Source organism: Dryas octopetala, chromosome 1, assembly GCF_963921425.1.
Source record: "Dryas octopetala chromosome 1, drDryOcto1.1, whole genome shotgun sequence".
Taxonomy (NCBI): domain Eukaryota; kingdom Viridiplantae; phylum Streptophyta; class Magnoliopsida; order Rosales; family Rosaceae; genus Dryas; species Dryas octopetala.
Window position 1 is genome coordinate 30,878,741 of NC_141366.1, and position 72,089 is coordinate 30,950,829.

Sequence of the window (72,089 nt, forward strand, 5' to 3'; positions counted from 1 at the left end):
AGCAGGTAGGCGAATCAGGCATTAGAGAGATGAAATATTTAAACTTAGTTATCAAAGAGACATTGAGGTTACACCCTGCTGCTCCCCTGTTACTTCCGAGAGAATGCGGAGAGAGGTGTAAGATTGCTGGAAATGAAATACCTGTAAAAACAAAGGTAATTGTCAACGCATGGGCAATTGCTAGAGACCCCAATTTCTGGACTGAGCCTGAGAGTTTTAATCCAGAGAGATTCCTTGATAGCTCCATTAACTACAAAGGAACAAACTTTGAGTATATCCCATTTGGTGCTGGAAGAAGAATATGCCCGGGCATGTCATTTGGATTGGCCAATGTGGAGCTCACCCTTGCATTGTTGTTATACCATTTTGATTGGAATCTCCCCAGTGGAATGCAGCATGAGGACCTGGACATGGCTGAGGCATTTGGTATTACAGTCCGAAGAAAAGAAGACCTGCACTTGATTCCCATTCCATATCATCCTCTGCCTACTGAAAAATTCCAAATCTGAAAGTGATCACTGTAATGTGTATGTTATGTGGCTTGTTATCAGGTGAAAATGCTTTGTCATATTGTAATAAATATTCTTTTGGAATGACATCATCCTCATGCTTAATGGTTACCTTATTTTATTCTATAGTAAATTAGGAAAACCCCCTTCAAACTCATATTTCTTCAATTAAAATTAAGGCAAATTTTGTTTTTTTTTTTTTTTTTTTCAAGTGATAACCCCTTTGATTGGATGCCAATTAGTTAATTCACTAGTAATAGTGCCCGCGGGATGCTGCGGGTCTTAAAAGCTTATATAACGTGCATAAGGCTAATAAAATTTTTACATATGTACATCAATGTCAAGCTTAAGTTTCAAAATGCGGATTCATGATATGTTTCATATGCTAGTTGTTATGTTAAAATATTGATGATATCTTAATAAACTAAGATATTGATGATATTTTAATAAACCAAACAACATTCAAAAAAAATATTACAATACTTGGTTAGACAATTGTATGTCATAGTAAACAAAAGATGGGCAGTATTCAAATGGTCATTGTTCAAAAGTTCTTGGATGGGTGTTCCCAGGTGACTTAATAGGTTTTGGGGGATTCATCTTCAGTGTTCTTGGGCTGCTTATCTCCTTCATTGCCTTGTGCAGGGGGTTTCTCGTTTTCTTTGCTTGAAATTTTGAAAATGTGATTTGTTAGTGTGTATAATGGTAAAATTTGAGTCTATGTAATTTAAAAGTGCAGACAAATTCTTTAAAGTGTAATAAAAACACATATGAATGTAAAAACTTTATTTGAATGAGATTGATAAGATGCAAGATCCGAAGAGGCTGGTAAAAATAATTCTTGCAATTTAAGCCATTGAATTAGAAGGAACACCTCTAACCAATTGAAAGTAGTTTTACATAACAGTAGAAGTTAATTCATGCATAAAAATGAAGTTACAACTAAAAATCTCACAATAATGCAGGGTAAGGAAGGCCTTAGGAAAATAAAAAAAGGAGAACTTTTAACTAAGGCATAAAAATCTGGAGAGAGAGAGAGAGAGAGAGAGAGAGAGAGAGAGAGAGAGAGAGAGAGAGAAGTTAACCAATGAAAAGCAGCTTTGCACAACAGGAGAAATTAAGCTATTGTTAAAAATGACATTAATGTAAAATCTCACAATAAATGAAGGACGGTACGCTGGAGATAGAGGATGAAAAGTACAAATAGAGGAAGTTGGAAATTAGTTTTCATAGTTTGGTTCATAATTTTTAGAGTCATATATGCAATTTTTTAAGAAGTAGAAAGCATGTCTTTGAGGTGTTGCAATTTATTGTGCCTGTGTGTTGTTGCAGGTGAGAAAAGTGAAAAGATAATTGTGATTTGAGTATATAAAACTGGTGACATATATATATATATAGATGAAAATATAGTTTATTATATTATGTTGTGAAATTTAAGATAATAAAGATTGTAAATAATGATCAAATTGTGTATATGATTTTGTGATGGAAAAATAACTCAAATTATTTCAGATCAAGACGTAAGCAAAATAAGCATCGCATACTCAGCCACAATAAAAGTAGTTTAAGAAAAATTCTAAACACATAGTAGGCTAGAATATTTTCTTCCTTATCAATCTATACTTAGTAAATGTGCCCGTGCGGTGCCACGGGTGTGGAATTCTTCCTCCTATCCTTCTCTAATGAAACTGAAGTTTAGTTTTCTCGATCACCCCTTAATGCTATAAAGTCCCAAGAATACATGGGATCAAATAGTCAATTGGAATTTAAATGGCTTGGCTTATGTTTGGCGGCCAATAAAAGGCCAAGTAAAAGAGAGAAAGAAATAAAAAAAACATAAATTGACAGCTCACAATTTTCTGTTAGATTGTTAAATCCAAATCTTTATCAAATAGGAGAAGATTTAGTCACCCTAATTGATCAAAACAGCTTCCTAAAATGGTTTTAAAAGAGCAAGAGAAATTAGGAACAGAGACTATACCAACTAATCTATACAAATTGTAGAGAGATCAGAGGAGAGAAAAAAGTGGAGACTTTACCTTGAGCCTGAGGCTTACAGATAGTGCTTGTGGGCAACACCAATATGAAAATCTAAATATGTATGTAAACATTGACATCAATAGCAAATGAAATTTAGATCTTAAACATCAAGAAAATCAAAAGCTCACAAAATGAACACCCAGTTAAAATAAAATGCTGCAATCAAATAGTCAATTGGAATTTAATTGGCTTGGCCTCTGTTTGGCTGCCAAGAAAAGGTCAAGTAAAAGAGGGAAAGAAACTAAAAACAGAAATTGACAACTCACCGTTTCTGTCCGGTTCTGTCCCTGTAGCTTAAGAAACAGTGAGCCTTTGACACATAATATGAAAACTATTTTGGCAACTCAAGCCAACTCATCAACAATCAAAATCATCACAGCCATCACAAAACACCAACAGCATGACCATTAACATTTCTTAATTATCCAATTATTCAATTAATATCTATCATATCATGGCAAGCTAAGATGCAGTGATTTCATATTGGATGGTTCGAATCAATTAATGATATTTAGAGGCTGCTATACATAAAAAATCGAAAAAAATGGGCCAGCCCAAGAAAAAGATAGATGAATACATATATACAGAGAACAACTGTTTAAATGTAGAGTACATCATAAATGTAAATTTTGTACAAACATTTTTTAATTGAAGCTGTTACATACATTTTTTAAGATGTCTTTTTATATATTATTTAAATTTTATAAATGAAGCTGTTACATAAATTTTTTTTAATTTATAGTTCACTTGTAAAAAGAATTATTTTGGAAATAACGAAGACAATTTAACAATCAACTTGTCATTTTCTCTTTGTTATCTTCTAAATCTTCCCCACTTTCCTCTCTACGTTCACTCATTCTTTTCCTAAAAGTCTAAAGAGTCCCATGTTCCTCTCTTTATCTGCTTAAGCTTCATCTGGGCAATAACGGCCAGATGAAACTTACTCTTCTCCCTCCAGTTCCCCAATCCATTTATATAAATTACTACACTGTTAAGAAAAAATGATAAGAAATTTACCTGGACAATGCGGCTCCTAGAGAGTGAGTGGAGGAACTACTAAACAGACAATTATAGAAATAGTGTCAAATTTTCCAGCAACAAAACAATATATCACACAAAAGTAAATTATATATTAATACTGTAACGACCCGACCCAAATTTCCACTAGAAATTTAAATTTTTATTTAACTATGTTTTTAAGAGATTTTTTTTAGATGTGAAATTGTATTTTAAAGATTTTTTTGAGATTTATTTGGAAAAATAAAAAGGATTTTGATTTAAATATTTATTTTTGTTTTAATTTGAGATTGACCCAAAGTTGACTTTTAAAATAAATGGGCTTTCGATTTTGACTTTGGGTCCGTTGGAAAGGTTTCGAGTCCACGAGTTCGTAGACATGTAGCACGCGTCGTTTCGAGTTACGGTTTGAAAGATACGGACATGTGAAGTGAGGGGCAATTTTGTAAATTTATAAAAGTGCGTTTTAAATACCCAAAATCAGAAGAAAAATTTCTGATTTTTTTCTCTCTCTAGAATTTTCTAGTGATTTCTCTCTCTCCCTTTTATTTCTCTCATCCCCGCACTCTCTCCCTATTTTCCTCTCCCCCGCACCCTCTCCTCTGCGCCATAACCCCAGCCACCCCCACTCACCATCGGCGGCCACCCTGTCGGCCTTGACCTCCGGCGAGCACACCCCTTAGGCGCCAACCACCCCCGAGCCTACTCTCTCTCTCTCTCTCCTTGTTCTCACTCTCCCCGTGTTCTCTCTCTGCTCTCTCCCTCTGTGCGCAGCACTGGCCATCAACGCCGACCTCCCCTCGCAGTCGCCACTCTCCGGTGACCTTCCCTCAGGCCGGCGACCTCCCCCAGCGCTCCTCCAGCCAGCCCAGCCACCTCTGCGCGTGAATCCAGCTCGGAAAAGACAGTTTTGACCACCGGCTTCTCTTCCCTTCTCCGACCAGTTTTCGGCCCCAATCACCTCCATCCTAGGTGGGTATCGTTCCTCTTTCATTGGGCTTTCATTCTCTTAAGCTTAGGTTGATTAATTTTGAGTAATTGAGAATTTGAAATTTTGGGAATTATAGCCATTTCGGGATTATCTTGGGTTTTCAGATTTGGGGGCTATTGTGTTGTTGTCTAGGACAAATTCCTTCCCTAGGAAACTCAATAGTTGTTTAGGACTGAGAAAATTAATGGGTTTGGTTGAAATTAAATAAAATTGGCTGAATTTGGAGTTGGGGCAGCCACTTTGGACGGCTCCTGCAGTGAGTCCGAACCCCCGCTACCATTCGTGAATAAAGGATTAATTTTGGACAATTGTGGAGTGAGTTATTGATCTTGGTTAGGACGTTTTTGGTTAGGCCGAGCCAGGGAGCTTCCGGAGTGTTTATGAAGGGGTTTGGAGTCTACGAGTGGAGGTTGGGAATCGTCGAGCTAGAATGGGAGTCGGGTGTGATGTTAAGTTAAGCACACATTTACGTTTAAGTGCCTTGAGTCGGAACTAATTATATTTCGTTGATTGTTTATTTTATAGGCGAGACGACCGTGGCTCGTGACGATCCGACGGAGGATCGAAGCTAGGGCTATCACTGTGAGTGGACTTGGTTTCTTGAACGTTTTATAAATTCATGGATTTGTTTGTTTATGTTTAATATCTTGAGTAATTGATTTCTGAGTAGTGTTGGATTTTGTTTTCTTTAAAATGATTTTCATGAACTTCGAGATTTAAATCATGATTCTTATAATGATTTTATCCAAATATGATAACTTGTGAATTTGACCTTGATTTTAATTGAATTATGGGTTTTAAATGGTTATTTGCCTATTTAATCATTTGAAAACCACATATGAGATTTTACCTAGCTTTGAAAATTTGTAAATGAGATTTCCAGGTTGAGTATTGCCTTAGTTAATTTGGGAATTTTCGTTGTGGAGGATAACTTATTTTGAATTTGGAATTTATGCAATAAGTTTATGGATTTAAAGTTTCTTGGGAAAGTACAATAATCTATTCTTGATGGAAAAAGATTTATTTGGGTTATGGAAAAATTGGTTTTCGAACCGCCCTTGCAGTACCCTCCAGGTTATTAGATTGGATAGGTCTTTGGGACCCATCACGGCACACATATAGGCTTTGGGCCGTGTGTCGGGATGCTTCGCCCTTTGGGGGCTGCTCTGCGTGCACGTATGACCAGGATTGCCTGCACGTGCTGATTTTATTCACACGTGTACGGCCAGGATATTGCCTGCACGTGTTAGATTTTACTCCATGCGTGTGTATAGCCAGGATATTGCCTGCCTGTGCGATGCAGGAATTCCGCACAGGTGTATGGCCAGGTTATTCAAGGTATATAGCATGGTGGAAAATGAAATTAGTTATTTTCAGAAATTATTAAATATGATTTTAAGTGAGGGATTCTTTTGAATTCTATCAAGGTTGCTGTTACGATGTTTTATGGTTCTTTTGTTTTAGGAAATTGTTATCTTGAGAAAATATATATTGTTTTATTGGATTTCTTAAGTTTAAATAAACTTTATGGTTTTAAACTGGGGGATTTCAACAGAGTGACATGAGGTTTTAGAGCTAAACGTGGTTTTTGGAGGATTTTCTGAAACAGAAATTTTACTTTTGTTTTCTTTTTTATTAAACTGTCCACTCACTGAGCCTATCTCACCGTTTTTCTTGTTTTGTCTTAAATTGTCCCCCTAGGTAGTAGCTTTGGTGGAGGTCGAGCCAAACACGTCCAGACAGTTACATCCATCTCCCTAGTCGGACACTGTAGGCGCCATTTAATTTTTTTTGTAGAAATTCCTTGTAATAGAATAGAGGCTCTGATAACCACCTTAAATATTAAATTGGTTTCTCTATGAAATTGTTGGGTCTGAGACCCTTTTTGGTTGTGGTAGAGGTGGTTGCGGTTTAGAAGTGCTTTTTAACAGGTTTGAAATTTCTGGGTTAGTCCATTTTTAGGGGAGGTTCTGCCAAATTTTCGGTAGGATTTTCCTTGAATTTGGATTCCCGCAGGACCTCTCCGGGCTTTAGGGTGGAATCCGGGGTCGGTCCTGTCAAATATATTACTACACTGTCATGCAATATATAACATATAATTATTTAGCTTAGCTGAGGTAATTGATCTAGTAAATTATATATATATAATTTTTTATAACTAAATGACGATCGAAGAAGGGTGCATTCTGCATTTCATTTTCAAACGGTTAATTTGTCATCGAAATACTTTCCTAACTAAATGACCAAAAAGGAAGGTTGCAATGAAGTAGGGTCAGCCCAAGTAAACACGAAAAGCTGCATTAATTGCAACAATAGAAGAAATAGTGATTGAAGTTTACATTGACCTCTGCATCCAGCTTGATGAATTTGGCATGAAGATACCTTGAAGCAAGGGACTTCAAATGCTTATCCATTATCCTACAAAGAATCATTTCACATGAGAATATAAATTTTGCATGCAGATGTAGCGGCTCAAAGTCTACAATCAGCTACCATTAGCAGTCCATAATAATCCGATTATTCAATTAATAACAGAACATCATCAAATAATTCTTAAATCAAGAATGATCCAGTCATTTCATTAACAGGAAAAACATCTTAATTCAATCATGTAATGACCAATTAGATCAGTGTACCAACCTAAACTAAATTCACTTTAACCATGTTCATTCACCTAGGAAATTAACATATCTCAATGCAATCCAGCTCAACCAAGTCAGCGGCTACAAACAAAATCAGAGTTCTCAAGCTATCAACCAATTTCAATCCATCACAAACACTCAAAATAGCGGTCACCGGAGCCATACACAGCGGAGGTCACGGTGGCAGAGGGTTCTAGTTTAGGTTTTTGGATTTTAACAGAAATCCAAGTTACCAATCCATACAAACAATAACATATATTATCCTTTCACTTTTGTTGATATTTTCTGAGAGATCTCAATGCAACAATAAAATTAAAATTAATTAAGCACTTCAAAACCAGCTGTCAAATAAACGAAAATAAAACTATATATACCACTAATTTCAACCAATCTAATTACAATTCCTAACTTATATCTAACCAAACCAAACTGCCTATTTTAAAAGACTGAAAAACCATTTGTACTAAAAACAAAAACAATTCGAATAATAATGTCTGAAATTGCTTACCAAATGAGTCTTCTTCAGAATAGAACGAAGCCTGGTGAAGCAAATCTCCATTAGTGCAATATATCTGCAGTGAAAAAGGGAATAAGCAAAACTCAGTCATTATAGTACCCCAAAATTTTGTGAATTTGATGATACTCACTAAGGCATGATTCAAATGTTTTTTTATAGAAATCAACCAAAACCTTGAGAGTTAAAAGTTGAACAGAAACATACCAAAGCTAAAACCAGCGAAAAAAACCATACCTTACCCCAAAAAAGAAACCAATCTTCAAATCCAAGAAAGTATGGGAACATGAAATTAAAACACAGAAATCAAGTCGCCGGCGCCGGCGGGAATCGTGGTGGCAGTGGGTACAAAACCTAGAAGTACAGATTTCACAACCAATTGAACAATTCGATCCAACAATCAGACAGAGTAGACAAAGAGGAGTAAAACTCACACAAAACCTGAGGCGTAAAATCACTGGAGCCGTCGCAGGTGACGGTGGCAGCGGCGGAGCTAGGGTTTGAGCTTTCATTTCGGGACCCAATTGACTTAGATCAAGCACACCAATAGAAAGGCCTGGAAGAGAGGAGCAAAACCCGACCAAATCATCACCATCCGTCGCCGGAATCGCCAACATCGGCGGCGGAAGGCTGCCAGACTTCTCCGCCTCGAAACTCCATGCAAGGCGGTCGGTTGAGCAATTTGAAGACCCCTTCATCCTCAGAACGATGGGAGGAACAAAACCCACCCGGTCCGACATCCTAACTCAGCCGGAATTGACGGATCACCGCCTGAGGACTCGATCGGGTTTGGGTGTCTTTTCGAGTTTGGCATAATTTCTGGGTTAATCAAATATCATAGAAATGAAGAGGAAGAGAAGAGGAAGCAATTGGGACACATATCGTCGGCATACGTCGCTGGACGGTAGAGATACGGCCGGATAAAGGGGGCGGAAAGAGAGAGAACGAAGGAGAACAGAGAGAGAGAGGCGCGTGAGATGAGAGTGTTCCAGTATTTTTTGCTTTCTAACAATAATCAGGGTGAATGACAAAAAAGGGCAGACCCAACCCTGGTATTCACAGAATGGCACGTAGATAAATAAAAAAAAGACTGAGAGGGAAAAGAAGAAAAGGAAAGCAATGGCACGGGGGCGTAAAAAAACATAAAAAGGAGGGGAAGAAGATAAAAAGATGCAAAATGACCAAAACAGGCCCAAATAACCCACTAATTACAATGGCAAGCAACTAAAAAAAAAGGGGGGCAAAAAAGGAAACACACTATGCCTAAGCTACAATACAATTTCCGAGATACCCAAAATGCCCTTAAGCGTGCATAACTAACATTAAACACATGTTGACTTTTTGTATTTGGAGAAAACATTTATTCTCCATATATCTTGGTTATTGACAAGAAATTAAATTTTGAGGTAATTTCGACAAAAAATAGACAGAAACGACGAAAATTACTATTAAAATACGGAAATTTTGAATAAAACTTTAACATATGTTTATTTAACATATTATCTACTACATTGATAAAAAATATTGAAAAAACCAAATTATGTAGTAGTATATATGTGATATAAGATGAATATAATGCGTGCTGGAGGCAAATACTGTTATAATTTGTAAATTGTATAATTTGTATTACATAATTTACATTAATATTAAGAGGGCATAATTTGCATAATTTGTATAATTTGTCCATATTCTATAATTTGCATAATTTGCAAAGACATATTGTCACATACATAATTAATAACAAATAATGTTTAATTGTTCATAGTGGCATACTAAATTTCCTTTAATTTGTATAATTTGTCTTTAACAAGAATTTCAAATTCATTCATAAATAACTCCATACTCTATGTATAATTTGTCTATAACAAGATATAAGTTGATTTATATATTAATCTCATGTTTCCTGAAACATCATATAACTTCATAGTTCATACTCTATGATTTATCCATATTCCATAAATTAATTCCATTATTTCATTACAAGAATTTCAAATTCACAAATTTCAATTTCAATTTCAAACCCTAAAATTTCAATTTCACAAATTCTCCAAGTTGGAAAACCGGCATTTTCGGATTCGGAATAAAAATGGAAATTTTCGGATAGGAATCGGTCGGATTCGGATTTTCCAATCCAAATCACACCCCTAGTTGGTATATATAGGCAAAGGAGATTTGAGATGAGTAAGATACCTGCATATGATTGGCTGGTTGAGAAAGATCCACGTGTTCGGTCGTGAACAGTCGCATGCACAGCTACCCATCTCCTTTGCATTCAATATTGCATTGAATGCAAGTATGGAAGATTCAGGTGAACTGCCTCAGTAGTCAAGAATGTGGGCTGGGAAGTCTCTTTTGTCAGAAGACCTTTGTCAGGTGCATTTAAGTGTGGCGGTTCATCCCAACGTGATCTTCCTTGGAATGGTGACGTGGAGCCGAGCCGACCCGAACGCATGTTTTTATGTGTATACATGAAGCCCATGTGTGATCGGATCGGACATGGAATTCCTAACCGAACCGATCCAGTTGATTGGGGTCCTTCCGAGTCACAATTGGTTGGCGCTAGAACTCGAAACGAGGTTTCCTCCACGCCGAGCCGAGCCGAACCGGGATGACCGTGGAAAGATGAACACTCAATCCTTTGGATGGTCATCGGTTCGGGTCGGACCGGGCAAGAAAGACTCAGCGTGGCGACCCGATCTGAGCTGACAGAGGGAGTGCCGAGCTGTGATGATGTGGAGGTCAAAGTTTGACCACTGGGAAGTCAAACACCGAAGTTGGGTCTGATCGACCACGTGTCCAGTCATAGTTGGCTGTTGGATCGGTGTGGGTTTATCCACAAACACCATGCTTTTGGGACCACCACATAACTAATCTCATAATTCGAACGTTAATTATTTAGGCCATACTTCAAAAATCATCATTGCAAAAAATCAACTAAATCGGAAATCATTTAGTCATCTAATTGAGATCAAATAAATAGATGATCAGTGTTTCTGATAAAAGCATATAAATAATTGTTGTTATAATCAAATGACTAAATGACTAAATGACTAAAAAGATTTTTTATAGGGATGATCTTTGAAGTAGTGCCTAAAAAATAGACGGTTCAGATTTTGAGATTACATTGTGCGGTGAGCCCAACATGGTGATTAGCTTTGTATTAACTTACTAATCAGTTAGTTTTAGAGCATTCTTGAGATATATAAATATATATATCACACTATAAAAGGTGCCTTAAATTAAGTGTTTTAATGAATTTAATTAAGGAGTTTTTTCTAATTGGAGAATTCACGGCAATTAAAGAGTGACACAATTTGAAAATAAATATTAATTACATAATGACACAATTTGTAAATAGTAGAAATCTAATAGAATATTGTTATCCTACGTGGAGCAGGATTTTGAATGTAGATTTTAACTATTAAAAGAAAAGTAATAGGTTTTAACTTATTTACTTTCCTAATCAATTTGTTAGGGTTTTGTTAGTATTTAAATACTTCCCCGCGTTGAATTCGGGGTTAGATATTGATTAATAAAAATTGAGACTTTTCTCATAATTCTTTCTAACAACTTGGCATCCTGTGGGATCAACAAGGCATAGTCTTTTTTTTTTTTTTTTTTTTTTTTTCTTGGCTATTCTCGTTCTTGAGAATCAACAAGGATTAAGGTTGGTTTAGTTCGTGTCCTTTGCCCTTATTTCCTATCACGCATTGCATCAGACAGTGATATCAATTAGCTCTTTGGGGCAGCTCTGCGTGCACATATGATAGTCATTTGCCAATTGCCTGGTACAATGCAGTATTCCGTACATGTGTATGACCAGTTTTTCCCCCAAGTACTAGTATGGTGTGAGTTTTCCAGTATTAGTGACTATTCAGTTGGAGATGACAGTTTTATAGCTTATGATTTTTATATACTGTTTGATAGTATCAATTTCAGTTTGAGAATATGATTAAGAAATTTGACTATCAGCTCGTGTTTTAAGTTTGAGCATATCATCTTCAAAGTTTTATTTCCAATTAATTGTTTTACTAACTCGATGCATTTGATGAGTTACTCCTATTATTGCATAGCATGTATTTCACACATATCATGTTAATGAGTTTCTTATGCATCATGATTCTCCAATCTCTACAAACTTGAGATGATTTTGAAAATTAAGTTGTGAAATGAGTTTTAAAACTGGGGGAAAATGAGCTCAAAGAAAATCAACAGTTTTAAAAATTTTTTTAAAAGGAAAGGTTTTAAAGTTTATTTTTGTCCACTCACTGAGAATTTTCTTATGTTTTGTTTATAACGTTTTCCCAAGGTATGAGATAGCTGAGGTTGGACTGTGTCACGTCGAGGAATTCTAGTTTATATATCTCCACCTTATTGGTATTTGTGCAATCAAAGTGCTCCTTGTATTCATAAAAATAACTAGTGATTATAAATCATTATTAGTTATGCTTTGAATATTTGGTGAGGGTTTGAGACCCTGTTGGATTACGATTGGGGTTGGTTGTTGGTATAGAAGCGTGAATTTCAATTATTTTACAGGTGAGATTGTTCAATTTATAGGGGAGATGTTGATGAATTTTTAGTAGAATTTCTCACGTAGATTGGATTCCTTATAATAATCGATCATGCGATTACAAAAAAATTAAAATAAGTGTACCCGACACACTATCGGTGTTGGTCCCTACAAAATCACTCTGGGTTCCAGGGTGGAATCTGGGGTCGGTCCTGTCATCGTTATTTCCTAGCCAAATATTAAATGATATAATGAAATGGGTTGGGCCAATTGACCATTATGGTATAAAAACATAAAAGTGGGTGATCAATATATATATATGGGAAACAAAAACCTTATTGATTATTATGCAATTTCAAAACTTTTTATTGATTTATTTTTAATTTTCAATATAATTTATTGATTTGTTTTTATATTAATAGGTGAGCTCTGCCAACGCAGGATACCAAGAAACGAGCAAGTTCAGATGTTCTTTTGCTTATCACCATTGTTGGTACAAGATGCGACACCATGTGAAGTGGCAATATTCAGTGCCAAACAATGCAACCAACACCCCTACAAAGGCTGACGACACACCAAACGAGGCCGATGACACATGTTGAACCAATTCGACTAAGAGCATATGAGGATTATCTGGCATTTCATCCACTTTTCGGTAGTCGTCCGAGGCCACCAAGAAGAAACAACTCAAAGAAGGCCAAGGTGGATAATTCCCCCGGCCAAATGGCTCAAATTGCTGAGAGTATCAATAACTTGTACCATGAGTCCAAGATGTTCCCAGCTCAACGCCTACAGTTGGCCAAGGAGAACAAAGAAAGGCAACAAAGGCACGAAGACATGGAGGTCATGAGAATGGACATTTCTACTATGTTCAGACAACAACGAGAGTTTTGGGAGGCATGTCAAAATGAAGTTATTGCAAGATGGAATGCAAGTACTGTTCACAAGGGAAATTAGGGCACGTCAAGCTCGGGAGGGTACTATCTCAACTCCGACTTTTCATCACATGAGTAATGCTTCATTATATTTTCAATGTTTGTTGTCTACTTTATGTTATGCCATGCATTTAAACCTAGATGAGAGTTTGTCATGTAGTATTATTAAGTGAGATAAAATATCCTTTATTGTAACTTTATTATAAAATGTCACATTTTCACAAAATTCAGATTTCTTTAAATTTCCATAATGATAAGATTCTGATTTGTTTAGGTTTCCAAAATGATAAGCTTTTGATTCATTTGGGTTATCAAGATGATAAGCTTCTGATTCATTTAGATTTCTCTTTACATGACAACAAATCTAGTCTGTTGGATCGCTATCTTTAATTCACATGCATCTCTATAAATATTATGACTAAACCTAGGCTTCAATCACATTTTGTTTCAGGATGCCTTTCATAAACTCATGGGTCGAGGAGGAGGAGCAGTTTGCTTTGGAACAAGAAATGTTGGATCAAGAAATAACAAATCTCACAGCGTATTCGATCCATGGGTGCTGCAGCCGTTTATGCAATACTCAATCAACCCTTTGTGACTTGGAGGATTTAAGCTCACCTAGGCTTAAGAGGAAAATGGGTTCTTGAGAGGAAATGGGTTTGGAGAGAAGGAGAGTTTGAGAAAGTGTGAGAGAATATGTGAATCATAATAAAATCACATAAAAAAACAAGAAGACTTAGTCTCCTAGTGTTGTTGCACATGTGGCATCACTCTTCTCCATTCTCCTCCCCATGTATCGATCCAGATCATGGCCTTTGATTTTACATCCATCCATCAATCTTGTTCCTCCAATATAATTCTCAAAGATTCCTTTCCATTATTTAATGTTATCCAATTTTCACTTCCGTTCATTTTTCATGTAAGATTTGAAGATCTTCTTTCATGACTTTCACCATTTTTACCTTGATCTCATCTCTTTGATCTAGTCAAATATCTTCCAAACAATGTGTCAAGTGGATTTAATTAGTCTATTATTAAATCTCACTTAAAATAGTTCAGTGATTAATTAATCGCCCTAATTAACTTGATCTGAAGTTACTAGTTCTTCAATAATTAGTCAAGTAAGTGGTAACTCCTTATCAAGAGTATGGTTAGTTACCAGAAACTTGATAAGGAGTTACATTGTTCTTGAGCAACCTGTCAAGAAATAGTAAGTTAGAGTCAAGTTTGTAGTAACTTTATGGAAAAAAGGCTTTTGTCTTATAGAGTTACTACAAACTTAACAAAGAGCTACCATTTTTTGAAGAGAGACTAAAGTTGGTGGTGACTCTGGATCAAGAAAGTGGTAAGTGACAAAAAACTTGATGGAGACTTACTACTTCAACAACACATCAAGCTAGAAATGATAAGTTTTGAAATAGGTCTATTACGAAGAGTTATCGCAAACTTGATCCGAAGTTACTAGTTCTTCAATAATCGGTCAAGTAAGTGGCAACTCCCGATCAAGAATATAGTTAGTTACCAGAAACTTGACATGAAGTTACCTTGTTCTTGAGTGACCTGTCATGTTTGTTATAACTGTATGAAAAAGGCAAGTTACTTCCGAGTTACAACAAACTTGACAGAGAGTAATTGGTAACTCTCAATCAAGTATCTATTAAGTTACCACTATCTTGATCGTCGGCTACCACTTACATGAGCGTTTATTCAAGAACTCATAATTTTGGATAAAGTTTGTGGTAACTTTTTGTTGACGACATACAATGACTGCAGTCATTGTAGAAGCTCTCTATTTCAAGATGTTTTTAAAATGCTAAAATTGGAAGTGAGACTTCATTGATTGCTATTGAACAGGCAATGTCAGATAATGTTGGAGATGTTGTACAGTAAAGTCAAAAGACGGATATATCATAATGATGGACAAGCTACAAGCAGAGGATAGTTAAGTATTTGGAAGAAAAGCGAATGTTAACGAAACAAGATTTCATGAATTACAAGCAGAGGAAAGGCAAGTAATCGGAAGAAAAGAAAATGTTGACAAAAAAAGCTTTTATGATTTACATAACACAAGAAGAATATATGAAGAAATGACAAAATTTGAAGAGGACAATGTAAGAGGAAACGGAAAGCTCCCGAGAGGAAAAGGTTACTAGCATTCCTCTTTACACATCATACATGTTATGCCTGTTTTACTCGATAAAAAATGATAGTTTGAAGCTAAATTCATCCAAATCATAAAGAAAAAGAGTCCAAAAACAGAAAGAGAGACGCTGAAAATATTTTCCTTTTTGAAAAAAGAAAAATCCTTCAATACTTAATAACGTGCAAAAGAGTACTGAACCACCTATAGACGGAACGACATTAATTAAGATAATGTAAGAAAACAATATTGATTGTTTTCCCTTCAAACTTCAACCACTTCATATATTTCTCTACTCACCAAAACAGTATAAAGGTTGATCTCCATAGTGGCTGATAACTGGTACAGAACAGTTCTTTGTAGCTTTGGTACTTACAATTCATTGAAAATGATGAGTTCTTCAATTGCTTCCTTTACAGCTTTCATCATCCCATCCCCAACGTATCCATCATCCTTCGCATAAAACAGGTGCATCACTTTGTTCAAGTTCCAAAAGAGATCCTTGCAAGCTCTTGGAACTATGCTACCCTTCTCCAGCAAAACTAACCTTAGCAGTTCTCTCGTCTTACTCTTTATAACGCTCTTTGTCTCATTGATGGCGTCTTCCTCAGTAACAATTCCACTGCCATGAATAATGGCCAACGATACAGCATTTAGCTTCCCTTGCTCTAATTCCCTCTGAAAAATACCGCGAGTTGTCAATTAGTCCAAAACCAACAATAATAAATGGGATGTTTGTTTTTTTTTTTTTTTTAATTCTGTTTGAAGAGAAAGGGGGAGGATTTCTACCTTGAAGCTTTGGATATCATTGAGAAGACGCCCACATGTGCTCATAAGCGTAAAGAGATAATGGAGTTCAGAATTTCCTACAACCTCCTCTGAAATCTTAGGCCCAACAAAATAGAGAGTAGGGAAGACCGTTGGTCCCAGGGCAAGTGATACATATGCATTTGTCATATATTCATCTATTGTGGGCACCGACTTGTTTCTCGACCACTCGGCTTCCTTCAACATAGACTTGAGGCAATCCAACCACTGAAAATCAAACATAGCTCCATTTTTTAAGGAATGAATAGAAAAGCAATTAATGGTCATCATCCACCAGACAGTCACAATGTCAAAATCAGTTTTAAGAGAGTGTGAGTTGTTCTAAGACAATAATTTCATGAAAGTGAAGTACTCATTGAAACTTTTTCTAATGCTAACTGGTGCTATAAAAAAACATATTATTATTACTCAGTCGATAAAACAATGATAACATAGACAAAGTAAAATATTTCATCTTACAATCTGAATTACGTGATTTGTCACACTACGTCCTTGCCATGCAAATGCTTTGACTCCAATCTCACTAATTGTGTTCCTAAGTGCAGAAAATATAATTTCAACATGCTCGGAACAACAATCAACGCTTGTATTCACATCCCACCTGACGTTCAAATACAAGGAACATTAAGACGACAGATCCAACGGGAAATAGAAAAGGAATGGGAAAAAGGGAACACACTTCTCGACCAATTGTATGAGGTTTAACAGTTCCTCTTCAGAACCTCCAACGTCAAAGAAATCATCAACCACACTTGCGAGCAATGCACTTTTGGCCAATGTTATGCGGGCATCTGATAGTTCGGGAGGAAAAAGTGATGTAGCAGCAGAGAAGTAACAGTATGCCAGCTTTTGCCTAGCAAACTTTAGCTTGTCTAATCTGTACTCCACAACCCACCTGCTAACATGGGGGGAATATCACACTTAAGCAAAAAGAAAAATAAAAAATAATGATAGTTTGCATTTCCTTGAACAATAAAACCAAGAAGTCCACCTCAACAACCTGTACTCTCCTTGATTTATATGATATCAAGGGGATCGATCAGGTGGCAACTCTAGTAACAAGAAGCCTAGCTTGAGAGAGAGAGAGAGAGAGAGAGAGAGAGAGGGGGGGGGGGGGGGGGGGGGAGGATGGGGAAAATGCACCTTGCAAGATGGTTGAGTTCTTCATGATGTATAGATTGGCAAATATTGTAGTCTTCCACTGCCAGTTTTAGGAAATCTTCATTGCCAATATTCAAAGAACTATGATAAGAAGAGTACAAGGATAAATAGGTAACAGATCATATATATATAATAATTCAGCAGAAATCAATTTTTTCTTAAAAGAGAGGTTTACCTATAAGAAGATTTTAGAATCCTTGTACTATCTATGTTGTAATATTTTATAGCTCTCCTGCTTGACAACCGACCCAAATTTGCATGGTAAGGAGACTTAAGAGCATCATCCACCTGAAAAAATCAACAGTTTCATTTATAGGGAGCTTAGCTACATCACCAAATCTAAGAGCCTTATCATAGGCAGCTACCTCTAGGCCAATATGCTTATTGAGTCTATGCGCCTGCATTAAATTCTTGGATAATTCCTGTTTCAGAAAATGTTTCGTCCAGTAATTTTGTTTCTCCAGAATCAATTCATCTGGATGTATGATAATTTCTGAAGCCCTAAACAATTCCAAGGCAGCACCAACATCGTTCATATATCCCCCAAAGGAATTGAAGAAACACTCTTCCGAAAATTGAGTTAAGGGATCTACAAGACAGCATAAATCAGTTTAACTTCCAAAACAGAGCCATAAAGACCAAGCTGGCACCTAAACTGAAAAATACCTGCAGAAACATCATATCCATTAACACGTAAGAGTCGAAATGCCATTGCACTGGTGGCTGCATCTGAAAATATATCTTCATCCCCCTGCAGCCAGAATCTGTTTGTTGGCTAATGTCACACTTCCCCATGTATGATAACTAATACGTACAATCTCTAAACTTAATGTTTCACTTAAGAATATTTGAAATAATCATGATGAGTAGTCCATTCTTCTTCAAAGTTACACCCAAACACCCCATTAGTGGTACGTGTATGTATACATATATATAAATATAATACAGTGGGGAACATTAATTACCTTTATGTATCATCCAGTACACTTCTAATTTCCTCCATGAAATGTCGATCTATACCCAAACTTTGAAGATTGGCAACCATAGAAAGACGAGCATAGTTATCTAGAGGATAAACCGTTGGAACTGAAAAAGACAAATAATTGAGAATAATCAATTCAACTGTATCCTAATGTGGTACATACACCTAGCAAATTAACGGCAAGTATGGAGGGAGGAACCTGCATTCCCAAAGTTATCTATGAGTGTGCGAAGGTACTTGAGACAACCATCATTCTTAAGGTGAGTAAAAGCAGCAGCTGTGGTTGATGGTGAATTAAACAAGGATCCATTCTTCCTTTGATACTTCATAACCATCTCCCAATCCTGCAACTTTCCACTTCCTTCTGAGATATATGCTAAGAAAGCTTTCCATCCCTCTGATGAGTTGGTTCCATGCCCTCTATAATAACATGTTTTCGCTTAGGATAGTTTATAAACTTAACTAGGAGATAGGACCAAACATAAACCAAGAATAAAAAACAAAATATACCTTTTAAGCTCAAAGTCTCTCCTCTGCAATATAGCGTCTAGTGTTGATGCTCCCAGGGGAAGTTTCATATCCAAATTCATTGCGGTTTCAATCATACCAGGAAATATGATATCAAATCCAATAGGACTTTGTTGCTCTTCATCAGTGGCTGAAGCTAAATTTGACTCAATAAAATGTAGCCCTATAGAAAATCAAGAGAGAAGGTATTCATTTATAGAACATTAAAGGAGGAAACTAATTGTAAATTACATATTAGCAAGCTATAGAAACAGATATAGACATACCCTTGTTAATTTGTTGCTCGCCAACACTCCATCCCTTTAGTGCAAGGATGCATGCTAAGGTAGATAAGAGAGCATCTTTTTTTAACAAAGGATGGAAATTAGGAGGACCCCATGAGCCATCATGGAGTTGATTACCCAATAACCAATTTAAGCATTCAGGGAAAAAAGGGTCCTTGAGGGAATTTGGAGAAGGGACCATTGCCACCCAAGCAGTATCATATGAGGAAACGGAGAGATCAACCTTATTGAACATCTTCTTTATTCTTTGTTTAGTCCCCTCAAAGTTCTGACAATAAAATTAACAAACAATTTTGATATTGTTAACAATATAAAACAGTATAAAGGAACTAATAGAACTAGTGCAAAATTATCTTACCAAAACAGCAGCATTGCCCTCTGTTGCGCCATTTAATCTCAGGACTGTTGAAGCTTCTTCCGGCAAGAAATCTTTTTGTACATTTTACCAAAAAAATTAAATCAAAAAGCAGAAAGCCAATCCAGGTTACCCAAAAAACAGTGGTTCTACATTTAAAAATTTTTTTTTTTTTTTTTTTTTTCATTTATCACTGAAAACATAACTTTATCGATCTTCTACTTGTTAATTAGCTTGATATAAACTGTTAGCACATTTCTTAACATATTATAGTTGTCTAACATAGTGTCAGAGCATTGATTGTAGGCTGTCCTGGTTTCGAATCCACACCTATATGTTTCTCTCTGTCAGCATTTTTATGCCTCTCTGTTCCGTTCTCTAAAAGCTCAAGTTCTCAGGGTCTACTGGATGTCTAATGCCACTTAGAGGTCTCATAATCCAATCTTGGTTATAGATATATTTTTTTTCGTCGCTATAGTTTCTAAAAGGTCAACATATTGTTTGTCACCATCTCATACAACCTCCTTCAATTCCTGGTCTTATCCTCATAGCTTCTTTCACTCATCGAATCTTTTTTTATGTTTCATTCTCATACAAAACCATCTCACAAACCTTTTTCTACTGCCCTCAACTAATGCTAACTCTATCATATAATTTTTATGCCTTAAATCATATAACCTGACAATCCTCTACTAATAGTCTAAGCTGCTCGAAAATAAGCTGCTTATTTTCAAAACTGTGGTGTGGGAAAGCAGTTTTTGGGGATTGAAAAAAAGCAGGTACATGTGCTTACTCTTTTTTCTATGCTTTGAAGCTACTTAATTTAATCATTCATATGTGTCAGGCCAACTAGATATATTTATATATTTTCTTTCAAGAAGAATGGAAGTTGAAGAGACTACAGTCAACAAATTCAATGAGACTTGACATCCAAAATATAGAAAATATCCTACTGTTTTTATGATCAAGTACTCAAAATCCTTTGATCCTTCTCATTAATTTTGGCAATAAATTCGTAGTTTGTAATTGTGGCAAGAAGAGTACTTATGTTAATTTCTTGTGTGATTCTTTCATGTTTCAATCAACACATTAATCATAATATCAACTTAAATATTATCTAGACATAAATTCATGCAGAGAAATTGACATATTATTTACTTGCTTATTCAATCCTAAATTTAACACTCCCCATAAAACGACCTGAGACACAAATAACTCATAATGTAAATTTAGAAGTTACTCACAGAAAGATTTTAAAATTGGGACATCAATATCATCAATGACAGAAACTTATCAAGATTACTAGGATTCAATATTGATTCAACTTAAAAGAAAACAAAGGAAATATGGCCAGAGAGGGAGAGAAAAAACCTGATGAGGAAAAAGTGGAACACCTAAGATTGTTGAGGTGGGAGAAGGACATGGTTGTATCAGAATAGACAAAGAGCTTGTGACAGTTTCCACTCCAGAAAGGCAACTAGGCAAGCGACAATGTTTTGAATAAGTGAAAGAGAGAGAGAGAGAGAGGAGATAGTTTGAAAATGGCCGAGTAGTGCTATATGTAAAGAGTAGAGACTCTAGCTTAATACCATTTTCTCCCCTCAACTATGATCCAGGTGAATTACTCCTTCAATAAAAGTTTAGCCAATTTATTCATTCATTTATAAAATAGGCCAACGTGACCCAATTTCCAAGAATTGCATCCAAATTTCCATCCAAAATGTCACATGCCCTTCAAGTGAGAGCAAAATGGAAAATTCACTCCCAAAGCATTACTTATAACTTTTGGATCTGTCCCAATTCGACCAAATGTTGTTCATTTTCGTGTCCTAAATTTTGAGAAAGGTGACAAGTCTTGTAATTTCAAACCACATCTAACCCATGCCAGACTCTGGAAGTGAATTCTCCATTTTTCCCTCACGCGATATTTTGGACGGAAACTTGGATGATATCCTAGAAAGTTTAATGGGTAAAAGTTGGCTAAATTTTTTATTAGTGAGGCAATTGGACACATGATCTGTCATAGTTGAGGGGAGCAAAATAGCTATTAAATGTCCACTGTTATAAAAGAAAGCGTTCTCTTTATTATCAAGGGCTTCACCAAGTAATGTATTGTAACGATTTTATTAAACGAGATTAATTAAATAACAATTATATTATTAAGGGGAAAATTGTAAAATAAAAAAAGAGTGAGAAAATGCAGTTATACAACCCCACTCCCTACTTTGCACTTATCTTGCAATTACCATGTTTACAATGTAATAAAAAAAAAGACTTGGTAAAATATAAAAAATAATATAGGCAATTTCTTTTTTGAACTTAATTTATAATTTTTTTTTAATATATAATAGAAAACCAATTGACACGTGCAGAAACATATGTCAAGAGGCTAACAAAAAAAAAAAGACACACCAAGTGCTCGGCGGGAGTGTTGATCTATTGTCGCACTTGGTAGTCTAGAAACACGCCTCACAGTTATAACGCGGGTTTATTTATTTATTTTTCAAACTAAAAAGTAGACATTTTTATCATTGCAACCTTTAAGATGATTGATTTATCATTAAAAGTTGTAAAGTGAACTTTAAAATCATGTACTTTTTTTTTTTGTCAAAAAACAATAGCCCATGATAGGACGACCCACCTGCAAAAACGCAGTGATTTGCCAGTCCACTTTAATGAGTTGAGCACTCGGGTGTCTTGGAAAATAGCCACTGTTCGATAGTAACTTTCATTGCCACTATGGAACTGTGACTATCTTTTTCTTACATAAACTTGTCAAAAACTAATATAACCAAAATAAAACACAAAATTCAAGCTTATGGAATCACATCCAACTGCGCTATAACAGTAACAATGGCTACTAGCTACTAATTGCCACTGTCGCACAGTAACAATGATAGTCACTATTCAACAGTGGCAATCTGCCGAATACACAAAAAAAAGTAAACGACATGCCGAGAGTTCGACAGCTGGTGTCAAGCTAGTGCTTAATTAGCACTATAAAAACACGCCTCTCAGTTATAACGCGGGTTTATTTATCATTTTTTAACTAAAAACTGAACATTTTTATCATTTTAATGTTTAGGTGGTTCTATAAGGTGGACTTTAAAATCATTTACTTTAAAATATATATACTAAATGAGCGTTGCTAGGGATCCTTGTATCCCAAATTTAGATCTCAAATATATGTGGTAGTGTGTCAAAAATCCATATCAGGGCTCACTCTAGACTCAGTTACTTTATAACAAGTAAAACACTGACATATGCATTGTCACATCATTTGGTATCCAAATTTGAGATATAAATTTGGATCCATAGCATTATATATACTAAATTATTCGATAGCTAGGCAAAAGAATGCAATTTTGGCTCTTTTCAAATTTCAGAGCTCTTAGTGGTTGAGCCATTTTAGCACATAACTGAATCTCCAAGAGCCCATTTGGTTCAAGTTTTGAAAGCCTGGGAATGAGAAATCAATTTCATTCCCACATTTGGTAAGTACAGGAAGGGAAATCAACTCCTGACCCAAGGGAATTTGATGCCCTTATTGGGAGGAAAATGAAACCCTTGCTCCAACTTGGGTTTTGTTTTTCCCCCTCTTTGGAAAATATTTACTGCTTCTTTTTGGACAAAATTAACCCTGTTATTATTTCAAAATAAATAATAGATGAAGGTATAATTAGAAAACTAACACTTTTCATTTCCAATTCCTAGTTTACTTTCCCAGGCTTACCAAACACAGGAAATGGAATTTCACATTTCCTTCCCTGTGGAAAATGCAAAGGAATTAATTTTTCAAAAAATCAATTCGTGAATCAAATGGACCCCAAGAGTTTAGCTAAATTTTAATTCTTAGCAATTTTTGTGAGATTACTTAGAAAAACTCACTCTAACAACTTCTCTATCAAGCTATATATATTAGCTTTTATGTTTTGGTTACTCAAATTTAGTTCAATGGAGAGAGAATATAACTAGCTATTAGCTAAACCTCCATTTTACATTAAAAATTAAATGGCATAACTTTGCCCTTTTGTTGCCATTGCCAGCCTTTTTTAGATATTTAATAAAATAATAAATTAAGATTAACTAATTAATATAGAAAATATTGTTGGAGTGAAATTTTAAAACTAACTAGCTAAAATAACATTTCAACTATTTTAGAATAAAAAGTAGCTAAAATTTGGCTTTATCTTTGTACGTTAGAGTTGCTATAAAATAGCTTAGTGGCCGGATTGCTATAATACTAAAAAGACCTCAAATATTATCGAAACTGATGTCATATTTTACTCAGCAAACCCTATTTATTGACAAGCATAGCCTTCTTGTGAGCTGTTGACAACTGTTTTAATGCATATTATTTGAACATTGGCAATTTGGCATTGCCGTTTTGTTTCTTTCCTATTTTGAATTCATATTGGTCTGTAGATATTTTACTTCAATAGTTCCAAATATAATTAAAGACAGCTGTCCCATAAAATATACGTTAGATTCGCCGGTGGCTGAATTCTATATTCTTACAACGCAGTATCTGTTAAGAAAGTAATAAGACAATGAAAAAGATAAAATTGAAGCACTAGTATTATTGCTTACACCTAAAATATTATTAGAAAAAATGCTTAGGTATGCAAAAGAAGACAAGATACCAACCTTAAGCAGCTCTTAAATATTGATTACAGGAAATAAATAACAACCAAGTTGTGGGAATCTTTGGAGCATGAGAAAGACATTGCTAGCAAAGCTAATTAAATACTGTTTTACATATAAATAGTGACAAAATGCATGCAATTTCCACCGATAAGCTAGCCGACCACTATCCTGGTCAAAACAAAAGCTAGCCACTATAATCCAAACTCACTTTCATTTTCCTCATGGAGCTCCAATGCCAACGTACAACAGGAAATTAAATAGGTTTTTTCCGGTAAAAGGAATCTGTGGGCTAAAGTTCGTATTTAAAGCACGACCATGGTATCAAATGACACAGTTTCGGGTGTCTCACCGCTTCATCGATCTTCAACAAAGTTAGATCCAACTGATGAAGGTTGAGGAAATAATCAACTAGAGGTATCCGTAAATTTCATCTACAAATAGGTAAATGTAAATTTTCTAACTTGTAGTTGAGGAGGTAAGTGCACACTAGGAAGGATTCTCTAAATTTAAATATACATATAACAATTTGACCAAAAAAAAATATACATATAACAAATTGTAAACTCCAACTTCACAGAATGCAGTAGTTTATCACACTACAAGAAAAAGTAGTTTAGGCGATGAAATTTTGGGAGACAAACCTAAATTCGCCGCCTAAACACATAAAGATTTGAGCGACGAAATATTTTGTCGCCTAAAGTCACTTTAGGCAACGAAAATGGGGTTCATTGCCTAAAGGGACTTTGGGCGACGAACTATTATCTTCGACTAAGGTTACGAGCCAAAAATGGTCTTCCGCCATACTTTGGGAGACAGATTTGTCGCCCAAAGTGTGAGACCCCGTATTTTTCAAGGATTTATTCTAAATATTTTGAGAATTTATTTTGAATACTTTGGGAATTTATTTGGAAAAAAAAAAAGGTTTTGGATTTTATTTTTAATTTAAGTTTTAAATTTGGATTGGACTAAAATGTTGACTTTTTATTTAACAGGCTTTTGACTTCGAGTTTGAGCTTCTTGGAAAGGTCTTGAGTCCATGAGTTTGTAAACACGAAGCACACATCAATCCGAGTTACAGTTTGAGAGATACGGGCATTTGAAAGGAGAGGCAATTTTGTAATTTTGCATCAAAGGGTTTTAAAAACCCAAAAAATCAGTTCTCTCTCTCTCTCTCTCTCTCTCTCCCTCACTCTCATCGCCCCTGCCATCGGTGCGTGAGGGCACGTCCTACGGCGGCTAGGGTTGGGCTTTGGCTCCCCGCCATCGAGCCTCGTCATCGATCTATCTTTTTCGGCGAGATTTGGGTGGCCAGACCCACTAGGACTTATTCCTCTCATCACGGCGAGTTCAGCCTTGGTGTCCTCCTACTCCGATGATGCTCCACGACGGAGCAATAAGCTTGGGAAGTCCAACTCAGCCGCCAGCTTCCACAGCTGATTTCGCCCATTTCCGGCGAGATTTGGCCGTCGATCCAGTTACGAGAAATGATCCTTTAGGTTACCCACGGCCTCCGTCGCCGTTGCCACTATCGGAACCGCCACTTTTGGTGGTGGGTTAGTGGTTCTTTGACCCAATTTTGCCCAATTGTACACTACTACAAATTCACTTATTCCTGGCGGAACTAAATCGCCAGGAATAAGAATTTGCTGGCGGACATATAGCTAAATCCGCCAGAATTATACATCAGTGGCGGATAGGGTCTCCGCCAGGATTGAAACCGCAGGCAAAACACTTTTCCTGGCGGACAAGTGTCCAAATCCGCCAGGAATACCATTTCACGCTGACAAGGCATTCAGTTCTTCCTGGCGGATATATCCGCCGGCATTGAGTAATTCGTGGCGGATATATCCGCCGGCATTAATTAATTCGTGGCGGATATATCCGCCGGCATTAATTAACTGGTGGCGGATATATCCGCCGGCATTAATTAATTCGTGGCGGATATATCCGCCGGCATTAAAAATATATCCGCCGGCATTGATAATATATCCGCCGGCATTGATAATAAAATAAATTAGAAAAATTCTTTCCTGGCGGATACAACCGCCAGGAATATTGAATATAAATAAAATAAATAAATAAAATTATATTTGAAATAATTAATATAAAATTAATTAATTAATATAAAACATTTCAAATAATAATTATATACTAATAAAGATAAAATCCTTCAACTAACAATACATGTCAAATAATATTGTTTCATCAATAAAGATAAGATAAAGTACGCAAACAAAAGTAATCTACTCAAGTCCAGCAGCAGAACCCGAACCAGAAGCTGAATGTGACCCTGATCCTCCCTGCGGACCAAACTGTCTCATAAATTCATCATCGCCTAAATTGCCGGAAAGCAATCCGGAAAATCCAACACCCGTAGAATGATGTGACCCACCAGGAGATGGCTGAGAAGGTACCTCTGGCCGATACATAGGCATCTGCAAAGGTGACTGCGGCATAAACGGCATCTGGTACATAGGATGCATCGGGAACATTCCATAGGGAGAATGTGGAGGCTGACTCTGGCTAGAAGGCTGTTGTTGATGCGAGCTCTGCGGGTGTGTCTGAGGCATAAACGGCATCACTGGCTGTTGTTGCTGCAAAATCATCATCATCTGTTGTTGCTGCTGCTGTAGCTGAGTCTTTAACAGCTCAATTGCCTCATCTTGGGCATTTTGCTTAGCCTGCACAGCCTCATGCTTCTTCTGCCATTCAAGGCACTGTGCCTCCAAAAGAGCTTCTCTCGTCTTCGATGATCTCCGAGAAGAAGTACTAGCTTGAGCCCTAGCATAAGGCACCATTTCAGGTGTCACCCCATGTCCATAGAGCCGAACTCTATTTTTCCTCTCAGGACCCATCTCCTCAACATACACTTCGGTACGAAGTTCAGAAGTGTCATCCGCTCCAGACTCAACTCGTGAGTCAACGGAACTCTCCATGGACATCTAATAAACAAATATTTAGATAAATTTGTAAGTAAAATGTAAGAACATAAAATACACATTATGGAAAAAAAATATATATATAAATATTTACCCCTCTCTGCTCCGATGGCACATCAATCCAACTATTGTCTTTGCGTGTGTGGGTGACACGAAAGAAAGTAACAGGATCGGGTTCAACTCCATGCTTCTTCTTCTAAAAATTTAAATCATAAAAAAAAATAATTTAGAACATATTTATGTGCTCTAATTAAATAAAATTGTATCTCAATATGATGAAAAAAATTAACTATACTCACATAATCTTCACGAAGACGTTCAAATGTGCACGATCCTGATGTATGGCTCATCGTTTGTTGAGAACGATTAGCTTTATTTTTCATAGCTATCTCCTAAAAAGTCAAACATAATATAAATTAATCATAATTGCACATACTAGTATTATTAAATATTTGATTAAAGAGTGTCACCTGAGTTCTCGGGTTATCCCAATGTTCCACCATCTTCGCCCACTGCACAGGATCTACATTATTGGGACATCTCAACCGCCGCAGATCTGTCCTGCCAGTGTAGTACTTCCCTTTCAAATATGCTCTATATTCTTTATAAGCATGTTCAGCAATTGCCAAGGTCATGGTCTTAATCACGGGCATTTTTTCCAAATCCTCATCACGAAAAGTGATAGTGCCCTACATCCATAAAAAAAAAAAAAAAAATTATAAGTAAATATTTGCAAGTATTTTACTTTTAAGATTATTTCAAAAAAATAAATTGATACCCGTATTCTGTCCCACAAAGTGTTCTTTGTCTCTTCGTCAACCAATCTCCAATCATGCACTAGAGGAACATTATTGGGATCTTTTACTTCAGAAGATATAAACTTCGAAAACTCTATACTGTTCTGGGAAATACACTTCCCGCTCGGACTGAATTCACAATACTCTTTCCCCCTATGATCTTTACCAGCCCACTTAATCTTTCCAGGACCACGTCTTCTCCTTTGAGGCATTTCTACATATTAATCCAAATTAATATACATAAATGACAAAAATATTGTAAATAATAGAATAAATAAAAACTTTATATAAACAAACTATAGCTTACCATTTGAACTAGCCTCAACCTGCTCATCGTGGTGCTCGTCCATATGTTCTTCATTATTACTCATCTAAATAAATTATATATATATATACATATATATACACCATCATAAACATACTACATAAATATTAATTAATTAAATAAAACTAAATTGCAATGAAACCAATATATAAACACACAAATATATTTTAACGTGGAAAACCCTCGAAAGGTAAAAACCACGGGACCTAGTCCAGCACAAAAAAAATTCACTAATAAAAAAGTATTACATAAGAGTTCTTAATTACAAAACAACACAAAAAAAAAATTAAAAAATTAATTTAAACATCCATATCATCATCAAGCTCATCGTCAGCAATTGAATTAACCAGCTCAGTAGGCAAAGGTAATGCTTCATCAAAAGGTGTCTCTTCCACGCCAACCCTTGTTTGCATATCTTCATTGTCAAGTACCCGATCATCTAGATTTGGTATGGCATAATCATCAATTGTATCTTTATCTTCTAATACATCAAAAAAATCCCTCGGATGCGTTCGGACCACTACATGCCAATCTTTTTCAATCGAATCTGCAACATAAAATACTTGCATTGCTTGTGAAGCTAGTATGAAAGGGTCATCCCTAAATCCCAATCGATTGAAGTTCACCAAGGTAAAACCATATTGATCTGTCTTCATACCCCTAGGACTTCCACTATCAACCCAATCACACTTAAACAACATCACACAACGACCCATATCTTCTGCCTCGGTGGGACCACAATATCTAACCAAAAACATATCTGTGACAACACCATAGCAATTAACTTGTCCAACACCACCCGGAATATTTGCAGGTACAAATACACCACAATTTTGATTCTTGTGCTTATCATCCACTGATTTTATTCGAAATCTAAAACCATTAATAGCGTGGCTTTTATATTTCGTCACAAGTGTGCGAGGAGGATTAGCAAGCCAATGCAAGTCATCGGATATCAACGGATCATTAGCATAAAACCTTGCATTAATCTGGGAAAAAGATGATGTAGAAACATTAGGTAAAAATTAATATTACAAACATGATGTAGAAACTTAGTAATTGAATTCTTACATGTTTCTTGAACCATTCAGGAAATTCCTTCTTGCTTATCTCCATGATTTGTCTCCTAGTGAACCTTTCCCTTCGATGTTTATCTCTCAAAAAGTCCTCATGTTGCCTTCTAAAAGGAATTACTTCATCACAATTATCAAGAATGTATCTGTGGCATCGATTCCTATCATTTAGATCAAGCTCCACATTTTCACCTGAACCTAAATATTGACCTGTGGAGTCAAAAATTGATAACCCACCATCTATTCCACGTCCAATACCATCTGCATTTCGACCCTTACGATTACGACGAGTATCAACATCTCTAAGGTACATGGAACAGAAAGACAAACCCTCATCAACCAAATACCCTTCAGCAATAGAACCTTCAGGACGACTCTTATTTCGCACATACCGCTTCAGCGTTTGCAAATACCTTCAATATTTAACATGACAAAAAAAAAAAATTAGAGAATCAAAACTAAAATGAATGCAAATTAAGCATAAGGAAAGACCATTACCGTTCAATGGGATACATCCATCTATATTGAACTGGTCCTGCAATGGCAGCTTCATTTGCCAAGTGAATTGGGAGATGCACCATGATATCAAAAAATGAAGGAGGGAAAATCTTCTCCATCTGACATAAGGTTAATGCAATTCTAGAGTTCAGTTGATTGAATGCTTCCTCAGTCTCCTTCTTGCTACACAACTGTCTAAAGATTGCACTCAACTCTAGTAAAACCATAGTGACAGATTTGGGTAACACACCACGTATCGCAAGCGGAAGTAATTGTTGCATTAAAACATGGCAATCGTGACTTTTCAACCCATTTATTTTTCTCTCATTCACATTCACACATCGAGACAAATTTGCTGAATATCCATCAGGAACTCGAATAGTAGACAACACTTTGCAAAATGAGGTTTTTTCTTGTTTGCTCAATGTGAATATTGCCGGAGGCAAAAATGTTTTATCTCCTTCTCTGCGAGGGTGTTGACTAGGTCTTATATTCAAGACTTCAAGATCTGCACGTGCAGCCAATCCATCCTTTGTCCTCTTTGCAATATCCAACAATGTTCCAACCACACTATCACATACATTCTTCTCAATATGCATGACATCGAGATTGTGTCTGATCAAAAGATGCCTCCAATAGGGAAGTTCAAAAAATATGCTTTTCTTTCTCCACTGACCGTAATTACTTCTAGAAATTGAAGGCCTTCGTCTTCTTTGTCCAACAGGAGCATTTTGGTCATACTTTCCAAAAGTGAACCTCAAACTAGATAATTGTTCAAGACATTGTAACCCATTCAACTGTCTTGGTGCATGACGATCTTCTCGATGACCATTAAATGCTGCTTGTTCCCTTCGAAACCTATGCCCAATTGGTAAAAATCTTCGATGCCCTAAATAACAAATCTTACGACTCACAGGCAAATGTTCTGATACAGTATCATCCATGCAATGCGGACATGCTTTATATCCCTTAGTACTCCATCCAGACAACATTCCATAAGCCGGAAAATCACTTATAGTCCATAACACAGCAGCCTTCATCGTAAAAGTTTGGTTTGAAAACACATCATACGTGGCAGTGCCAACCTCCCACAACTCATTCAACTCATCAATTAATGGTCGTAAATACACGTCAATGTCATTTCCAGGACTTCTCGGTCCTGGAATCAACAAGGACAATAATAAATTTGGTTGCTTCATACACATCCATGGGGGCAAATTGTAAACAGAAAGCACCACAGGCCATGTGCTATGGGCATTGCTCATATGACCAAAAGGATTAAATCCATCACTTGCCAGCCCTAAACGCACATTTCGAATTTCTGACGCAAACTCAGGGTACAGAGTATCTAAATGCTTCCATGCCGGAGAATCTGATGGATGCCTCATAAACCCATCCTTGGGACATTCAGTTGCATGCCACCTCATATGTTCAGCAATATGCTTCGACATATAAAACCTCTTCAATCTCGACTTTAGAGGGAAGTACCACATAACCTTAGCTGAGACTTTATTTCTAGAAGTATCATCTTCCTTGTTATCTTTATATCTTGATTTGCCACACACCGAACATGCAATCAATTTTGAGGTTTCTTTCCAATATATCATGCAATCATTAGGACATGCATCAATTTTCTCATACGTGAGACCCAACCCATTTATAAGTTTTTTTGCCTTATAACAAGATTCAGGCAAACAATCTCCATCAGGCAACATTCTTTTTACCAATTCTAGTAACGTAGTGAATAAACTATCCGGCAAACTCCCTAAACACTTAATCTGGTACAATCTTACAACGGCCTCCAATTTCTTAAACTCTTTACAACCAGGATACAACTCTTGATCTGCCTCTTCAAGCAACTTGAAAAAACTTTCAGCCTCTGCTGGACGCCCATCCACAATAGGGGGTTGTGTCGACGACCCGACCTCTTCTTCCGTTACTGGTTGAACAAATATGTCATTAAGAAAATCGTGCATACCATCCATCTCTCCTCTTACATCATCTTCTATCATCCTTAAATTTGGTTCTCCAATGTTAGGCTCCCCATGATGACGCCACCAAGCTTTTTTATAATCTTTATCCATATCATGCCAAACAAGATGATCCACAATAGTTTGTCTTCCAAAGGTATATCGATTGCAACATTTTTTACAAGGACATTTGAACTTATCTGGCCCAACACCATTCGCAACCGCTTGATCCAAAAAAAAATTGATTCCATTTACGTATGCCTCTAACTGTCGGGGTATCGTCAACCAACTCCTATCCATGCTTTACCTCCTAATAATCACAAGATATTACCCGACTCTTGGATGAAAACTCTAGACTCTAACGCCTACAATCTTTCAATCCCTATCATGTAGGTGTACCTATCCATACCTATTAGATTAAATTCAAAAAACATTCAATAAATTAGGAGGAACACATTAATAAATTAGGAAGAACAAATTAATAAATTAATTCACCAATTAGGAGGAACAAATTAATAAATTAATTTCTCTTATAATTTTTATTTTTAAGGTTGATACATGAATTTTTAAAGTTAAATAGTATGTTAGCTAAATAATTAATATTTTTCATACTATCCTAATAATATATTAACACTAACATGCAATATATGACAAAATAAACACAAATCTAACACATACATATATATCAATTAAACTAAGCATAAATAATTTTTAACATATTTCTAGCTCTAACAAATTTTTAACTACAACACATCAACATTAACCACAAAAAACAAATATCCAAGACATAGAAAAACCTTGTTGCCAAATCAAAATCTACGCCCAAACCTTGCTGCACCAAAGGGTTGGCCTGTAAAATAAAACACAAAAAATCATAGTTTAGATCCAAATCAAACACAAAAAATCAGACCCAAATCAAAGGCAAAACTGAAAAATCAACCTAAAAATCAAAGGAGGCACAAAATGAAACACCAATCGATCTTTGTTACAGATCGAACCTGAAAAAAAAAAAAGAGAAAATGAAACCCAAAATCAGATCTATTTGAAACCCAAAATCTTAAATCAGAAACTCAAAATCAGATCTGTTTGAACTGAAAAATCAACCTAGGAGCAATCAGATCGCATCCAATCTCGCTATAACCGAGTTCCAAAAGCTTAAAAATCAACCAATCTGCACCAAAATCAGACACAAAATCAACCCTAAATTCACCTAAAATCAGACCCAAAATCAACACAAAATTACCAAAAATCAACCTGAAATCAATCGTGTTCAAACGAAGGAAGACCCAAATCAAACCCCAGCCGATCGAGTTCCAAATGCCGCACCTGAAAAGAAAATAATCCAACAAAATAAATAAAATAAAAAGATATTCCGAAGAAGAAGAACGAAAGAAGAAGAAAAGAAGAAGAAGAAAAGAAGCTGAAGGGAATAAGGGAAGAAGAAGACCTTACACTGTGTAAGTTGCAGAGAAGAAACTGCTATGGGCGAAGGAGAAGAAGCAGAAACGCGAAGGAGAAGGAGAAGAAATGCGGCGAAATGAAAGAGAAGAAGGGGGGGAGACTGGACGGTGTAAGTGGGTTAGAGCAATCCTGGCGGTTTGGACCGCCAGGATTAAATGTGATGGCGGTCTAATCCGCCAGGATTGAGTTTGACCGTCAAACGGGCCTTCTGAACGCGGGAATTTTCCCGCTTATTTAATCCTGGCGGATATAACCGCCACTTTTGAGTAATGCTGGCGGTTGAATCCGCCACAATTGAGTTTATTTAATCCTGGCGGATATAACCGCCACTTTTGAGTAATGCTGGCGGTTGAATCCGCCACAATTGAGTAATCCTGGCGGTTTTATGTGTCCGCCAGGAATAGTATAGTATTCGCGTCGGACAGAATTAATCCGCCACCACTGTCCGCCACAATTGACACTTTTTCTAGTAGTGGTAGTCCCAGGAACCTTTCTAGGTCTTTTTGGGTACACAGGCTCGGAAAATCTTATTCCCGATGCCGTCATGCTGCCGGATTTGTTATCCAAGCATGTTGCCGTCCAAGGGTATTTCGGTATTTTCACATGGTTACACTGTGAGTGAAACTTATCTGGTTATATTGTTGAGTACCATGGGTGAATTGTCTATTTTGGGTGATTTGTTGTTTTATGTTAGAGGAGGCTAAGTGTAGAATTTGGATCATGAGAATGAATTGACGAGGATTTGAGGCTAAGGGATTAATTGGGAAATATTAAAGATGCTCTGAGGATAATTGCTGAATTAGAGAATGAATATTATTGTCGAGGTAAATAATTGATGATTAGGCAATTATTATACAGAATTATCAAATTAATTATTAAGGAAGTATTGGTATGATTTGAGTGGCAAACAAGTGAGGGGTCATGAGCAGGAATCAATTTCGAAAGGGATTCGGCATAGCTCGGAGTAAATTGTGAGTGGACTTTTATTTTAGAAATGTTTATACATTTTATAATTTAATTGTTTTCTGGCTATTTTTAGTTTTGTTTGAGAGATAGGAATTTTTGAGTTGGATGTTTGATTTTGACCAAGTTTATGAAAAGACCACATTATTTCAATCATTTCATGATATTAGTTTTATTTGGAGATTCGATGTATGGTTTGAGACGTTGTGATTTGAGGAAAGACACATTTTTGATAAGTTGGATTGTTAAGGAGAATTTGAAAAGAATTGAAAAATGCTTAACTATTTGTCTCAAAAGTGAGTAGAGAATTAAAGAGTATTTAAAAACTGTTGTGTAAATGTACGTGCTGATCGAACGAGCCTGCTTGTGTAAAATGCACGAGATTGTGGCCAAGATATGACCTTGCTCGTGCGGAGTGACCTCTTCGTACGAGATTGTGGATAGGAGGTGAGCCTGCTCGTGCGGAGTGACCTTTCCGTACAAGATTGTGGCCAGGATACGAGTCTGCTCGTGCGGGGTGACCTCTATGTACGAGATTGTGGCCATGATTTGAGTCTGCCCGTGCGCGGGATTGTGGCCAGGACATTGTCTACAGTTACGAGTTTGGAGCACGGTAAAACTTCATTTTTCTTTCCAAGGATTTTCTATTTCATAAGTTTAAAGAGGAAATTTCTTTTTATGTTTTATATTGATTCTTAAGTATATAGTGCTATATAATACTTTTACTCAGAAAGTTTCAAAGAACGACTTCTTACTTGTTTAACCCTTCTATCTTGTGTTTTAATAGTTCTTTTGACGTTTGGGAATAGATTTTGAAAATAGTTTTAATACTGGGCGATTTCAAAGAGCGATGTGAGTGAAATTAGATATATGATTATTTGTATTGTGTGCTTGTATTGCATTGTTTGCCAGGACTTGGTAAAGAGTAGGCTTGAATCTTAAAGATGGAAATGATAGTGTTTATGTATTGAGGTTATTAATTAGGATGTGAATGATTGAGGTTGAGATTAATAGTTGACGATTAGACAATTGATTTGCCATAATGATTATTATTATTGATGAAATATTATGTGATTAAGGAATTATGGACTTATGAGGATTATTTATTTATGGCTTGGTATTATTGTGATTATTTTGTGGATTGTAAATTGTTATAATTGAGGAAAAGTATTTTGAGGCCATGTGATTAATTATTGAGGATAATTATTACGTCATTTCACTCATACGAGATCTAGTGAGTTTACCGAGTTGTTTGTTTGAATGACCCAGTGTACCATGGAAATGGTGCAGTGTGGTTATTTATGTTTTGCATGTTAAGCAAGCTGAGGAGGCAGTGAGGAGAAGATGAGGCAGTGAGACCCACCAAAGATTTTATTAACTTTTTTTACACAGTAGTGTGTTTAAATGTTTTTGGAAAAACTGTATTTGCTTATGTTGTTGTGCATGGCTCTAAAGAAAAAGAAAATAGGTTTAAAAGTTTGACGTTCAGTATTTTTATCGGCCCGAGGTTCGGGGCGTTACAGAATGGTATCAGAGCTAGACCCGGCTGGAAGTGTGTGGATTGCAAGATCTAGGGACTAAGACCTTGAGTGAGCAGTTGCGCGAGGCAGTGGCGAGCTACCAGGTGAGGAGAAGTGAGTGATTCCACATTGCCCGGGTGAGGAATGGTGATGTTATAGAAGGTTTGAGAAACTAGTTTGAGAAAATGTTTGTGAAAGCCAGTTTGAGAAAGAAAATGATTTTCAAGTGATTTCAGAAAAGTATTTTATTTGAGCCATGAAAATGTTTTGAGAAAGTTTTAAAAAATGTCCCCTACACTACCATCGTGTCTCTGCTCCTCAGCAAGTTCAGGAAAGCTGAAGTTTGTGACTTAGTCTGTGGTTTGAATTTAGAAAAGTTTGAAGTTGGAGTAAGTTTATTTGTTAAAGAACAAAGGTTCAAGGGTAAAGGTGAAGAGTAGTATTTTTAGTTGGTTGAAGGGTTAGTTCACCGAGTAAGTAGAGTTTCCGAGGTAGTAGCTAGCTAGATAGGATCTAGGCTGTTGTTTGTTTGCCAGAACTCAGTGGTTACAGTTTTGCGATCTCAAAGTGGCAACGCTTCAGAAGTGGTTGAGCAACTCGCACAAGAAGATGAAAGTTCTGATGAAGGAGAATTCAGAGTCATCGAGAATTGAGGCAAGCTACTCTAACGATTAGAAGACCAAGTTGGATGCACTCGAAAGATCTTTGAAAATGGATGCGGATGGAACACAACAAGCTCGTTACCTGCAGTTCCCAAGTGAAGGTTTCAATCGTCATCGTATTTTTATTTTCCTTCTTACTTGTCTTATTCTCAGTTTTCTTTTAAATTAAAGGGCTTTTCTAAAGTGTGCTTTGCTGTTGGTTGTGCTTGCTTGTGTTTGTGTGAAGTTGTTATGCTTTTACTTTCCCTGGGGAATTTCGAGGACAAAATTTTTTTAAGGGAGGTAGATTATGAGATACCGTATTTTTCAAGGATTTATTCTAAATATTTTGAGAATTTATTTTGAATATTTTGGTAATTTATTTGGAAAATAAAAAGGTTTTGGATTTTCTTTTTTATTTAAGTTTTAAATTTGGCTTGGGCTAAAAGGTTGACTTTTTATTTAACGGGCTTTTGACGTTGATTTTGTGCTTGTTGGAAAGGTTTCGAGTCCACGAGTTTGTAGACACGAAGCACGCATCAATCCGAGTTACGGTTTGAGAGATACAGGCATTTGAAGGGATGGACAATTTTGTAATTTTGCATCAAAGGGTTTTAAAAACCTAAAAATCAGTTCTCTCTCTCTCTCTCTCTCTCTCTCTCTCTCTCTCTCTCTCATCTTGCCGCCCTTGCCACTGGAACGTGAAGGCGCGTCCGCGGCGACTGGGGTAGAGCTTTGGCCCTCCACCATCGTCGCCCTCCCCTCTTCCTTCTTCTTGTCTCGGTTTAACCACGAAAACCAGAAACCCAGCCTGGACCCGATTCGAGCCTCGCCGTTGATTTAACTTTTTCGGCGAGATTTGGGTGGCCGGACCCACTGGGTCTTGTTCCTCTCATCACGGCGAGTTTAGCCGTGGTGTCCTCTTACTCCAATGATGCTCTACGACGGAGCAATGAGCTCGGGAAGTCCAACTCAGCCGCCGGCTTCCACCACCGATTTCAGCCATTTCCGGCGAGATTTAGCTGTCGATCCAGTTACGAGAAATGATCATTTTGGTTACCCATGGCCTCCGTCGCTGCTGCTACTATCAGAACCGCCACTTTTGGAGGTGGGTTAGTTGTTGTTTGATTTCGCCCATTTGTAGTCCCATGAACCTTTCTAAGTCTTTTTGGGTACACGGGCTCAGCAAATCTTATTCCCGATGTCGTTATACTGCTTGATTTGTTATCCGAGCGTGTTGTCGTCCAAGGGCATTTCGGTCTTTTCACGTGGTTACACTGTGAGTGAAACTTATCTGGTTATATTGTTGAGTATCGTGAGTGAATTGTCTATTTTGTGTGATTGTTGTTTTATGTGGCTAAGTGTAGAATTTGGATCATAAGAATGAATTGACGAGGATTTGAGGCTAAGGGATTAATTGGGAAATATTAAAGATGCTATGAGGATAATTGCTGAATTAGAGAAGGAATGTTTATTTTCGAGGTAAATAATTGATGATTAGAAAATTATTATACAGAATGATCAAATTAATTATTGAGGAAGTATTGGTATGATTTGAGTGACAAACAAGTGAGGGGTCATGAGCAGGAATTAATTTCGGAAGGGATTCGGCATAGCTCGGAGTAAACTATGAGTGGACTTTTATTTTAGAAATGTTTATACATTTTATAATTTAATTATTTTCTGGCTATCTTTAGTTTTGTTTGACAGATAAGAATTTTTGAGTTGGATGTTTGATTTTGACCAAGTTTATCAAAAGACCACATTATTTCAATCATTTCATGATATTAGGTTTATTTGGAGATTTGATGTATGATTTGAGACGTTGTGATTTGAGGAAAGACACATTTTTGATGAGTTGGATTGTTAAGGAGAATTTTGAAAAGAATAGAAAACTGCTTAACTATTTATCTCAAAAGTGAGTAGAGATTTAAAGAGTATTTAAAAACTGTTGTGTAAATGCACATACTGATCGAATGAGCCTACCTGTGTAAAATGCACCGGATTGTGGCCAGGATATGAGCCTGCTCGTGCGAAGTGACCTCTCCGTACGAGATTGTGGCCAGGAGGTGAGCATGCTCGTGCGGAGCGACCTCTATGTACGAGATTGTGGCCAGGATTTGAGCCTATTCGTGTGTGGGGTTGTGGCCAAGACATTGTCTATAGTTACAAGTTTGGAGCACGGTAAAACTTCATTTTTCTTTCCAAGGATTTTCTATTTCATAATTTTAAAGAGGGAATTTCTTTTTATATTTTATATTGATTCTTAAGTATATATATGGTGCTACAAAATACGTTTACTCAGAAAGTTTCAAAGAACGACTTCTTACTTGTTTAACCCTTCTATCTTGTGTTTTAATAGTTCCTTTGACGTTTGAGAATAGATTTTGAAAATAGTTTTAATACTAGGAGATTTCAAAGAGCGATGTGAGTGAAATTAGATAGATGATTATTTGTATTGTGTGCTTGTATTGCATTGTTTGCTAGGATTTGGTAAAGAGTAGGCTTGAATCTTAAGGATGTAAATGATAGTGTTTATGTATTTAAGTTATTAATTAGGATGTGAATGATTGAGGTTGAGGTTAATAGTTGACGATTAGGCAATTGATTTGCCAGAATGATTATTCACTACAAGAAAAACATATTTGGACGACGAACAAGAACATTGGTCGCTCAATGTCATACAAATTTGGGCGACGAACAAGTCCGTCGCCCAAATCCACTTTGGGCGATGAAATGATCTCGTCGCCTCAACTCACGCGCCAAAATATTAATTGAGAAATGCATTGGGCGAGGAAAACCTAAATTTGTCGCCCAAACATACTTTGGGAGACAAAATAGTTCGTCGCCCAAAGTAATTTTGGGCGAGGAATTTATTCGTCGCCCAAAGTACTTTAGGCGAGGAATTTGTATATTCCTCGCCCAAAGGGTGATTCCCTTTTTTTTTTTTTTTTTGGTACAATTATATGTATGTTAATCATACAATGCGATCATGTTTCCAACGATCCGAACCGTTCAATTTAAATTCCTCATTGAAAGATCAGCATTGCAAAAAATTAGGATTATTGGAGATGTAAAAGTTATGTAACGGTGCTCGAATGTATGAACGATCAAGAATTTGCTAATACTAATCAATGGAGTAGATGAATTCCGATTTGGGCGATTTTTTGCAGGAATGATGTTTGAGTATAAACGAATAAAATGAATGGCTCCGATCGTTGAAATTACATTGTAGTCTTAACAATTGTTGAATCGACAAAGTTTCAACGAAAAAACTATAGAATTATACTCTTCAAGTGTATTTGTATGTAGAAGATCACTTTTGTATTGTGTTTTTAACGATCCAAACCGATCATTTCTTAGTGCCCCACTCAAAGATCATCCATGCAAAAAATTATCTCAATTGGAGATGTAGAAGTTAGATTTGGCATTTAGGATGTATGAACGATCTTGATTCTTATAATAATAATCGAATGGGTAGATGAACTCCGATTGAGCCGATTTTTTCCAGGGTTGATCTTTGAGTATGAACGTATATGATGAATGGCTCTGATCGTGATAATCACGTTGTGGTCTTCACAATTATTGAAGCTACAAGGTTTTAACGAAAAAGTTAATAGAATTTTATTCTTCAAGTGCAAGAACCGTTCATGTATATGTACAACCTCATATGTCGATCGTGTTTTCAATAATCCGAACCGTTCATTTATTAGTTTCTCACTCAAAGATTAATCTTGCAGAAAATTAAGTCAATTGGAGATGTAAACATTTGGTATCGGAGCTCGAATGTAGGAATGATTATTTTGTAATAATGGTTTGGGCGAGGAACTTAACATTTCGTCGCCTAAAGGGACTTTGGGCGACAAATTTATAATTTCCTCGCCCAAGATCATTTTGGGCGACGAAATTTGTAGTTCCTCGCCCAAAGTATGAATACTTTTTTGTTTACATTTTTATATATGTAATAGCATACGATACGATTGTATTTTCCAAAATCAGAACCATTCATTTTTTAATTCCCCACTCAAGGATCATCCCTGCAAAAAATTAGCTCAATCGAAGATGTAGAAGTTAGGTAACGGTGGTTGAACTTATGAACGATCGCGAATTTTCTAATACTAATCGAAGTAGGAGATGAATTCTGATTTAGCCGATTTTTTGCAGGGATGATCTTCCAGTATAAACGAATAAAATGAACGGTTCCGATCGTTGAAATCACATTGTAGTCTTCACAAACTACTGAATCGCTTAAATTTCTACGAAAAAGTTAATAGAATTATACTTTTCAAGTGTATTTATATGTAGAAGCTCATATTTCTATTATGTTTTTAACGATTCGAACCGATCATTGTCTAGTCCCCCACTCAAAGATACTCCATACAAAAAATTATCTCAATCGGAGAAGTAGAAGTTATGTTTAGCATTTAGTGTGTATGAAAGATCATGATTTTTATAATCATAATCGAACGGCTAGATGAACTCTGATTGAGCGGCTTTTTTGCAGGGATGATCTTTGCGTATGAACATAGATGATGAACGACTATGATTGTTGTAATGACGTTATTGTCTTGACAATTATTGAATCGACAAAGTTTGAACGAAATAGTTAATAGAATTTTATTATTTAAGTATAAAATCCATTGATTTATATGTAGAACCTTATATGTAGATTTTTTTTTTAACGATCCGACCCGTTCATTTATTAGTTTGTCACTCAAAGATCATTCCTCTAAAATATTAGGTCAATTGGAGATCTAGAAGTTTGGTATTGGAGCTCGAACGTATGAACGATCATAGTTTGTACCAAAAATCAACTTTGGGCGACGAAATGTATCTTTGGGCGACGAATGGTGCGTCGCCCGAATTCTGAAATTGTGGCGGGATGAAATGGTGTCCTAAAGTCAACGACTTTGGGCGACGAACATGATTCCGTCGCCCAAAGGATCTTTGGGCGACGAATTCATGAATTCCTCGCCTAAAGGTGCTTTGGGCGACGGAATCATGTTCGTCGCCCAAAGTCGTTTAATTTAACCCAGTTCTGGGTTCACTTCACCTTCACTCACTCACTCACTCACTCCTTCTCAACTCTCGCCGCGCCTCCTCCCTCTCAGCTTCGCCTCCTCCCTGCTCTCGGCTGCTCTCCTCCCTCCTCCACCCTCCTCCTTCCCCCGAAACCCAAAACCCCCCTCCTCCTCCCTGCTCCCGAAAGCCCACCCCCTCCATCGGCAAACCACCCCCTCCACCCGAAAACCCACCCCCTCCTCCTCCTCCTCCTCCTCCTCCCTCCTCCCGAAAACCCACCCCCCCCCCCCCCCCCGAAACCCACCCTCCCCCGAGAACCCACCCCCACCGAAACCCACCCCCCACCTTCCCAGCTCACCGAAACCCACCCTCCCCCGAAAACCCACCCCCACCGAAACCCAATCCTCCCCCCACCCGAACCTTGCTCACCGAAACCAAACAAGGTAATTTTTGTTTTTTTTTGTTATTTTTTCAATTTCTTTTTTTTAATTAAGTTTTTTTATTTTCTGTTTTTTATGTTTTCTAATATTGTGGATTTTGCATTTGTAGGATTGGACAATTTGCACTTGTTGTGGATTTTGCATAAATTGGTTTGGTTGTGAAATCTGATTTTAGTGGTAATTAGTTAATGTTGTGGTTTTTTTTCATTTAGTGGTTTGGTTGTAAAATCTGAATTTAGATTGATGTTGGGCTAATATTTGACAATGATTTATTTTTTTTGTGAAGGAAGGGTAGTGTTGCATTTGTTGTGAAGGATAATTGCATTTTTGGTGAGGTATGTGTTTAATCTATCTTTTAGTTAAGTTTTTGTATGATTTAGTATTTAATGTTTCATATATAATTGTATTAAACTTTTTTAGTGAATTAGTTTATATGTTAAAATTAATTATAAAATTGATTAGTTAGTTTGTATGTTCTTAAATGCTAAAATTTAATAGTTTGTTTGTATGCTTGTATGTATATTGTTAGATTAATTATAGTTTAGTTTGTATGTTATATTTAACTTAGTTGTAATTGTAAAATTCTTGATGACGTAGTCCAGCACTCCTCGAGTACTGGGTTAGGTCATGTGGCACGAAGCGCCTGTGCGAAATTATCAGTCGATAACTTTGTACATTCAACTAGTCGTGCGAAGTTAACTTTGTACACTAAACTTAAATTCACCTTAGACCTGTTCGAGAGTCTGTTGGATGAGCGCATGGACGCTGGGCGTGACTGCGCTCAAATATGATTCTTGAATTGTCCAAATTACCCATGGACAGTTTGGGAGTGCACAATTATGTGTTGTGGTTAGCGGTTCATGTGACGTGGTTTTGATCTGAGAAAATTTCGGCACATCTCCCTATGTGTTCTTCGAGTGCATACTAGATATTTGTTTTAAATATCTACGTCGTGCACTTGGAGAACCATAGGGAGATGCTGTCGAAATTTTCTCAGATCGAAACTACGTCGTGTAAGCCAACAACCACGACACATATGTGCATTCTCGAATGGGATAGGGCCCTTACCAGAGGCATAAGGAGACGCATAAGGGTGACAAATCTTTTTCTAATTGTCGTGTAATATGGAAACATGCATCATGGACCGACAGTGGATATGTAATACGAATCGTGTTAGTGATGAATATTTGTATGGGATCGAGTTATTTATCCAAGTTGCACAGGAACATGTCAATGCTCAAAATAATATAAGGTGTCCGTGCCAGAATTGTAACAACAGTTTATGGAAGACAGTGCATGAAGTCAGAATTCATTTGGTGAAATATGGGATGTCACACAACTATACGACATGGTATTATCATGGTGAACCGAGAGTTTATGCTTCGACTTCCTCGGATGCTCGAACAATTCTGCAAACAACTAAATCTGTTGGTGATGATAATGACCAAGTGATGGGCATAATAAACGATGCTTATCCATATGCATCGCTTGATCACGAAGTCAATCAGGATGATACAGAGAGCGATAATATGGATGAAGATGATGGGTTACCCGAAGTCCAAAGAGAAGAGTTTGATAAGTATGAGAGATTGTTGAAACAAGGTCAGCGGGAGTTGTACTCCTGTTGTGAAGAGTTCTCAGTGCTAACTGCTGTTGTGGGTTAATGCATTGGAAAGTACTTAATTAACATTCGAATCAAAGTTATGATCAGTTGATAAAGATTTTGAAACGAATGCTTCCAAAGAACAATCATATACCTGAAACCCATTATCTTGCGAATAAGGTGTTGAAAGATCTCGGTTTGGGATATGAAAAGATTCATGCATGCAAGAATGATTGTGTATTGTTTTACAAAGAATACCAAGGGAAGGATAAATGCCCTGTGTGTAATGAGCCGAGATATAAGAACAAGTCTGTAGAGAGAAAGAAGCAGATTTCGCAAAAGGTGTTGCATTATTTCCCACTTAAGCCAAGATTGCAACGATTGTACATGTCGACACATACTGCAAGTGATATGAGATGGCACAAAGATAAGCGGGTTGAGGATGATCGATGTGATGAGACATCCTGTAGACGGAAGCGCATAGAAAGAATTTGACAAGATATATCCGGATTTTGCAGTAGATCCACGAAATGTCAGATTAGGACTTGCTACTGATGGATTTAATCCATTCGGAAATATGAGCACATCTCACAGCACTTGGCCAGTGGTCGTGGTTCCTTATAATTTGCCTCCCTGGAAATGCATGAAAAAAGAATTCACAATTATGACGCTATTAATTCCGGGACCGCAATCCCCTAGCAAGGAGATCGATGTATATTTGCGGCCGTTGATTGATGAGCTGAAAGAATTGTGGCAAAATGGTGTGCCGACATATGATAAGTCCACCGGAACAATGTTTTCCTTGCGTGCGGCAGTCATGTGGACAATAAATGATTTCCTAGCTTATGGGAATCTATCAGGTTGGAGCATCAAGGGTTATATGGCATGTCCTACTTGTATTAAGGATATAACTTCCGCTTGGCACAGTGGTAAAGTATGTTATATGGGCCACCGAAGATGGTTGCCGAGGGATCATAAATGGCGTCACAGTAAGGAGGCCTTTGACTGAAAAAAGGAGATGGGCGTGAAACCTAAAGAATTATCTGGTGATGACATCTTGAGGCAGTTGAATAACTTAGAATTTGGCCGGATTGGTAAACATCCCTCTAACAAAGAACGAAATATGCCAAGATCACCTACACATCTAAATTGGACGAACAAGTCGATATTCTTCGAGTTGGAGTATTGGTCCAAGTTGAAAATCAGGCACAATCTCGATGTAATGCATATTTGAGAAGAACGTGTGCAAAAGTTTGGTGGGGACAATTTTGGGCATTGAGGGAAAAATCAAAGGACACAATTAAGGCTCGACAATATTTGCAAGAATAGGCATCAGGAAACATTTGTGGTTAACGAAGAAGGGTGATAAAATGATAAAGAAACATCCATTTTATACCGTGAAGCCTGGGATAAGAAAGAATTCTTAAAGTTTCTTGCATCGGTCAAATTTTCAGATGGATACGCGGCCAATATCTCACGAAATGTGAAAATCGACTCTGGAAAAATTTTGGGCTTGAAAAGTCATGATTGTCATGTTTTATTGCAACGTCTGCTTCCGGTGGGTATTCGAAAATTTTTGCCCGAAGATGTGGTTGAACCAATTGTTGGGTTGTCGAGGTTCTTTTAGCATATATGCGCTAAGACGTTGCGTGTGTCAGACATGTCAAAATTGAAATATGAGATTGTGTACATCCTATGCAAATTTGAACAAATATTTCCACCGGCCTTTTTTGATATAATGATTCACTTGATGATACATTTACCGCAAGAGGCAATTCTTGCTGGGCCGGTCAGTTATCGGTGGATGTACCCAATCGAAAGGTAACAATTCCTAAACTTTTTTGTTACTATTCTCCAAGTTTAACTTTATGTTACTCATAAAAGTTTTCTCACTATGTACTTACATTTGCAGAATGTTGGGTAATTACAAAAGATACGTCCGAAACAGGGCACGCCCCGAAGGCTCCATAGCGGAGGCATATATTGCAAATGAATCCATCACCTACTGTGCAATGTATCTCAGCAGTGTTGAGACGTCATTCAATCGGCCCCAACGCAACGACGACGGTGGTGAAAAAATGAGATACTTTTTGTCTTTTCTCAAATTACACAACCATTTGGCGAAACCCCTAAACCAGCTGTTGAATTCTCGAAACACGATATGGAGGTGGCTCATTGGTTCATACTCAACAATTGCGAAGAAGTTGACTCCTTACGCATTGAGCATGAGGAACTAATGAATCGCGACTATCCAAGATGGGACAGGGAACGTGTACAGAAAAAGCATCGGGAATTATTTCCTAAATGGTTTAAGGAACATGTAAGTGATTACTGACAATAATGATCAGTTTGTTCATGTGTTTGTATGTTTTTTGTAATATATTAATTCCATTGTCTTTTAACAGATGAAAAAGCTGACTGATGATAATTCGCCGTTATACAAGGAGTTAATGAGTTTGGCGAGTGGCATTCAATGGGTTGAAACATTTTCCGGATGTAATGTGAATGTAGTTAAGTTTTTAACTGTAGAACGAGATGTCATCTTGAGCACTCAAAATAGCGGGGTTTGTGTAGAGAACTTGGAGACTGGCACGGTTGATTTCTACGGCAAGCTGACGAGTGTACATCAAGTCTTGTACTCGCATCGCTTTCAAGTTGTGTTATTTAAGTGTCATTGGTTTAATACAGACCCGAATAGGAACAACAGTATTAAACTCGATTACGACTTAATATCTGTGAACACAAACACTCGATGGTATGAGAATGATCCATTTATTCTTCCACAATGGCAAAACCAGTATGTTATCTGGATGATCCTAAGGCGGGTGTGGGTTGGAATGTAGCTCAGATGATTCAAAATCGAAATATATGGGATATTCCGGAAAAAGAAAATCAGGATGACGTGGCCTATCAAGAGGATTCATCTTCAACCATACCCAATCCATACAACAATGATGTTATCATAAAACAAGTCGAGATACATGACGTTCCTCCAATTGAGATCGATGCCTTATCAATTGATCTTGGGCCATTTCCCCGAATTGATGTTAAGATTTCATCGATGATGAAGATGATGAAGATGATGAAGATAAAGATGAAGATGAAGATGATGATGTTGATGGTATCGATGATGATGATGATGAAATGAGTATTTCTAGTGGTGATTCAGATTAGTAATTGATAATGGTGATTTATATTAGTAAGTGATAATGATGATTCAGATTAGTAAGTCATTATTTTAGTTTTCTTTTTTACTAACATAAATATTTATTGAATTGTGCAGATGAGTTTGATCTCGAACAGGGGTGGATCTCGGAGGTCTAGTTCAGCATCCATGTCTGCCCCTGCAGCACAGCCCGCCCCTGCAGTACAGCCTGACCTCATAGCCCAGGGCGAATCGACCCCGGCGATAGCCCCAGATCTCTCATCTAGTACTGGGTCTGCGATTCAGTCGGCACGGAGGGCCCGACGTGGTCACCGTTATGGTGCATATGATAATGTTGCATCATCCACTCGTACTGCCTCATCATCAGAGAGTAAGAAAAATGTTTTCACAGCACTTGTGTTTATGTTTAATTTTATTTAGATGTTATAAGATTACTGTGAAATTAATATGTTATATTTGCTTTTCTAGGTACCAAAACCACGAGGGGGATAAGTAGAGGGTTGAAGGCGTCCCGAATCACTCGCACGACAAACGAGAGGATTCGAATCGTTCTTTAGCAAGATCACCTACGACCGAGCAAGTAGGTCCATAGTACTTTCGCTTCCTTTGTCGGAGCTATTATCCGTGGTGATTGCCCCATGCTTTTCCCCAGTTGGGAAAAGGTTGATGACACCATCAAGAGGAGCATTATGGGCTCCATTTCTGTGAGTATATTTCAATTAATACAAAATGATTAATTTGATCATTCCTAACAATTTGATAATTGCATTTTTTTTAGGTAAACTATGACATTCGGATGGAGGATCCGAATGTAGCTAGGTATATGGAGAAGTTATTAAGAAAAGTTTACATACAATGGAAACACGAGCTACATAGGGAATATAACATGTTTGGATCGGCAGCTGAGGCATTGGCCAGCCCTCCTCCGGAGATGGCATCTCGGCTTGATCAGTTGCAGTGGTTGTGCACTCATTTTCAGAGTCCGGAATTTTTGATATGTTATATCATTTTAAGACTTCAAAAATCTTTTTTCTTATGTTATTCCTTTATTGTGTATGCACTAATGCATTTATAATTTTCTTAATATTTAACAGAGGAAGTCGAATGCCAATCTTAAGAACCGGAAAGCGCCTGCAAGGATTGATCATCATGGTGGTTCCATGCCCTTCTCATACCGGGTGGAGTTGTATCGTCAGGTGCGCCATTATGTAATTTAATATATATATTCCTTAGTATTCTTTGAGTTTTTGTCAACATTACATTCTTTTTCAGGCTGGTTCACAATTTTCGGAGCTCAACAACTACGGGGATGTTTATGGCCGACCCGGCAACGACAATGGCAAGGCGAAGCACGTTAGTTTTTTATATTTTAGTTTTATTTCACAATTTTTAATATTTGTATTTGATTTCCTAATTTCTAACTTGTGTATAACATTTTGAAGGCTGAGATGCTCGCCAAGAAGGCGAGTTATTTGGAGGAGGTGGCCAGCCAGTACCCTCCGGATACTCCGTTGGAGTCGATCTCAGTCCCCGATCGCGATGCCGGTCTTCGTATTATGACGAAGACACTGGGTGTTAGGCGTGGTAGGAAGATACGCGGGATGGGAGCGGGTCGGGTTTGTGATCTTAGCGCCAGGTCTTCGTCTCAACCATCTGCAGAATTAGTCAACCTGTCCACTGAAGTGCAGCTGTTGAAGGGTTAGCTAGAAGAATCGAGAGCGGCATATGCGGAGCAGACGAGTAAGGTGCAGCAGATGCAGCAAATGTTTGGCCAGTTGGCCAGGATTGTACCTGGGTTTGTGCTGCCACCGAACATTGACCAGTGCATGCCAGACTCCTCCAACGGTGCTGATGATGCTACTGACCTAGGGGGCCATAGTGATGTACCGATTATATTTGCATACAGTATTAAATTGTTTCTACTTTGTATGAATATTTTGATATATAAAATTTCTTAATTTTGTTTTATATAGTTTTTGAATAAAGAATTTTTTTATATTAAATTTAAATATATAATTTAAATTAAATTTTTTAAATTAAAAAATATATATGTTTAGGCGACGAACAATTTCGTCGCCTAAACAACCTTTGGGCGACGAATTTAATCATTCTTTGCTCAAATTATACTTGGGCGACGAAATATATTTTGGGTGAGGAATAGTTAAATTCGTCGCCCAAAGTATGTTTAGGCGACGAAAAATTTCGTCGCTTAAAGTAGGTTCGGGTGAGGAAATTAATTTTTCCTCTCCCAAAACGTGTATAGGCGACGGATAATTTCGTCGCCCAAGAACAATTTGGGCGACGAACATCCTTATTCCTCGCCCAAAACGGTTTTGGGCGACGGACGATTTCGTCACCCAAACATCCTTTGAGCGACGAAACTTCTTATTCCTCGCCCAAAACGGTTTTGGGCGAGGAATCGTGTGCTTTAGGAGACGAAAAAAACCGTTGCCCCAGGTGTCTTTGGGCAACGAAATTTACTGGTTTGTCGCCCAAACTCTTGGGCGTCATCGATTGGGCGGCCAAATTGTCGACGAACTCAGTTCGTCGCCCAAACTTTTGGGCGACGAAATCAGACTTTGGGAGACGAACTACATTCGTCGCCCAAAGCTTTTTTTCTTGTAGTGATTATTATCGATGGAATATTATGTGATTGAGGAATTATGTTCTTATGAAGATTATTTATTTATGGCTTGGTATTATTGTGATTATTTTGTGGATTGTAAATTGTTATAATTGAGGAAAAGTATTTAATGTCATGTGATTAATTATTGAGGATAATTATTACATCATTTCACTCATGCGAGATCTAGTGAGCTTACTGGGTTGTTTGTTTGAATGACCCAGTGTACCATGGATTTGGTGCAGTGTGGTTATTTGTCTTTTGTAGGTTAAGCAGGCTGAGGAGGTAGTGAGGAGAAGATGAGACAATGGGACCCACCAAAGATTTTATTAACTATTTTTACATAGTGGTGTGTTTAAATGTTTTTGGAAAAACTGTATTTATTTATGTTGTTGTGCATGGCTCAAAAGAAAGAGAAAATAAGTTTAAAAGTTTGACATTCAATATTTTTATGGGACCGAGGTTCGGGGCGTTACACAAACACCCTTTAGGTGACGAAATGAGACCTTCGTCACTTAAGGTCTCTTTGATCGACAAAGGTCTAGTTCAATTCGTCGCCTAAGGTGAAGTCTCAGTGCCTTTTTTATGTGCATTTATATATATATTTATATTTATGTATAATCATACGATGTGATCGTGTTTCCAACGATCCAAACTGTTTTTTTTTTAGTTCTCACTCAAAGATCATCCCTGCAAAAATTTAACTCAATCAGAGATGTATAAGTGAGGTAATGGTGGTCGAATTTATGAATGATGTGCTTTGGTGATGCAATGTACGTGTATCGAGGTACTATGTGTGTATCGCTAGGTACAGTAAAAGGGAACACGAAGGCATATGAGTAGTCAACAAGGGATCTATTGTCACATCCCAAAGTGGGGCCTATTACTTTGAGCATGTGGCAGCGCCACATTGGTCACCAACCTTGAGATAGTCACCATCCCAAAGCCAACGATTAATGTAAGGCTAATTAACACTAGAGATTAAGGTTGAAAATCACAGATAAATTTTTGCTTTTAAATAAACAAATACATCCAGCAGAAGCTTGTTAAAATGGTGAGCTTTGTGAGTTTAAAATGAATTCATAATTAAGAAATATAGACCCTTGATTTTCAAGTCAGTGAGTGAAGCAAAATAAACCAATGAGAAATTTATTAAACTTTTTAAACAAAAAACTAAAGGTAAAATGAAACCATGTCATGAGTAATGAGCCATTCTAAATCCTTATAATTATCAACCAATAGATTTCCTCAATCAAATGTGAAAATAAAGAAAAATAAGATAAAGGTTTGTTACACACTCAATCAAGCTAGGATTCTCCTCACTCGAGTAGTGATTGAGATATTGGTGGGGTTGGAACTTTTATGCTTTGAGATATAACTCTCCAGCTACTCACTCCACCTTCATAATCTTAGATGTTTACTAGGCTGATCATTGTGTTTCCTAACTTGTTCTTGCACTAATGAAACTGTGTAGGGGTGAGTATCACCAATACCATTGATCACACACTCAACTAGCCCAAAATATTATCAAGCATTTCAAAGTAGTTTAGATAAAAAAGTAATGTTTTAACAACATAATTTTTGCCAAACTGGCTAGATTTGCAAGTATACCAATTACAAAGTATCCAATCATGATCAACATGTTCAAAACAAAGCTTAACCTGTGAAACTTATAACAATAATGCACATTAATCTGGTTTGAGTTTCTTAGAACATAACAATGATATAAAACAAGAAAATCATTTCTTGGTCTCTAGTTGTATATTTCAGTAAGTAACACAATATTCATGCATTAATTCATGAAGTGCAAATGCATGCTAAAAGGAAAAGTACAATGCAATGCGTACCTTTTCTCCATTTTAATGCAAACCTGTCAAGACTAAAAACAGTGGACTTATCTCCTAATTTGTAAATTTAATTACCTCTATCCTCATATCCTACTAATAATCAAGTAGGTCTAAATAGTGAGATGTCCTTCATTGAAAGTAAATAACTTTATCACTCTCCATCTAGTATATTCTTAAAACACATAACCAATTCTAGATATATAAAACTTGTATGCATACTTTTAGGGGATTAAACCTAAAGATAGAGTAAGAACTGTACCCCTTCATCTCTAATTAGGAAGTCCAAACACTCAAAGCATATTAGAGTACACATTTATAATTCAATAGCTATGAATGATCAAATGTAATAAAATGGCAACCCCTAAGAAGGGAAGACCTGCCCTCAATGAATCACAATACTATAGTTATGCATGTGTATATATATTTACAGATTCATGTAAGCATTTACAAGTTCATTGCACAAATCAATTTTTGTCATACTTCAGCAGGTAGGTTTAATGAGATACAAGGGATCACCAAATTGAAGTCAACTTTCATCCGAAATCAAAAGGTTTTCCTAATTACCAACTTGTTCAAAATAAGATTTGGATTTTAGTTTTACTAGTTTTACAAGCCTAACATCAAGTATAAATAACAAGTGATGGGACTAGTTTAGGTTTCCCTTAGAGTTATTCCCAATTATATAGCTCCTACTGTTTTCCTTCTAAGTGTGAGTCCATTTCAATTTCAAATGTAATTTTTTTTTTTTTTTTGTCTAAATAGTTCACATTCCTAGAGACAAACAAGACTAAACAAGGTAAAGACATTAGGTTCCCAAACTATGCTAATTGTTTTTTACAAAACTAACATTAATTATGTAAAATTGGGATTATTTAACTAAGGGTATAAAACTAGGTTGTTAGTCTCGAGTTCACACATATAGAGGACTGTGAGTTGCATTTGATTCAATCCCAAGTGTATTCTAGTCGAGAGCAATACTACGTACCTTGAGTCAAAAATATTTTCTAAAACAAACTTACTCACATTAGTTTAATTAGTTCTTAAAATATGAACACAAGGTATGATGTATAGTAAAGCAAACTGTACAAACATTGATTAGTCTAAGTTGTTACCAAACTTGATAAGGTCCCTTCCTTATTATAGTGACACCATTTAAACACATTTACATGCTTTCATAATTAAATTAGTTTTTTTTTTTTTTTCTTTCTTGAAGCAACCAACTAAAAAACAAAATAAAAAAGGATCATGAAATTTAGGCAAATCAGATCGATGAGTAACACAATAGCCTAGTAACTTAGTACCTATACTCAAACACATTTTTAAGCATTTCAAACATAAGGCACAGTCAAGCATTCAACACTAAAAGTACAAACACAAGCATGCATACAAATATATAAGTAAATAGTATAAAGAAAACATAGGATTTTTAAGTGGACTAGCTCCCCCTATCTGGAATGAGTCCTTGTCCTTGCTGTTGTCCAACAGGTTGTTTTCCTAGTTTAGAAACACAACCAAAATCAGAAATGGCAGTTTCTAACCAAAACTAGGGTTTTCTAGGTTTTTAGAGGCTTAATGGACAAGCTAAGTTGCATCCGAGACTTTTAAATTAAAAAAAAAAATGAAGTCTGACCCTTCACAAGTTCCAAATCAAGTGTTTAAGCATAAATGAGGTTTTAAAGACATTACAAAAATCATGATAGAAAAATGGACATGTTGAAGCTAAGTTTCTATTAAAAGTATATGGACTCCCTTATGTTCCTAGCTAAAACAGTCCTAGGGTTGATTTGTAACTTGTGTGAACTGAAGGTTTAGGCCAAAGGGCATTAAAACATAAAATGACAGTTTTGTGCAAACTTGGTTTCTTAAAAAGTCCAAATGGGCAGTACCTATTTAGTGATTTTTATAAAATTCTAAAAAAATAATTTAAACAAAATTTTTCACTGGCAGTTAGAAGACATACTAACACTCATGCACAAACATTTTCAAGGCAAATGGAGTTGTACAAATAGGGTTTTCGAAGAGCCAAAGTTCACACCAGAAAACTGAAATCTGCATAATCATTGTTCATGTGGTAAAAAATCCTATTTTTGTATATACTAAACCAAATCGAGTGAGACCAATTGGAAAAGGTTTGAAATCACATTTAAAAACTACTGTAAAAATTTCAAATGTATCAAAATTCGTGCATAAAAACCTAAGGTTTCTCTCTTTGAAAACCTGTAGAAAATGCATCAACTTGAAAAATCCATTCCAAATTCATAATAAGTTGGATTTGAGAGATCCTTGATTCTATAGAAAGGTTAATATGTCTAGTTTATCATACTAAAATAGATTTTTCAAATACTTAAAGAATCAATGCAGGCATCAAAAACATGGCAGTGAGGTTAGTAGGTTTGAAATTAACCATACAAAATTTAAAAACATGGCAGCCTGTTTTTTTTTAAATGCAACCTATCCAAGCCTATTCTAACATCTTTCTAATCTTAAGAACTGACAATAAAGGGCTAGAAAAATTGGTCGAGAGGCTTCTTACAAGAATTCTCTTCGAAGGCAGTGGAGCTGCACTTCATTTCCTTCTCTTCTTGAACTTTGGTTGTTCTCGAACTCCTTCAAGTTCTCCTCTCTCTCTCTCTCTCTCTCTCTCTCTCTCTCTCTCTCTCTCTCTCTCTCTCTTTCTCGTTGAAACTGAATTGACGGTGGGAGGGTTTGTCTGAATGTGATTTGGTTTTATAAAGCGGAGGTTATGGCTGTTGGAGGGAAAACAAAGAGTCACAACTCTTCAGTTTCCTTCTTTGCGTGGGAAAGGGTCTCTAAGCTGGCCTGTCAGATTTTTGTTTCTCCCAAGGGCCTTTCAATTCGCTGGTCAATCCTCTTGAGGCCTGGTTTAGTGAATGATTAACATAATGGACTAGGCTTACAAGCCATTAACCAATCTAATTCCATTGCTTGCTTTAGTTCACTTAAATAAAATCTAATAACAAGTTTTCTTCTTTTTAATTTTGGCTGCAAAACACTCAACTTCCAAGAACATCATTATACCTCTCTTATGGTTCATCATATCTTCAAGTTGAACTAGTAACCTAGGTTTTAGCCTTTGTTTAAGTAGGCCGGTCAATGCTAGAGTTTTAAGGTCAAGCCTTTTGATCCTTGATATCCCTTTGGTCAAACTTTGACATTCTAAACTTAGTTTAAGTATATAAACTATACACATGCACAAGTGCTATGCACATGTGATCCGAGATCACCTACTAACACATTGAAACAATTTAATTTTTTTCCACAAGATGAATTGTGCAAGTATAAGTATGAAATCAATCATGGAAATTCTAAAAAAGTATAACACATGATTAAAATGGTAACAAGTGTAAAAAGGAAGTAACTTTCCCATTAACTTAAGCATGTGTATCAAATCCAAGTTTGTGGTTGCAACCAAATGTAAATATTAGTTTTTAAACTAAAATCAACTTGGTAACACCACCTAAACCAAAATCAAAAGATTTGGGCATTACATCTATCGCCTTACTCTTTGTGGAAGGAAAGATATATTGTCATTTGCGATTAATCTTACGTGAGTCAAAGCCTTCGGCCGGAGCATATTGGTGAGATGACAGCTAGAACGGGATTCCTTTAATTGTATCTCGACTAGGCTTATGATCAGAAAGATATCTGACATAGAATTACGATAAGAGGTTTTGACAATATTCCATATATTATACTCCATACGACTAAAGGATAGAGGGATCGTATCGAATTGTAACTACAACTGAATATTTTCAGATAATCTATTCAATTTGGGTATGCCTGAAATATAGCAAAGTGTCACTCAAGGCCTTTGGAAGCCCAATGAATAATAGGTCTAATGCATCTTATCATCTCTAAGAAATATAAGTGCAATTATTCTCGTGGGAAAATCAAATAGTGATTTGATTATTCCATTACCAAATTGGAATAGAACCTAAAGATCTCACACTTATAAGTTGATGTCCTAGAAGAAACATGATGGGTTAAGTAACTATATGATAGCTGCTTTAGGTCAAAGATGTTTGACCAAAATAATTAGCAAGGAACGATTAATTAAAGAGTTAATAATTATGGTTAATTATTTAAGGGAATTAACCCACTACTTTCTGGACCCAAGTATTTAAATTAATTACGGCAATTAATTAATAACTAGACTATTACAAGTGAGATTTAATTAAGATGTTAATTAAATCCACATATGACATAGTTGATGGAATCTTTGAATGAGTCAAAGATGTGGGTTCGTATTGAGAATAAAGGAAAGTAAGGGATAAGCGGAAATGTGAAAACCATGAAAATGGTGATCACATGTGACTTGGAAATTTGAGGGAAAAATGTAAAAAGGGATAATATAAATGGAAAGGGAATCTCATCAATGAATTTGATTGAGTAGACCCTTTAATTTGATCTAATGGTCACAAAAGCGATAAGAAATAAGTGGAAGAGAATAGAGATGATGATGTCAAGAGGTCATCATGCATCACATGCTCCCTTTAAGGGGATGTGCGGCATTGAGGAGGTTTTAACCCTCCTCTTTGTTGTGTTGTCCATACAACTGCAAACTCTCTCAAGTCCTCTCCGCCCACTAGTTCCAAGTTTCCATATTCTCCTATCTTGTCTCCATTGTGTGAGTTCCCAACTAAACCTAGTAGGCCTCGTTTGGAGGACGAGACTGGACATGACTAATCAATTAAAAAGGAAAGTAGTCCTTTTTCCTCTGTTTGGTGGGCTTATTAAGAATTTATGACATGACTATGCTTGGGACTATAGTCCCAAATAACTAAGGATTTTTGTCCTCTGTTCAAATAAGGTGGTCTACCATGGGACTAGTCTGTCTTGGCTTGTCCTATCCTGTCCATAGGATACAGTCTTATCTCATGCAGTACTGTCCTGCATTCCAAACGAGGTAGTTTAGTGATTCAGGCTCATGTGATGAGCCTAGTTATTCCATGATTCAAAGTCACAAAATCCCAAGGTTCCTTCTCTTAGAGCAAAGTTATTTTAGCTAAGCTTTCTCTAAGATCCCATCTTAGGATATCACTTAGTGTGTCAATCTTAATTAGAGGCTTTCAGTTGAAAGACTAAGAACCAAACAAGAGTTAGAAAGGAGGAGAAGGTGATCTACACCTTGTCTGCCCAACCCACTAGAAAAGGAAACCCCTAAGGGTAAGTTGTCATAAGGACTAGCTCCTTTGGTCTTCAAGGATAATCTTTGAAACCTTATATTTTTATGTTTATTTTTCCATGGTTCCAACAACTAGGTAGCCAATGAGAGGCAACAACAACTACAAGACAAAAGACATGAGCAATGAGACCTCAAGATATCGGACAAGACTTCAACGCTGCACACCCCTTAATCGAGATCGTCTCTAAGTGGCAAATCTGCAATAGCAAGAAAAAAGAACACAAACAAATAAAGGAGGGGGTAAGCATCTCAAATGATTATTGCTTCCCCTCAAGGGACTATGCTAAGTTTGAAAACCTTTTAAAGCCTTTACCAGTGAAAGATAGTTTTCCAAAACATTAAAACATTTCCACAAAATAGTTTAGATACCTAAGCTGCAGCAATATATGGTAAATATGCATAAAAACTCATAAATAATAATAACTCTGATGGTTGATACACATTAGGTACAACTATGATGTCAACTGAAATAAATAAGCAGATACCATAGTGAGAGTGTCTTGGCAAACAGAAATAAAAACTCGCAATTAAGAAACCATACAACTGCCACCTGATCAGATCATGAGTCTCTGCTTCGCACAAGCACATGTAGCCATGTATTGGCTTGGCTAAGCTCCTCATAATATAATGATCCATTCTTCTAGAAGGTTTAAGGATTTGAACTCAAGGTCACGTACAATGTTATCTCAACTCTCAAACTCATCATAATAAACATAGCATGTTATAACATTTTTAAAACTACATATACATACACAAAGTTCATAATCAGGAATGTAGGATAAATCCTTCTACTTGAAATTCAATGTTTTTCAAGTATTCTCTTCCAGAACCTTCCATGTTCGCGCGCAGTCCTATCTTGGCAACTCCTCGGAAACTAATCACAATGACAACCTTAACCTCTTAACAACTCGACAACTGGGTAATCCCAAAAAGACAATTTCAACAAAAAGAAACATATTCTAAGTTAGGAACGACAACTAACAATAAGGAAAGACGTTATGACCTTTCCTTTAGTCACACGTCGCTAGTCACTAGTCCTAGGTGGACTAAACTCAACTCTTCTATAAATTACTTAAGAGTTTACAAGTTTCAAGTTTTAACTTAAAGTCAATCCATTTGACTAATTGCTTTAACTCAAAGCAAATCCTCAAAATAATTTAGATTAATCCAACTTAATCTCTACAATAGAAACTTGCTAAACCTAGCATGCTAATAACCTTTAATAAAACAATTAAATCTTCAAAATAATGTTAGGCATGCTTAATTAATAAATAAATCTTACTTAATTAACCTAAGCATACATCCTAAAATTAAAGCCTAAACTAATTAAATAAAACAGAAATATTAAAATATTTATCCAGTTGTAGACCTTCAAAGCTAAACTCCACTCCTAGGGACTTCTCCTCCTTGCTCTCCCAAACTTTTAAAGTATGAGAATTTTCTTCTCTTTTAGTATGTCTCTACTTAGAGAGACTTAGAGAGACTCCCAAATAACCAAGGAGCGAGTAAGTCTAACTTTACTTGGTGATGCAAGTGAAAATGAAGGACAAGATTCTCTATTTATAGGCACTAGAAGGTTGGAAAAATTTGTAAGTTTTCAATGTGGAACAAATTGCACTAAAAAGTCACTTACAAGAGGACATAAACCGAACTGGGTCAAGAAAACCCAACAAGTTGGCTACTTTGTGAGACAAAACGAGGGAGCGAGCCCATTTAGAAAACACACGGGTCAAAAGAGACCCAGTTTGACTGACCGGTTCCTTGTGCCAAATCAATAGCTAAGATCAATCTTGGTTTAATAAAGCCGGACGACCAAAATTAAAACGCCAGATGATGATCGGGTGTGTTGCATGCCACAGAGCTCCCATGAGCTCACTTCGTCAGCGCCTGGGTGGCGCTGCGTCAGCGCTTGCGACCAATGACAGCGCGCCACGCGTCGTTGTCAGTTCTAGTCAGCAAATCCAATTAATTTCTTTTATTTTTCCTATTTTCTAATTTTTCCAAACTTCCTAAATTCACCAAAAATAGCTCGGGATTCTAAATAATTCCCCGAAAAATCCTACGGACTCGTAGTAATTAATCTTAATTTCCTATAGCCTCAAAACAATAATTTGTCTTCAATAAAAATTAAAGAAAATTCAACTTCAATAAATTTAATTCTCAAAAATAAACTCCAACTTGATAATCAACAAATTTGTGTACAAGGGTACTAGAGCTCAACTCTAAACTTCTAATGATACAAGTTAGTTACACAAAAGATAAAAAAAACTCGATTTCCTTTAAGAAACCTTAAGCTTCTAAGTACAAAAAAAATTTGGAAAATACGTATCAACACACGATAGGATTGAAAAATCTAGGGTATTACACCTGGTCTATTTAAATTAAAAAGGCTGAACCTGACAAGAGTTTCTAGAGGGATTAATATTGGTTTATTGGTGTTAATTTCTTGGGAAATTCAAGAAAGGTGCCTCTGCCGCATGCCCGGGGTTCGGGGTACGACATCACACAAGGCCGGTTCTCACCAAGCCTCAGTGGCCCAACCACCTCCAAGCCGCCACACATGGAGGCCTAACCTCCCATTCGCACGGACAAGGCCCCAAGCTAGGGCCAGTCCCCTTTCTTTGCCGCCTCTCCAAGGAGGAGTGCACGGCAAGGAAGCCTACTTGCCGCCCACTCAACCACCGCCTAGGGTGGCGTGCAAGGCAAGGAAAGCCTTGCCTCCACCACTTCTTTGCCACACACCCCTTTAGCTGCACCTCACTAGGAAAACTTCTCCTATAAAACCTCTCATTCTCATCATTACTTCTTAGAATTCAGATTTCATAGTTTAAAGGGAGTTGAGAGAGGAGAAGGCGTAAGAAGAGAGAAAGAGAATGAAGGAGAAGGAAGAGCAAGTCGCCTGCTTCCATAGTTTTCTTCTTTGTACTCCATGTTGAGCTCATTTTATAACATTTATTTAACTTCTAAAATTATGCATTCTAGCCCTTTCTTCCTAGCATTTTTAGTAGTTTATTTTCTATTTTAATTATTTATTTTATTTATTAGGTTTTATTAGTTTTATCTTAATTCCTAGAATTTATTAAGTTTTATTTTATTTTCAAGATTAGATTTATTTTATATTAATTAGTTTAGTTTTTATTTTGTAGGATTTAAATTGAAAGCACAACAAGAAAGAGAAGAAGAAGGGAACCAACTTGGCCCAAATAGGAAGAAAGAAGAAAAAGAAGAAATGGAGAAGCCCAGTCTGGCCCAAGTCACAGCAGCAATAGGGGTGGGTTTAGAACTGTAATTGAACGGCAAATCTACGCACTCGACAAGAGAATCCAATTTGCGCACTCTTCAACCGAGATTTCCTCCAAGAGGCAAATCTACATAAGCAAGAGAAAAGAAAACCAAACAAAGAAAGTAGAGGGTAAGCATCACATATGATCATAGCTTTCCTCAAGGGACCCGGCTAGGTTTGAAAACCTTTAAAAACATTTCCTTGTAAAAGATTGATTTCCAAAATCCCAAAACATTTCCACAAAATCGTTTTAACAGCTTAACTGCAGCAATATATGGTACACATGCATAAAAACCTATAAATAATTTTAATCCAAATGGTTGATACACATTAGGTACGACTATGGCCAACTATTAAAAGAAAAAGGATTCATAGCGAGAGTGTCATGATAAACAGAAATATGAACTCGCAATTGAGAAACTGTATTACTGCCACTTGATCAATCATAGGTCCCCGCTTCGCACAAGCACACGTAGCCATGTGTTAGCTTGGCTAAACTCCCCATAATGTACAAATCAATTCTTTTAGAAGGTTTAGGGACTTAAACGCAAGGTCACCGATGAGGCTACCTTAACTCTCAGACCAAACATAATAATCATAATAGCATGTTATCACAGTTTAAAAACTACACATACACACATAAAGTCTATAGTCGGAATGTAGGATAAATCCCCTACCTGGAATGACAGGACCGCCCCCGGATTCCACCCTGAAATCCGGAGAGGTCCTGCGGGAATCCAAAATCAAGGAAAATCCTACCGAAAATTCGACAGAACCTCCCCTGAAAATGGACTACCCCAGAATTTCAAACCTGTTAAAAAACACTTCTAACAAATCAACCACCTCTACCACAACCAAATAGGGTCTCAGACCCAACAATTTTAAAGTAACCTTATAATTTAAATTTGGTCATCAGAGCCACTATCCTAATACAAGGAATTTTTACAAGAATATTAACTGGTGCCTACAGGGTCCGACTTGAGAGATGGACGTAACTGCCTCGACGTGTTTGGCTCGACCTCCACCAAAGCTACTACCTGGGGGGACAATTTAAGACAAAACAAGAAAACCGTGAGACAAACTCAGTGAGTGGACGGTTTAATGAAAATGAAAATCAAAGGTAAATATCTTTTCAGAAACCCTTTGTAACCAAATTCAAATTCTAAAACCTCAAGTTGTTTTTAAAAATCCCCCAGTTTAAAAATCATCATTTCCAAGCTTTTAGAATATTATAAAACTAAAGGAACTCAAAGTAAAGATAACTCAAAACACTTTTCTCAAAAGCCACCCATCTAAATAACAAAGTCATAGTAATAATAAAATCGAAATCATTATAAAACTCGAAAAGTAGGTTCTCACTTGAAATCCATATTTAAAATCTTGAAAATATCAATTTCATTTTCCACCATGCTATATACCCTGAATAACCTGGCCATACACCTGTGCGGAATTCCTGCATCGCACAGGCAGGCAATATCCTGGCCATACACACGCGTGGAGTAAATCCAACACGTGCAGGCAATATCCTGGCCATACACACGTGTGAATAAATCAGCACGTGCAGGCAAATCCTGGTCATACGTGCACGCAGAGCAGCCCCCAAAGGGCGAAGCATCCCGACACACGGCCCAAAGCCTATATGTGCATCGTGATGGGTCCCAAAGACCTATTAAATCTGATAACCTGTAGGGTACTGCAAAGGGTGGTTTTGAAAACCATCGTTCATAGCCAAACATAAATCTTTTTCCCACTGAGAGAAATATCATTGAAAACCCTTTTACGAATTTAAATCCATAAGCCCAAAAATGTAATATTCAAATTAAATTTAAACTTCATGAGTCAAATCCAAACTTTTCGATAAAACCAAAAATCTTAAACAAACCATGTGAGTAAAATAAAGAACCAAATTTCCTTTCTAAGATCCAACAGCTCAGAAAAATCAACCTGTAAAAACATGTTTTAAACTCACTCGTGAAAGTATTTGAAAACTAAAATTCATCGCCATTGATCAAATCCCAAGATAAAATTCCCAAAGTATTTAGTATGAAATGATTGATGAAATTTTCATGAATTCTTTGGAAAACCAAAAGCCCATTCAAACTTCAATTTCACAATTAAAATTTATATAACTAGAATAAATCACGAATTTCATAAATCATTTAAAGAGACAAGAGTCCACTCACAGAGATTGCCCTAGCTTTGATCCTCTGTCGGATCGTCACGAGCTACAGCTGCGTCGCCTATAGAACAAACAATCAAGAAATTCGATTAGTTCCGACTCAAAACACTTAAATGTAGATGTGTGCTCAACCTAACGTCACACCCGACTCTCATTCTAACTCGACGGTTACAATCTAGATAAGTTGACCAATACCAACTTCAAAATCGCCCCTAAGGCTTCCCGGCTTGAACTAACCACAAACAATCTAACCTAGATCGATAACCCATTCCACAAAGTAGTCCTAAATACTCATAAAATCATAAAATATTAGCGGGGGTTCGAAATCACATTCGGTGGCACACAAAGTGACTGCCCTTCACCAATTTTTAGCCAAAAATGGTAAAATTTCTCAACCCAATCAACCCTTCAATCTTAAACCACACTAGAGGTTCCTAGGGATGAAACTTATCCAATAAACATCAAGAACACCCTCTAATCCAAAAACCCAAGAAATCCCGAATTGGCCCTAAAGCCCCAACTCAAACTTCCACAAATACTCAGAATTTCACAACTTTTTAAATTCTAATCTTCAATTGGGGTTCGAACGGGTGAATATTGTCCAATAATTATCCAACAAAAATCCCCAAAACCAGTTTTCAAGAAAGCCCAAAATAGCCTTAAACCCCACAAATTCAATCTTCATCAATTTCTCAAAATCAGACAACCAATTCATGAAAGAATGAAAGTCCACTGAGAAGGGAAGAAAACCCACCTAAAATCAATTCGAACGGAGGCCAGAGGTGGCCGGAATCGCCAAAGGAAAGGGGCGGCAGTGGGCTGGCTTTCAATCGCGGTTCGTGTCGCAGTGGTGGCTGGCCGACGCAAGGAGGTGCTGGGCTATGTTGGCGCCGGGCGAGGAGTCGACTGGTGAGCTTGGGTCGTCGGAAAGGTGGCCGGAATTAGACTGGGCTGGCTGGGTTGGTCGCGTGCAGTGGAGTCGCGAGAGAGAGAGAGAGAGAATAAATAGAGGGAGAGAGAGTTCTAGAGAGAGAAATTTCTGGAAAAATCTAGAGAGAGAGAGGAAATCTCATTTTTAAAACCCACTTTTGTAAATTTACAACATTGCCCCTCACTTTAAACGCCCATATCTTTCAAACTGTAACTCGGATTGGCGCGTGCCGCGTGTCTATGAAATCGTGAGTTCGAAACCTATCCAATAGACCCGAAGTCAAAATCGAAAACCCTTTTATTTTAAGAGTCAAATTTTGGTCAAGCTTAAATTAAAACAAAATAAATAAATCAAAACTTTAAATCAAAATCCTTTTTGTTTTCCAAATAGATCTCAAAATCTTTAAAATACAATCCAACATCTTTTATAAACCTCTTAAAAACATAGTTAAATAAAAGTTTAAATTTCTAGTGAAAATTTGGGTCGGGTCGTTACATGGAATCTAATGCTCTTTAAGTTTTCTCTTCCACAAGCTTTCCACGTTCATGTACTGTCCTATCTTGACAAATACTTCGTAACTAGACAATACGACAACCTTAACATTTTAATAACTCGGCAAACTGAGTAATCCGATAGAAACAAAATCGACAAAAGATAATAAATTCTAAGTTAGAGACGATTACCAAAAAGGGAAGACGATATGACATTTCTTTTAGTCACACGTCGCTAAACACTAGTCCTAGGTGGACTAAATTATATTCTTTAGAAACTACTTAAAGGTTTACAAGTTTCAAGTTTTATTTTAAAGTCAAACCACTTGACTAATTGCTTTATGTCAAAGCAAATCCTCAAAATAATTTAGATTAATCAAACTTAATCTCGATCTACAATAGAAACTTGCTAATCCTACCATGCTAATAACCTTTAATTAAACAATTAAGTCTCCAAAATAAAGCTAGGCATGTTAATTAATAAATAAATTATACGTAATTAATCTAAGCATGCATCCTAAACTTAAAGCTTAAAAATAAATAAAGCAAAACTATTAAAACACTTACCCGGTTGTAGACCTCCAAAGCTAGACTCCACTCCTAGGGACTCCTCCTTGCACTCCCAAAACTTTAAACTATGGGAAGTTTCTTGCTTTTTGGCATATCTCTTCTTAGAGAGACTCCCAAAGAACCAAGGAGTGAGTAATTCTAACTTCACTTGGTGGTGCAAGTGAAAATGAGGGATAAATGTCTCTCTTTATAGGCAGGTTGGAAGAAGTTATGTGTCTCCAATGTGGGACAAATTGTACTAAAAATGCACAAAGGAGGCTTAAAACACGAGTTGGGTTGGAAAAACCCGGCTGGAAACCCATTTTGTGAGACAAAATGGTCGCAGGTCAGCTTGACCCAGTGTGAATAGTGACCAGTTTTATTGAAATCAACGGCCATGATTGATCCACTTAAATGACGCCAGACGCTCTAGATTAAAACGTGAGTTGCTATCTAGTGTGACTGGCCCTACGGAGCTCAGTGTGATCTCACCTGCCTACCTTCGCCCAATCAGCATCGCGTCAACGCAAGCGAACCAATGGCGTCGCGCCACGAGTCGGGTGTCAATCCTAGTCAGCAACCAAATTCATTTCTTTTCTTTTCCTGTTTTTCTAATTTTTTCAAACTTTGTAAATTCACCAAAAATAGCTTGGGACTCCAAATAATTTCTCAAAAATTTCTACGGACTCGTTGTAATAAATCATAATTTCCTGTAGCCTCAAAACAATAAATTGTTCTCCGGAAAAAATTAAAGAAAATTCAACTCCAATGAATTTAATTTTAAAAAATTAATTTCAACTTGATAATCACCAAAATTACACTTAAGGGTACTAGAGCTCAACTCTAAACCTCTAATGGTACAAGTTAGTTACCCAAAAGACAAAGGAAACTCAATTTTCTTTAGTAAATCTTTTTTTTCTAAGTACAAAAGAAATTTGAAAACACGTGTCATAGAGAGAGAGAGAGAGAGAGAGAGAGAGAGAGAGCAAAAAAAAAAAAAAGAGGCTTCGAGAGTGACTGAGTGAGAGAGAGAGGCACAAAGTGAAAAACAAAATACTTGTTGGTTGTGTTGTTTTTTGTTTAAGTGTTTTTTTTTTAATTCATTTATTATTTAACATTAGGAATTTACGATTAGGGTATTTTGGGGTTTCGTTTGGGGTTTGGACTTTAGAGTTTGAGTTTTTTATTTTTATTGCATATGATTTTTATAATTTATAGTATATAGTTTATATGTTTTTTAATTTATATCATATCCTAAACCTTAGGGTATAGGGTATAGGTCATATACCTAATAGGGCTGTTAGGCTAAATGGCTAATACCATATACTAATATTAATATATTATACCATATTATACATTTATGATTGAGGTAATTACCGAAATGGTCAATAACTCCATAGTCCATATTGATATTATACCATATACTAATATTACCATATTATACCATATACTAAATTACTAATATTATCATATTATACCATATTATACCATATACTATATACCAAGTTACCAACTATGAGTCTATGAATTATAAATTTATAGTATTAGACTATTGCGCTATTAGCCAATTTAGCCTATTAGGGTATAGAAATTAGTAATTTAGTATGGGGTACAATATACATATACTATATAGGGTTTATTATTTAGTATAATATTAGGGTTTAGGGTATTTTTAATTAGTTTTTATATATAAATGTATTATATAAATTAAAAAACATATAATCTAATTAATAAGTTATAGGGTTTAGGGTTTATAAATTTATATATGTTTTATATAAATTATAGAAAATTAGAAATGTATTATATAAATTATATAGAAAGGTATTTAGTATTTTACTATTTTTTATTTAGGGCATACCGGTATAGTATAAAAATGTATAGAAATTACTATTTTTTTATTTTTTATTTTAATTATATTTTTTCAATTTACGATCGGTATCGTTTACCGTTAGTTTTGAGTTTTGTGGCCCGGTACCAATACCGAACTCCCCAATTCGGCATGAAAACCCGAGCATCGATATCGGTTACCGACTAGTTCAGTATTTTTCAGAATCGGAACAGATCGGTACTCGGTTCGGTTCGGTTTTTCAGTAATTAAACCTTGCCCAAGCAGCAGCCCAGCCTGCCTCCCATGAGTAGCCGAATGGTCACAGGTGGGAGGAAGCTTCCCAACAGCTCCCTCTGGTTTCTCTCTCCTTTTGCACTGTGTGACAGCTATCCCAAGTGCCAGGTGTCGAGCCTAGCCGAGCTGCCACTTTCTTTCTTTCTTCTCTTTTTCTCTCTTTCGCACCATATGAGCCAGCTGCTGCCAAGCTCAAGTCGCACTCCTTTATTCTCTCTGCACCTCTCGCGCAGCGACACGTGGCGCCAACCTTTTCTAGCCTAGTGCCAGCCATCATTCCGTACAATTCCTCTCAATTTCCTCACTCCCTTGGACATTTGCTATAAAAGGCAACTCCCAACCCTCTTTTAGGAACTTTTATTCAAGCTTTTAAATTATGAAATTTTATTTTCTAGTATTTTGGTGAGGAATTATCCACTCCTTTGGGGGTGGAATTTATGGGAGAGTTTGAGTTCATTTTATTTGTAGCACTTTATATTATGTTTTTATTTAATGTCCTTTAGTTATTTCCTTCTCTTGCCACTACAAGAAAACAGGGGTTTGACAATGATTGAAAGTCGTTGTCTAAAGCTTGCAATTTGTTGCCTAAACCTATCGGCAACCAGTTTGGCGGTCATTGCTAATTTTGGCAACCAGCCCATGTCGTCATTGCCTTTTCCCTCAAAAGGCAAGATGGATTGGTTCTTGGCTAATCTTCTTTGCAACCATGTTATCGTTGCGTTTTCCCTCAATTGGCAACATGATTATCGTTCCTTTTGAGGTGCATAACGTGATTTCTTTTTAGAATTGGCAACGAATAATTTTTTAATTATCAATTATTTATTTTAATTCATTTTCATAAATATAAATAATGCTATAAATATTTCAACATATAAAAATTAAAATCCCAATAAAGCTTCATAATTTAATAGCAGATGTAACTTGATTTCAAAATGTTAGAAAATGATAACTTGTTCACATACTTGTCTAAGAAAATACTTAAACACAAATGTAAGCTCGGAAAAAAAAAAAAAAAAAAAAAAAAAACCAGCTAAATTAAATTTCATCATCATCCTCACTACTACTGTCTGCAAGCTGACCGTCATTTATACCATCTCTAGATTGTTGAAGAGTGTGACTGGGAGTCAGTTACTCATAGATAGATCTGCTGCTACTATTGCACATTTGAGATCCTTTAAAAGCTTGCAACTCAGATCTTAGTTCAACATTCTCATTTTGCAAAGTCTTCAAGCCGTCAACAAGTTGTTTCATCATGTTTTGCATCTCCATCCAACCATCAAATGAAGGCCCAGATGCAACAGTGGAGTAGGAGGAGGAAGATTTGTCCAGACGAGGAAAAGCACCAAGACCACATACGGCTCTACCTTTCACCCTGAGTTCCTCAGCACAAATCCCATACTCAACTTCCAAAGGCACTTGTATGGAATCCGCTTGAGTACCCTCAGGTGCTTCCTGAGCCATACTCAACTTGACTGCATCCCTCTTTTTCTCCATTAAGCTGCATTAATTTTTTTCTCTTCTGTTTTCATGGTTATGAACTTATGACATCTTTAATTCTTGTATTGATTTGTTTATATGTTGATTGCTATTTTATCTATCTTCAGTACTTTTATTGTTAGCTTTGCATATTATTCGCTATGGATGTTCACCTGGGCACTGGTTATATAATAGTGCATAAATGATTTACATATATAATATATATGTCTGTTATATAATATATATTTGATTCTTATTAACTAGAACTTCACATTATCTAAATTGATACCATATTTTTTACATTATTACGGAGTCTAAGTCAAAGTTGTGGAAGGTAATATGGATAGGCAATGGATGTTCAATTCATTTTTGGAATTTGTAAGACACCATGTTAATGAGCGGAATCAGATAAAATGTCCCTGCAAAGAATGTCAGAATAGATTTTCTTATTCAATTGCAGTGGTTTATTTTCATTTAATGCAGTATGGTATGTCAGTAACTTATACTACATGGGTACACCATGGAGAACATAGAGTTGTGTAGACTCAAACTCCAAGTACACTAGTTGATGAGTTGATACCTCAACCCAACACTGAAATTAGCACGAGGGGTCTCTATTGGTCAATGAAGAGTTGTATGCATTAGCACAAGGTCCAAATTCGCGATGTGTCGAATATCCAAAATGTATTGTGAATGAAATTAGATGGTCAGCAAAGCAGTATGAAAGAATACGCACGACCCAAAATAGTGGGGTAACGACACCTGGGTCGCATGGTGGTGAAGATTGTAATTATTATGGACATTTGGTAAGTGTTTTAAAAGTACAATTCATAAAATATAATGTCATTCTTTTCAAGTGTGAGTGGTACAACATAGATGCTAAGAGGAAACGAATTATTCAAGATTATCATCTCACGTCTGTAAATGTAAATAGTCGGTGGTATACAAACGATCCTTATGTCCTAACAACCCAAGCAAATCAAGTGTTTTATGTAGACGATCCAGTGTTGGGCCTTGGATGGAAAGTTGTTCAGAGGATTGAACATAGACACTTGTGGATGTGCCCGAGAAAGAGGATGATGATGCTAGTGATGAGCTTGATAACGACGATGATGAGCTTGGTTACAATTTCAATGATCGCGAAGCTCGTGATGATAATTATGATGATGACGATGACAACGACGACAATTCTGGTGCATTTTTGTGTAGACATGATGCTGACCATGAAACTATTGATGCAAATTTGGTTGAAGCGGAAATTAACAAATCTAATGATGTTGATGACTTCATTAATGATGATATAGAAGAGGATTAAATACAATTCGGAGATGAGGATGAGAATGTTAATGTTGACTCATTTAGTGATTTAGAATAAAAAATTGGTAAAGTCCCCTAAATTAAAGTCATTATATGTTTATTTCAAAGTTTCAATTTTATTTGGTTTTTTTCTTTTGCTTTCGATTATTAGATTTTGGGTTTTTTTTTTTTTTTTTAGCTGATTTTAATTATGTTCATCATCTTAGCTGATTTTAATTATGTTCATCATCTTGTCCAACAAGTTTGCACACTAAATTATATGTATTGTGCTTTTTTCTTCTTTGTCATATTCTTTACAGTTTTTTATTAGACTTATGTCCTCATTTCTTGGCTCATTCTTTATATGTAGGATGATGTATTGTTCAGTGAGACCTAGTCTTTACAGGTGTTATGTGAAGATGTTACAAGGCAACTGTGATAGAGTCATATAGACAATGATGGCAAGAGTACTTATAGACTCTGTTGTAAGAGGTGATTGCACCTTTGGATTAATGTTGTAAAGTGAATGAGCAAATGAACAAGCCTTGTTAATTGTTAGGTAATTTAGATTATCTTTACACAATAGGACTAAAAGAAAATTATGTGTTCCGGCCATTCTGGAAGATGTGTACCATTTTGATACATGTGTTGTTAGACATGTAGTTGCAACACTTTTGTAAAGCTCTGTTATACATTTTCCTTCTTCTTTGATGTACTATGTAATTATTTTGGGACCATATTATTAAATTTAGTTTAATTTACTTCTGTTTACTTTTACTTAAATGATAATCAAATAAGTGAAATGTACAATGAAAATCTTTGAGACAAGCTATCCTATTTTTAATAGCATTTCTAAAATATTTATATCATTTTATTTTTTGTCAATCAATACAAAAATTAATTAAGTCACAATAAAATACTTGAACTGCACTCAAACTCGTTTAGCAATAGCCTAGGGTGCGAAGGGGTCGGAGGTTCGAGTTGTAAAGTTCTTATATTTTATCAATAGCCAATCCCACGATCCTTGCTTATCTAGAGTAGTCATTGCCAAAGGCCCAAAATGTATAGGCAATTGTACTTACATTTAAAAGTTTATTATCTATATATGCTCATATGCAATGCCAATAACGGTTCATACTTATTTTATATTAATTATAGTGCCAAAAATCCCCTACATATGAATTGGCAACCACTTGAAAAATATTACGCAACGATCTTGTTGTAGCAAAACTCGGTGCTTTTTTCCCAAGTACTAATAGGCAACACCCTATTTAATTCCTTGCGAATCCCCATAGTATGCAATGACCATGTCGTTGCTTATTGTACTGAAGTCATTGCCTTTTTTTTTTTTTGTTTAACATTGCGTAATGTTTGTTGCCTATTATAGAGTAGTCGTTGCCCAAATGTATAGACAACAAATCCAATTTGTTGCCTAAACCCTTGAACATTCATTGCCTATACACATAGCCAACGACAAAACCAGTCGTTGCCGATTTTATATTCATTATAGCGCCAAAATTTCCCGCCAAATGAATAGGCAACCACTTAAAAGTAATAGGCAACAAACACATCGTTGTAAAATTTCCCGCCTCCTTCCCACCAAATTATATGCAACCTCCTTCTTATTTCATTACCTATTCTCATAATCCACAACCAAAACGTCGTTGCCTATGCTATGGAGATCGTTGCCTATTAATTATCCTACATCAAGTACACGATCGTTGCGTATGCAGAAAACGTCGTTGTCTATTCTTGTAATAGGCAACGAATTGAAAGGCGTTGCCTATTTATATATTTGTTGCCTATTTATATATTTGTTGCCTAATCCCGAATTTCTTGTAGTGTGCTCTTTTTAATTTAGTAGTTCCTTATTTTATTTCTTGCATTTTATTTCATTGGAATGAAACTCACCATGGTGGGTTTCTAACCTCCTCATCAAGGTTGAGGAGGAAACACCACCATGGTATGACCCATTAGTTATTTATTTAACATTTTCCCTCTATGTGCTTAACTTAGATTTAATAAATATCATTTATCATTAAAATGGAAAAATGGCTTCTTTCACCCATTATGCCAAGTATATTGGGTAGTTAGAGCCTACTCCTACAATATGCTTGATTTTGTAGCTTTTATAAGCAACCCCTTTGATTCCTTGTAGTTGCCTTAGATTTGGTTTCACATAGAATGCTTAGAAGTTGTACATCCCTAAGCTAGACAATGATATACCTAAAGATGTAATTTTTGTGCTTAAAATATAAAAATATTTGGAGAGAGCATCAAGTTGATTATTTGGTTCTCTTCTTTGGGAAATTCTAAGATAAATGCTCTAGGTTGTCACATAGTGGTGTGGAATCCAAATCCTTGGTTTCTACTATTGTCTATATTTCTACACTCTCTCTCTCTTGTATTTATTTTTTCACTTTAGTTTCTTGTATTTATTTTCATTTTTGTTTTTCGTTACCTCAAAAATCAACCATCAAATATTTTAAGCTAGGTTAGATTTAAAGTAACTAAAGTTTAAATTAAGTGTGTCTATTTTTAAACACTCCCTTGGGTTCGACCTCGTTAATATACAACCCTTACAACAAAGTTCGTATACTTGCGAGAAAAATAAACAAATAAAATTTATCAACACCAAGGTGTTAAATTTCGAAGTTTTCGGCGAAATTTCACCGAAAATTTCGATTTTTTGGGGTGTCGAAATCGAAACCTATATTTGTTAAATTTTCGGTATAATTTCGCCGAAATTTCGCCGAAAGTTTCGCCGAGGGGGGGTTGATCTGGTTTTGGGTTTTTGGAGGTGAGATCTGGGTTTTGGTAGAAAAACCCAGTTTTGGGAGAAAAATGGGGGGGTGCGGCAGGGGGGAGATCGAGGAGGCGGCGGTGGCAGGGGGCGGCAGGGGGAGATGAGGGAGAAAGAGGGGGCAGCAGCGGGCGATGGCTGGGGGCGACGGCAGGGGGGGCAGCAGGGGGCTGCAGGGGGGCGACGGCAAGGTGAGGGTGAGGATGGGTTGGTGATGGATAGGAGAGAGAGAGAGAGAGAGAGAGAGAGAGAGAGAGAGAGAGAGAGAGAGAGAGAGAGAGGGAAGAAAAACAGTGGCTGGAGTCTTGGAGAGTAGTAGAGTACTCGGGGGGAAAACTGGAAAAGAAAGGGAAGAGAAGGAAGGAAAGGAAAGGGAAGAAAAAAAAAAAAAAAAGAAGGAAAGGAAAGGGAAGAAAAAAAAAAGAAAAGAAAAAAAGAAATAAAGGGAAAGAAGAAAAGAAAAATAAGAAGAAAAAAAAAAAGAAAAAAAGAAAAAGAAGAAAAGAAAAAAAAGTAAAAAAGAGAAAAAAATTAGAAGGTTTAGGGTTGATTGGGGTTTGGAGACTTTGGGCAATTGTAAAGAAAAAAAATGATTTGGGCTTTCGTTTGGCCGTTTTAGAATTTCGTTTAGTTGTTTTTAAACCCTAAATTAGTAAACTCTAATATGATGGGAGTTTAAAATTAGTAAACCCTAAATTAGTAAACTCTAAATTAGTAAATTCTATATAAAAAATAATTTAAAATACTCCCTAAACCCTAATATCATATACCATATCCTA

At 36.5% G+C, this 72,089-nt stretch overlaps 4 protein-coding genes, 1 long non-coding RNA gene and 1 pseudogene across 7 annotated transcripts in view; 1 reads left to right on the forward strand and 5 right to left on the reverse strand.

The window, feature by feature from the left end:
• LOC147299719 (cytochrome P450 71D9-like) overlaps nt 1-550 on the forward strand; it is a 2,878-nt gene extending 2,328 nt beyond the window's left edge. The window contains exon 2 of the mRNA XM_086257253.1: nt 1-550. This exon is cut by the window's left edge and continues 130 nt beyond it. Coding sequence (XP_086113379.1) covers nt 1-509 — 509 coding nt within the window. The 3' untranslated portion in view covers nt 510-550.
• Nucleotides 551-4,281: 3,731 nt separating this feature from the next.
• On the reverse strand, nt 4,282-8,699 carry LOC147299720 (uncharacterized). 3 transcript variants are annotated; one of them, XM_086229207.1, is made up of 4 exons: nt 8,155-8,699; nt 7,956-8,067; nt 7,708-7,771; nt 4,282-6,975 (listed from the first exon to the last, which is right to left on the reverse strand). In XM_086229207.1, the coding sequence occupies exons 1-4, from the start codon at nt 8,451-8,453 to the stop codon at nt 6,971-6,973; spliced, it is 480 nt and encodes a 159-aa protein (XP_086085333.1). In that variant the 5' UTR covers nt 8,454-8,699; the 3' UTR covers nt 4,282-6,970. The 3 variants fall into 3 exon arrangements, with proteins under 3 accessions (XP_086085333.1, XP_086085332.1, XP_086085334.1); XM_086229206.1 differs by having other exon boundaries at nt 7,951-8,067; XM_086229208.1 differs by lacking the exon at nt 7,956-8,067 and having other exon boundaries at nt 8,148-8,699.
• Nucleotides 8,700-15,726: 7,027 nt separating this feature from the next.
• LOC147299721 (ent-kaurene synthase-like 1) lies at nt 15,727-20,862 on the reverse strand (annotated as a pseudogene).
• A 5,442-nt stretch (nt 20,863-26,304) lies between these two features.
• On the reverse strand, nt 26,305-28,193 carry LOC147299722 (uncharacterized). Its single transcript, XM_086232032.1, has 6 exons — nt 28,130-28,193; nt 27,804-28,036; nt 27,496-27,714; nt 27,325-27,417; nt 27,120-27,221; nt 26,305-27,028 (listed from the first exon to the last, which is right to left on the reverse strand). Exons 1-6 carry the CDS (start codon nt 28,191-28,193, stop codon nt 26,330-26,332), a joined length of 1,410 nt encoding a protein of 469 aa, XP_086088158.1. The 3' UTR covers nt 26,305-26,329.
• A 253-nt stretch (nt 28,194-28,446) lies between these two features.
• On the reverse strand, nt 28,447-31,988 carry LOC147299723 (uncharacterized). Its single transcript, XM_086232044.1, has 3 exons — nt 29,719-31,988; nt 29,219-29,633; nt 28,447-29,136 (listed from the first exon to the last, which is right to left on the reverse strand). Exons 1-3 carry the CDS (start codon nt 31,986-31,988, stop codon nt 28,447-28,449), a joined length of 3,375 nt encoding a protein of 1,124 aa, XP_086088170.1.
• A 28,388-nt stretch (nt 31,989-60,376) lies between these two features.
• Nucleotides 60,377-62,574, reverse strand: LOC147299724 (uncharacterized). The gene is made up of 3 exons (XR_015121229.1): nt 62,397-62,574; nt 61,647-61,703; nt 60,377-60,500 (listed from the first exon to the last, which is right to left on the reverse strand). It is a non-coding gene; the product is annotated as an uncharacterized LOC147299724 (long non-coding RNA).
• Between the last annotated feature and the right edge of the window lie 9,515 nt (nt 62,575-72,089).

What these genes read in the sequence shown, in the direction of transcription:
- LOC147299720 (XM_086229206.1), bottom strand. Translation starts at nt 8,453, where the DNA reads ATGTCGGACCGGGTGGGTTTTGTTCCTCCCATCGTTCTGAGGATGAAG. An exon ending in CCAGTGATTTTACGCCTCAG is followed by an intron (nt 8,068 to 8,154) that starts GTTTTGTGTGAG and finishes CTGTACTTCTAG; the next exon opens with GTTTTGTACCCACTGCCACC. An exon ending in GGTTTCTTTTTTGGGGTAAG is followed by an intron (nt 7,772 to 7,950) that starts GTATGGTTTTTT and finishes TTTTCACTGCAG; the next exon opens with ATATATTGCACTAATGGAGA.
- LOC147299722 (XM_086232032.1), bottom strand. Translation starts at nt 28,193, where the DNA reads ATGAGTAATAATGAAGAACATATGGACGAGCACCACGATGAGCAGGTT. An exon ending in GGGATAACCCGAGAACTCAG is followed by an intron (nt 27,418 to 27,495) that starts GTGACACTCTTT and finishes TTGACTTTTTAG; the next exon opens with GAGATAGCTATGAAAAATAA. An exon ending in AACGTCTTCGTGAAGATTAT is followed by an intron (nt 27,222 to 27,324) that starts GTGAGTATAGTT and finishes TTAAATTTTTAG; the next exon opens with AAGAAGAAGCATGGAGTTGA.
- LOC147299723 (XM_086232044.1), bottom strand. Translation starts at nt 31,988, where the DNA reads ATGGATAGGAGTTGGTTGACGATACCCCGACAGTTAGAGGCATACGTA. An exon ending in TGGATGTATCCCATTGAACG is followed by an intron (nt 29,634 to 29,718) that starts GTAATGGTCTTT and finishes TAAATATTGAAG; the next exon opens with GTATTTGCAAACGCTGAAGC. An exon ending in CTGAATGGTTCAAGAAACAT is followed by an intron (nt 29,137 to 29,218) that starts GTAAGAATTCAA and finishes TCTTTTTCCCAG; the next exon opens with ATTAATGCAAGGTTTTATGC.